This window comes from Coenobita brevimanus, chromosome 41, assembly GCF_032717465.1.
Source record: "Coenobita brevimanus isolate Jiangsu-jjx chromosome 41, ASM3271746v2, whole genome shotgun sequence".
Taxonomy (NCBI): domain Eukaryota; kingdom Metazoa; phylum Arthropoda; class Malacostraca; order Decapoda; family Coenobitidae; genus Coenobita; species Coenobita brevimanus.
Genome location: NC_136994.1, coordinates 15917323 through 15989411, shown reverse-complemented (window position 1 = coordinate 15989411; position 72089 = coordinate 15917323). Strand labels below are relative to the sequence as shown.

The 72089-nt window shown below is 41.4% G+C and overlaps 1 protein-coding gene across 3 annotated transcripts; it reads left to right on the top strand.

Annotated features, from left to right (window-relative positions):
• Window positions 1-26524: 26524 nt before the first annotated feature.
• LOC145397483 (ubiquitin carboxyl-terminal hydrolase 47-like) lies at window positions 26525-63316 on the top strand. Of its 3 annotated transcripts, none has more exons than XM_080270540.1 (20): window positions 26525-29105; window positions 30151-30326; window positions 30711-31201; window positions 32975-33218; window positions 35681-35884; window positions 36361-36525; window positions 37118-37297; window positions 38420-38627; window positions 40181-40416; window positions 40948-41071; window positions 41266-41453; window positions 42917-43335; window positions 45034-45136; window positions 48311-48407; window positions 51939-52053; window positions 53467-53620; window positions 54257-54481; window positions 56206-56346; window positions 56836-57014; window positions 58940-63316. In XM_080270540.1, the coding sequence occupies exons 1-20, from the start codon at window positions 26591-26593 to the stop codon at window positions 59124-59126; spliced, it is 6351 nt and encodes a 2116-aa protein (XP_080126666.1). In that variant the 5' UTR covers window positions 26525-26590; the 3' UTR covers window positions 59127-63316. The 3 variants fall into 3 exon arrangements, with proteins under 3 accessions (XP_080126666.1, XP_080126665.1, XP_080126664.1); XM_080270539.1 differs by having other exon boundaries at window positions 48275-48407; window positions 53467-53611; XM_080270538.1 differs by having other exon boundaries at window positions 48275-48407.
• The last annotated feature ends 8773 nt before the right edge of the window (window positions 63317-72089 follow it).

Here is a 72089-nt window from a genome sequence, read left to right as displayed (position 1 = left end):
ATCCAAAAATAAATCGGTAAGGGATAGGTGTTAGGGCCTTGGTCATCAGCTGAGGTGAAAGGGGCAGGAGATATTTGCCAGGTAAAAACAACCAGACTATAGCGAGAACCATACCTTTTTTTTTTTTTTTTTTTTTTTTTTTTTTTTGGCCAATTTTCGTCCTTTTTGCAACTTATTTCACGTAGCTCAGTGGCAGAAAAAGACAATACTGCGGCCATGCATAATTTCCTTGGCACTTCTTCGTGACCAGAAAAAAAGAACCATATTGCTTTTCTTTCTGTAACTTGGGCCAGATTTTCGTCCTTTTGCAACATATTTCACGTAGCTCAGTGGCAGAAAAAGACTACTGCGGCGCTACATAATTGCCTTGGCACTTCCTCGTGACTAGCATTACATTCTAGTGCATATCTCTTTTAGTTTAGGATTCAATATGGAGAGATGGCAATTTTAGGCCAGTTTAGCGTAAAAACAGTATAGTCGTCATCGTAGTGAAGAGATCTATCTATCTTTCTATCTGTCTGTCTATTTCTTACCCGAGCGCCTTAATCCCGCTAAGGGTGGCCACAGACAAAACGCCTCCAAGTCGCTCTGTCACCCACCATTTGACTGCCCTCCCCCCCAACTCACTCCCCACTCATATACCTCTCATCTTCATCCAGGGAAGAATGGAGAAGAGAGGAGGACAGGGAAGGAAGGAGAGGAGAGGAAAGGAGAGGAGGACAGGGAAGAATGGAAGATAGGTAGGCGGGGAAGAATGGAGAGGAGAGGAGAGGACAAGGAAGAATGGAGAGGAGAGGAGGACAGGGAAGGAAGGTGAGGAGAGGAGGACAGGGAAGAATGGAGAGGAGAGGAGGACAGGGAAAGAAGGTGAGGAGAGGAGAGGAGGACAGGGAAGAATGGAGAGGAGAGGAGGACAGGGAAGGAAGGTGAGGAGAGGAGGACAGGGAAGAATGGAGAGGAGAGGAGGACAGGGAAGAATGGAGAGGAGAGGAGGACAGGGAAGAATGGAGAGGAGAGGAGGACAGGGAAGGAAGGAGAGGAGAGGACAGGGAAGGAAGGAGAGGAGAGGAGGACAGGGAAGGAAGAAGAGGAGAGGAGGACAGGGAAGAATGGAGAAGAGAGGAGGACTGGGAAGAATGGAAGAGAGGAGGAGAAGGGAGAATGGAAGCGAAGAGGACAGGGAAAGATGGAGAGAGAAGGACAGGTCAAGATCTAGAAGAGAGGGAAGGAGGGAAAGAAGAGGAGAAAATGAAAAAAGAGAGGAGGTCAGGGAGGGAGAGAAGAAAAGAAGAGAACAAAGGAAGAAAATGTGACCGGAAGAGAATTGAGTGGGTTGGGTGAAGAGGGGAGGGGGGAGAAGCACAACCAGATTTCTCAAGAGGGGAGTGAAATTAAAGGTGATGGTGTGTGTGTGTGTGTGTGTGTGTGTGTGTGTGTGTGTGTGTGTGTGTGTGTGTGTGTGTGTGTGTGTGTTGCCAGTCATTACTTACACACGCTACAGAATCACGTACATACCTTACATTTTTTTTGTTTTTTTTTTTTTAGTGGTTATAGGCTAGGTGGTTCGTTCCCTGAGGCACGGCAGGTCACGTGCTACACCTCTTCACGTCACGTAGAAATATATACATACACCTATACATGCAGCACACCCATGTATACACACAATTTGATACACACACACACACACACACACACACACACACACACACACTCTCTCTCTCTCTCTCTCTCTCTCTCTCTCTCTCTCTTTCTCTACCTGTAATTAAAAGAGAGTCACTTCAACAAGGTGTGACTAGGAAGAGGGTGTTGGGTATGAGGTGAAGAGGTGTGGAGGGGGGGCATGTTCAGTGGGGGGGGGGATGGCACTCTGAGGCAGCGTAGTGGCGACAGTGGTGGTGCCAGCAGTGCCAAAGAAACCTCCTCCTGCTGCCATGGCCCTCCTGCCCGTCTGCTGCTGTTCCTGCCTACCTGCTTACCTGCTTTGAATCAACCTGTGCAAGGAAGGAGGAGTTTTCGACCCATCGCCCTAAGGAGTGTTGTGTTGGAAAGCAGACAAGGAAAAGAGGGAAACAGTACCAGCAGTAGCAGGTGCCAAGTGATTAAGCAGAATCGACTGTCTGGCTAGGAAGTTGGAGTGGCGGAAACCAGACAGAGGCAGAAATCGATTGAGTGGGAAGTAGGAATGAGGATAAGCAGACAAGGAGGGAAGCAGAAGCAGAACCGGTTAAGACGCCAGGTGATGGAGCAGAATTCGACTGCGTGAAGTAGAGATGAGGAAAAGCAGAGAGAGGAGCCGTACGTGATCAAGCAGAATCGACTCTATGAATGGAAAGGTGGAACGAAGATAAGCAGACAAGTAGCAGTACCGGTAGCAGCAGACGCCAAGTGATAAGCAGATTCGACAACGAGTAGGAAGCAGGAACTGTGTGGAGGAACAGAGGAACGTGGATTGTAAAGTGGAGGACGAATGAGGAAGTGGATGTGTCTTGAACGACGGGATCTGGGGAAGAAGTAAACGAGAATCAAAAGGGAACGAAAGGCAGGAGGGGATCACCACAGCAGGAGGAAGTAGGGACCAAAGAGCCGTGTGAAAGATGCCGCAGAAGGCTCAGCAGCAGGCAAGGGAACAGCAGGATTAGATAGCCACTCGAAGCAGGAGTGGCCATCAGCAGACAGCAGTTGGAGGCGTGTGATCTGTTACCTGCTTCCCCATTTAGCCTCCTGCCTTGTATGAGTGTCTGCTGCCTCGGTCCACAGCATGTGTCTGAAGGAAGATGGGTCCTCGTCTGAACAGCAGCAGCAGAAGCAACAGCAGCAGCAGCAGTCTGAGCAGCAGTCACAGCAGCAGCAGCAGCAGTCCAGAAAGGTACCTTGATTTGTGAGGCTTTGGCTCAAGACGGAACGGTGAAGCAAGATGGTGCCAGGGAAAAAGAAGAAGGGAGGGTAGAAGTAGGAAGGAATGGGAAGAAGGAAAGATGGAAGAGAGGTAGGAGGGAATGGGAAGAGGGAAAGATGGAAGAGAGGTAGGAAGGAAAGGCAAGAAGGAGAGGTGGAAGAGAAGTAGGAAGGAATCAGAAGAAGGAAAGATGGAAGAGAAGTAGGAAGGAAGAGGAAGAAGGAAAGATGGAAGAGAGGTAGGAGGGAATGGGAAGAGGGAAAGATGGAAGAGAGGTAGGAAGGAAAGGCAAGAAGGAGAGGTGGAAGAGAAGTAGGAAGGAATCAGAAGAAGGAAAGATGGAAGAGAAGTAGGAAGCAAGGGAAGAAAAATAAGAGGAAGAAAGACGAGAAAGGAGAAAGAAAGGAAGAAAAGTAGGAAGAGAGAAAGACCTTAAGATGATGACAAGGAGAAGAAGATGTATAGGAAGAAGTAGGAAGGAAGAGGAAGAGAAGACAGTGAGAAGAAAGGTAGAAGAGGATTAGGAAATGAAAAAGGAAGAGGATGGAGAGGAAAGGAAGGATAGAAGAAGGAAGAGTAGAACAGGATCAGGAATGGAAGACGGTATAGGGAGAAAGAGGAGTATTGGGAGAAAAACGAAGAGGACAGAAGGAAACGTAGGGGGAAAATAGGAAGAGAAGACGAAGAAGAGAGGGAGAAAGGAAATTTAGAGTAGGGAGAGAGAGAGAACGAAGGGAATAAGGGAAAAAGAAAGCATAGGAGACAGGGAAAGCAGAAGGTTAAAAAGAAAGGAAGAGAAGAGTATTAGGAGGCAGTGAGGGGGACAAGTCGAAGAGCTTGTAAGAAAAGGAAGTGTGAAGTAGGGCACTAGAAAAGGGTTGAAGAAGGGGAAGGAAGAGTAGACGAAGGAAGAGGGAAGAGAAGAAGGGAATAGGAAGAAGAGTAAATGAAGGAAGAGGGAAGAGAAGAAGGGAATTGGAGGAAGAAGAAGAGTAGAGGCAAGTTAAAGATTATATAAGAAAAATGAGAGGAAGTTAAGACCAAGAAGAGAGGATAAAAGAAGAGTAGAGGAGAGAGGAACCGAAGAGGACGTAGCGTAGGAAATACAGATTCAAAATAAGTATAAATTTGGTGATAAATGGGGCGCATGAAGGACAAAAGAAAAACAACAACAAAGGGAGAGAGAAGGATAGAGATGGGATAACAGAAAAGAAGAGAGAGAGAGAGAGAGGAGGAAGAGCGTGTGAGAGAAGAAGATAGAAGGAAAAAGTTAAAGATAGAGGGAGAGAGAACTGAAAAAATATGGGAGGAAAGAGGGAAGAGGAGACATAAAGATGCTATGAGTAGAGAGAGAGAGAGAGAGAGAGAGAGAGAGACTCGAGGCTATTCTTGTCAGAGACACGGCATGGAGACCTTCCCTTCCTCCCTCCATCTCAATCTCAATCTCTGTCTGTCTCTTCCTTTCTCCCCATTATTCTCTCTCTCTCTCTCTGGTATCTTTTTCTTTCCATTATTTCCTTTCTCTTTTAATTTTCTGTCATTTAGTTTATTCATCATTATCTCTCACTTTCTCCCATCGTCTCTCCATTCTATCTCATTCTCTTTCTTCATCCATCTCTCTGTCTCTCACACACACACACACACACACACACACACACACACACACACACACACACACACACACACACACACACACACACACACACACACACACACACACACACACACACACACACACACACACACACACACACACACACACACGACACCCGGAAATGTGTAAGGGTCTGGTCGAGCCGTGTTTACTAACCTAAGATGCTGAGGGTGTGGGGGAGGGTGTGGGAATGTGGAGGTGTGGGGGAGGGTGTGGGAATGTGGGGGTGTGGGGGAGGGTGTGGGATGTGGGGGTGTGGGGGAGTGTGTGGGAATGTGGGGGTGTGGGGGAGGGTGTGGGAATGTGGGGGTGTGGGGGAGGGTGTGGGAATGTGGGGGTGTGGGGGAGGGTGTGGGAATGTGGGGGTGTGGGGGTGGGTGTGGGAATGTGGGGGTGTGGGGGAGGGTGTGGGAATGTGGGGGTGTGGAGGAGGGTGTGGTAATGTGGGGGTGTGGGGTAGGGTGTGGTAATGTGGGGGAAGGTGGGGGTGTGGAGGAGGGTGTGGGATGTGGGGGTGTGGGGGAGGGTGTGGGATGTGGGGGTGTGGGGGAGGGTGTGGGAATGTAGGGATGTGGGGAAGGGTGTGGAATGTAGGGATGTGGGGGAGGGTGTGGGATGTGGGGGTGTGGGGGAGGGTGTGGGATGTGGGGAAGGGTGTGGAATGTAGGGATGTGGGGGAGGGTGTGGGATGTGGGGGTGTGGGGGAGGGTGTAGGAATGTGGGGGTGTGGGGGAGGGTGTGGGATGTGGGGGTGTGGGTGTATGAAATTGTGTGGGTATGTGAAAGTATTAGAATCTTAAGAGGTTAGTAGGTGTTTGTGGGAGTGTTGGTGGGGTAGGTGGGTGTTGGAGGAAGTGGAGGTGTAGGTGGAGGGAGGAAAGGAAGTGGAGGTGGAGTGTGGACAATTCTGTAGGTGGTGTGAGGTGGACGTAAAGGGGGAACTATTGTATTTTTATGTTTTTATTTATTTTACTCAGACTTCGCCTTAATTCCACGTATCCATCTTTAATGCTGAGTTTTAACAATAGATTAGCGCTAGAATATGATGCTAGTCACGAAGAATTGCCGTGAAAAGTATGTAGAACCCTAGCATGGTGTTTTTCATTCACTGGCGTACATGGAATATGCTGTAGAGGGATGAAAATTTGGGCCAAGTTAAGGTGGATGATGTAATTGTGGATGTAGGTGGGGTGGAAGTGTGGAGGCTGGTGAATAAAGAGGAAGGAAATTTACTATGTGTCTAATCTGATGGAGGCCTTCAATGTCTTTCAGCTCGTGTGATGGCCAAGTGGTCAGATTGGAGGGTTGATTTGACACTGTCCTTTTTGCAGAGTTGATTTGACACTATCCGTTTTAGGGGATGGATTTGCCACTATCCGTTTTAGGGGGCTGATTTGACACTCCTTTCTGGAGGGTTGATTTGACACTATCCTTTTTGGAGGGTTGGTTTGACACTCCTTTCTGGAGAGTTGATTTGACACTCCTTTCTGGAGGGTTGATTTGACACTCCTTTCTGGAGGGTTGATTTGACACTCCTTTCTGGAGGGTTGATTTGACACTCCTTTCTGGAGGGTTGATTTGACACTCCTTTCTGGAGGGTTGATTTGACACTATCCTTTCTGGAGGGTTGATTTGACACTGCTTTTTGGGGGGTTGATTTGACACTATGCTTTTTGGAGGGTTGATTTGACACCTTTTTTTGGAGGGTTGATTTGACACTTTTTGGAGGGTTGTTTTGACACTATCCTTCTTGGAGGGCTGATTTGACTATACCTTGTTTACCTTAACTTGGCTCAGATTTTCGTCCGTTTGCTGTATATGTCAGACAGAAAAATTGCAGAAAAAGACAAAGCTGCAGTTCTAAACCCTTTCCGCGGCACTTCTTCGTGACTAGCGTCATATTCTAGCGTTCATCTATTGTTGCACCTCAGCATTCAAGATGGAGAGATGGCAATTTTAGGCCAAGCTAGAGTATAAAAGGCAATAGTAACCAAGGAGATTCATTCCTATCTGACTCATCGACTTATACGTAACCACGAGTTTATGTGGAAGTTATGGGAGTGACTCAGTTCCGTTAGATGAAAACCAAGGGACTATGGTGGGAGTGAGGAGGGGTGTGAGTGTGGAGTACGTGTGTAGGAGAGAGTGGGAATGGGAACAGGTGGGTGTATGAGAGGGATTAAGCTAATGGTGGGAGTGTGTGGGAGAAAAAGTATGGGTGTGGGTGTGGGGGAGTGTAATTGGGAGTGTAGGTGGGTAGAGGGATTAGTAGTCTAGTAGGAGAAGTATGGGTGTGGGTGTTGGTGTGTAAATGGGTGTGTAGGTGGATGAGCAGGCGATTGTGGGATTGGAAGTGGGGGAAAAGGTGTGGAAGTTGATGTGGAAGAGTGTATGTGGGAGAAAAGGTGGGGTAGTTGATGTGGATGAGTGTATGTGGGAGAAAAGGTGTGGTGGTTGATGTGGAAGAGTGTATGTGGGAGTGGGAGGGAGTGTCTGGGAGAGGAAGTGGGTGTGTGGGGGGAGTGTACGTGGGAGTAGATGACAGGAATAGGAATTTTAGAAGGGGGGGAGAGGGAGTGGAAGTGGGAATAGGTGTACTAATAGGAGAGGAAGAGAGGAATGAGCAAAGTGAGGGAAGGAGGAGGAGGGAAGGGAGAGATGGGAATAAACTGTGGAACAAAGGGAGTAAGAGAGAGAGAGAGAGAGAGAGAGAGAGTAGGTTAGTGGGTATATTGGAGAGGAGTGAAGAGTGTAAATATATAGGAGGGACAAACGCAGCCTATTTCCATCTAAAGCAAACAGGTCCCTTTGACGGGGTGGGGGATTTCCGTGCTTGACGTAGGTATGAGGTCTAAATACAAATCACGTTCCTATTTTTTCTCTGTGTTTGTTTGTGTGTGTGTGTGTGTGTGTGTGTGTGTGTGTGTGTGTGTGTGTGTGAATTTTTGGTGTGGGATTTTTGGGATATTTCGTGTCTACATTCGTATCACGTTCCCCTTTCTCTCTGTCTGTCTGTCTCTGTCTCTGTCTCTCTCTCTCTCTCTCTCTCTTTCTGTGGTAGATTGGATTATGTAAAGAGAGACAGACAGACAAATGAGGAAGTGCAGAAGCATTGGCCAAGTGAAGAGGATAGTGAAAGACTGACTAGGAGAGTGTATGTGGGTGAGGTGGAGGGATAGGGTGGAGAGGTGTATGAGAAAGGGTCTATGTGTGTTGGGGAGAGGGCAGCGTGACGGAGGACAGGGTGATATGGAGGAGATTTGTTTGTGGCCACCATTTACGGGATAAAGGCCCTGGAGGTAGATAGATAAATAGATCGATAGATACATATTTTGAGTTGGAAATTTATGGAGTTTTAAACCACATTTTTTACTCATATATGAGAGAGAGAGAGAGAGAGAGAGAGAGAGAGAGAGAGAGAGAGAGAGAGAGAGAGAGAGAGAGAAAGCAGTAGTCTAATAGGGCAAAGCACGTGGGTATATCCTTTACTACAGGAAGTGCTTAAAGAAGAGAAGAGGGAAGGGGAGGGAGGGAAGTAGAGAAGAGAGGAGGGGAAATTGGAGCAGTGCCATCAAGTAGAGGGGAGGGAGGAGGAAGGAGGGGCGGGGGGTGGAGAGAGGGAGGAACGTAGTGGAGGGAAAGATGGAGAGGAAGAGAGGAATGAGTAAAGTGAGGGAGGGAGGAAGGAAGATGGGAGGAGAGATAGGAATAAACTGTGGAACAAAGAGAGAGAGAGAGAGAGAGAGAGAGAGAGAGAGAGAGAGAGAGAGAGAGAGAGAGAGAGAGGATGGGAAGTGGATTGTCGGGAAATGATGATGATGATGATCAGAAGGGGGGGGAAAGGAAGTGTAGAATTAGCAATGTTAAACTTAGATAAAAATGACGAGAATAAAACACACACACACACACACACACACACACACACACACACACACACACACACAATCAGCGAAAGCATAAAACCTGAATGAAATCTTCCACTCCAGTCACTTTTTTGAATAATTCCACAATCATTACAACTACCAAGCTACCATACAAACCCCAACTACCAGACGCTGACGGTATACTTTTTTTAAGAGAGCAGTGACTTACCTGTGGTCGACGGGTACGCTCGGCCAGACAACAAAAACAACCATCAATAGACAGCCATTTTGGTTACGTGAGCGGGAGTTGGCCAGCTTGTCTTTAACCCTTTTAGTTCTCTACGTATGTGTCAACATTTGTACTTTTTGAGAGGGCACTTATTGACCTTTGGTCGACGGGTACGATCAGCCAGACAACAACAACAGCCATCAATAGACAGCCATTTTGGTTACGTGAGCGGGAGTTGGCCAGCTTGTCTTTAACCTTTTTAGTTCTTTACGCATGTGTCCAGATTTAGATGTTGCGATACGAGCTACATATAGATAGTGATGGTGCATTGTGGTATATATATAATGTATTAGTGAAGAGATGCAGTGTGTGGGACGGGAGGTATGCGTCTCTCTCTCTCTCTCTCATTTTTTCCTATTAATTTCCTTTCGTCTTTCATTTGTTTATTCATCATTATCTCTCTCTCTCTCATCGTCTCTCCATTCTCTCTCTCTCTCTCTCTCTCTCTCTCTCTCCCTCGTAATGGAGTGTTGTGGTAGGTGATGGTGGTAGTTCTGGTATGTGTTGGTAGTAGTAGTAGAAATTGTGGTAGTTGTGGCGGGTGATGGTGGTAGTTGTGGTGGATTATGGTGGTAGTTGTGGTAGGTGATGGTGGTAGTTGTGGTTGGTGATGGTGGTGGTTGTGGTGGGTGATGGTGGTAGTTGTGGGGTATGGTGGTAGTTGTGGTAGGTGATGGTGGTAGTTGTGGTGGGTGATAGTGGTAGTTGTGGCAGGTGATGTTGGTAGTTGTGGTGGGTGATAGTGGCAGTTGTGGTGGGTGATGGTAGTAGTTGTGGTAGGTGATGGTGGTAGTTTTGGTGGATGATGGTGGTAGTTGTTGTAGGTGTTGGTGGTAGTTGTGGTTAGTAATGGTGGTTATTTTAAGAGATACCAGCAGTGGATATGAATGACACAGCTTGACATACTAACACCCTCTGCCGGTGACACAGATTGAGAGAGAGAGAAAAAACCTAAGTAAATATAAATCAGAAAGGGCTAGATATTGAATTTATTAACTGAGAGAGAGAGAGAGAGAGAGAGAGAGAGAGAGAGAGAAATATAAATCAGAATGGGTTAGATGTTGACTTCATTGACTTCGTCTGGCTGTAACGTATTTAAAATGAAGAAAAGGTGGCATTGTGATGAAGGAAGGAGCAATAGAGGGAGGTAGAGAGAGAGGAAGGGAGAAATTAAAGGCAGATGTAAGTAGAGAAAGAAGGAAGGAAAGAAAGAGAGGGAGGGAGGAAAGAATCAAGGAAGGAATGATGTGAAAGAGGGAAAACTTGTGGCATGAGTTATATAATGCAGGGAATGTAAAGGAAGGTGTAGTATTGCCAACTAGGACAAAGAGTGCACCCCTCAACCCACCCCTTCTCTCTCTCTCTTTCTCTCTCTCTCTCTCTCTTTCTCTCTCTCTTTCTCTCTTTCTTATATCCTTGCCTTCTTTACCCATCCATGCTTCACCTTCCCTCTTATTCCCTTTCTTTCATTCTGCCATTATTCCCTTCTCTAATCCCTACACTACAAATCAATTAAATGTACCGTTTCTGTCCCCTGTTCACTGGAGATTTTTTGAACTGAAAGAATAAAATGGCCACATTAAATCTTTATGGCATCTTCTAAGCCAAAAAAAATTATCTAGGTGGAATAGGAATAAAGTTTGAAAAGAGACACTTGATTGGAACCACATAACCTCCTCTGATTTTTTTTTTTTTTTTTTTTTTTTTTTCCTTCAGATGGTTTCATTCAGCTTAAGGAGAGATGTCAGGTTGTGAAGGGAGTAATGGAGACTGTTTCTAAACCCATCACTATAAATTGTTTCTCCAGTCAGGAAAATATTCTTGGTGTCAAAGTACATAATTAAGTATATCAGTGTTTTGATTGAGGGTTAGTCATGCTGCCTTCAAGCTGTTATATTCAGCTTGGAGAGAGGAATTTTGAAAGGGTTAGTAGAGAATGTTTCCAAACCAGTCTGTATAAATGGTTTCTCCAAAGTTAACAGAATCATATGGAGGTAGCTGACATAAATCAAAAGAAGAAAAAGAACTGTAATAATTCAGTTCAAAATATTAACCTCACGCTTCTTTTTGAACTACTGTATAGCACATTTCCTCTAACTGACAAAGATCCCTCACCCCTTTCGGCTCGGTTGTTGGCCAATAATAATAATAAAAATAATAATAATAATAATAATAACAACACTGGTAATAATAATAATAATAATAATCAGACTGGTGGGTTGATTTTGAATATAAATTATGTAACCATACTTATAACTAAAGCTCACCTAATTTTATGCAGCCATGATAGAGTATTCAGGTTCTGAGTCACCCAGTTCCCTCACATGAAAACAAGCCAACCATAGCCAGTGTCAGGCCCCATGTAAACACCTCCCTATTGTCTTGTCTCCCTAACCTATTTACCCATATTCTTGCTGTACCTCTTAAAGGCTTAGATCAAGGAAGCTTTCTGCAATAACTTTGGGATCTGTGTCCTAGATTTGTTTTTTTTTAGTGATATCTTGGGTCTTTGCAGTGACATGATTCTTGTGGGGGAATTTTTAACCAATCATGGGGGAGGCGGTGGCTGAATCGGTAGAGAGGCGGCCTTCAGTCCTAATGGACCCAGGATTGAATCCCGGCTGGGGCAGGGAACAGTTTAAGGATTTGAATTTCCTAAAAAACAGACTTTCCTGATCTACCAGATGACCCGCCGACATGTCGTAAAAATACCCCCGTTAATACCAGTGCACCAGTGCTGTATGAGACAGCTCTAGCACGTATTCAATATGGATGGTGGGTGTTAGCGCCGAAGTGGTGACATGTGGAGGTGTAGGAGCACTACTGGGCCTTGGGATAGGCTACTGCCCTCGAGAAATAGACCCTGAAGCCTTTGCCCAGAGTCGGACACGTAAAAAAAAAAAAGAAAAAAAAGAAAAAAATCCCTTCAGTTTTATTTATTTTTTTCTTACAATTTAGTCTTGCTACCCCTTACGGGATTAATGCATCTAGCTATAGATAGATTGATAGGTAGATAGACAGATATATATATAGAGAGAGAGATTGATTGATTGGTTGATTGATTCTTGCTACCACTAGACGATTTTGCTCAACTTAGGGCACATCTTTAAAAGTGAAGGAGGTAATGAACTAACTTCTCCTGTCCAAAAATCTGTCCAGGGCTGAATACAAAAGTTTGGTGGTAGCAGTAATAAATTACATACAGTAATACAGTAAACCATTGGAATGAAGTGCTAAATAAATACAAGCAATCTCATGGGAACATAAGTTACATAATGTAGAAAGTTATGCTCAGTTCCTCATTGATACCAGTATGTTGTAGTATACTACAGTTCAGTAGAGGCAGTATACTGTATTTTCATTCATGAGACTACCCTTGTGCCTTGTTTCTTCTTTGTTAACTACAGTATTACAGTTGTTTAACATTTACTGTCCAGTATTTAGATGCAAAACTCCATTGTATTCGTGTTGCATATTGGCCATTGTTTACTCAAAATATTTTCAGTTCAGTTTGAATACAATACCTGCCTGTATTGGAAGGACACTACAATTGAAATGTAGATTATATCAGGATTGAAACTTCGTGTACTGCACTGTACCTGTATGTGGATTACATTTTCATAATGCTGGTGCCCTCATGCTGGTACAGTTTTGTGTGTGCATATATTTGTGTGGTGAGGGAGGGGAGAGTGGTGATGTATAGGTGTGTGTGTGACCTTACTTTCACAGACAATCTGGGTAGTGGTGGCTACTGAGCATTGTCTGGTACATTCCTCGTGGTTGTACTGTTTAGCTCTCACTTTCACTTTTTGTGTATCTTAGATATTTTCCCATACCTTATGGCACCAGCAATACAGGCAGCAGTCATTTACTGGTTTTGTGTCACAACTTGTATCTGTACTAAGAGAACCACTGAACACTGTCCCACTAGGCTAAATACTTGGTAATGGGGAGATTGCTAGTACAGTACGATAATTCCCTTGTAGTGCTGTAGTGTAGTAATTGCTGGAGTATACATTTTATTTACTGTACTGTATAATAGATTTTTTATATGCCTAGCATTTACAGGAAATATGAAATGTACAAGTAGTTGGAATATAAACAGACTTGGCATGAAGTCAGCATAACCAGTGCTTATATGCGCTGGTTATTTGTATTGTTTTTGCCATAAATGCCTCTAGGATAGTATCATTTGCCGGCCAAATATGCCTTTAATTCTATTCAACTTTCATAGTAGTCATGTAGTCCATCATTCTTTATAAATTGGGTGACTAAAAAGCACCTTTATTTAGGATTCATCAAATGCATTACCAGGTATTGTTCAATGGGGACCTCCTGTACAGGATATGTACACCGGATGCCTATATTCCTCCTGCATAAATGCAAAACACACACACACACACACACACACACACACACACACACACACACACACACACACACACACACACACACACACACACACACACACACACACACACACACACACACACACACACACACACACACACACACACACACACACACACACACACACACACACACACACACACACACACACACACACACACACACACACACACACACACACACACACACACACACACACACACACACACACACACACACACACACACACACACACACACACACACACACACACACACACACACACACACACACACACACACACACACACACACACACACACACACACACACACACACACACACACACACACACACACACACACACACACACACACACACACATTGAAATACTGTAGCTTTGTATTGACAACTCAGAATTAAGTATTGAAAATACTTTACTGCAGTTCATTTGAAATGGGACAGACCATCGGAAGTTTGAGTGATTAAAGGTATTGATATGATAAAAATAAATAAATACGTAAACACAGGAAGGAAGAATAAGTAGATGGGAGAGATGGTTGGTCAAGTTGAATGTAAAATAGCAAGGCAAGTGCAAGAAGTGAGCTGTGGTAGGACTGAAACTGTGATAGTACAGTACAAGCAGTTCAGGTACAAAATAAGTGATGTGCTGTGCTTAATTTCCTTTATCTGACTGACAGATTAAACTTTTATTATCATGTCTCTGTGACTAGCACTGTTGATTTACCACTGATTCCAAAGTTCAGTAATCACAGCATGATAAAAGTAGAATGATAAAGGGTTAGAGTTACTCGTATTGTACTGAAGAGACTGTCACATTTGCTGTAGAAAAACTTGAAACTTTTGATTGAAAAGGAACGTCTGTAATTAGAGATAAGCTAAATTTATAGCATAATGAAAATTCTCAAGCAGAGATACAGCTGTCCCTTATTGTACAGTCCCTCACCATGCTTAGTTTTGCTATTGCTGGTGTTGATTATAGGTGGATTACTAAACCACCTTAATGCACTAATTTACATTGTATTTTGGGATTATTTAGAAACTTGTGTTGCTAAGTCATTTGAATATATATTTTGTGCAAGTGCTCTCTTTTGTATTGTTTTTGTTTTTTTCTTGGAAGGAATGGTGTGCAGCCTCCTGGCCTTTGGTTCCTTCTTTCTTGCAAAAAAAAAAAAAAAAAATGTAGCAATACTGTGGGGCACTGCAAAGTGTTTTTAAGTAATTACTGTAAATACTAAGGTATGGTGCAGCATTTATAGAATGGTTTTCATTATTCTTGGAAACCTTTATGGGAGATTGAGTTCCTGAGCCCTGTGAATAGTGTGGGAGCACTGTAATTCAGGTTCTGTACAGTTGATACTAAATATTAAAACTAGCAAATCAGCAGTACAAATACTGGTAACAAAGGAGTTTTAATTGACAGCTTATGTAATTTACTATGGTCTTAATAGCAAAGACGACTGTTGAAAAAGGCAGTGTAACAGAACTTACTGTAGTGATGTCTAATAAGACGTGTTTGTGTCGTGGGTATCATATTCTCTTTCTCCACATCTGTAACATAAACACTTTCTTTTTCTGCCCCCCCCCCCCTGCTCACCAGGCCTTTCTCACTATTCCTTACCTGCCTTTCCCTTTGTTTGGATGCGATTTTGCATTTGCAGAGTGGTTGTGCAAAACATTTTGTCAGTCACTCAGTCAAATAACCACGGATGTTTGCTGTGAGCTGGAAGGTAAACCAAGCATGATTTGGCATCCAGGTATAGGGAAAGCATTAAGATAAGAATATATAAAGCAGTTTTTTTTTTTTTTTTCCCTGGTTACTGTTACTGGACCTTTTGTATTTTTTTTTTGATTTTTTTTTTTTTTTTTTTTTTTTTTTTTTTTTTTTGAGATTAGTGGAGAGAAAAAGTTGTGTTGTGGGCATTTAGCTTCTTCTTCTTCTTCTTCTTCTTCTTCTTCTTCTTTTTTTTTTTTTTTTTTTTTAAGTGTGGAAAAGAGACACTGTAATACGGTAATTCTGTATAGTATTATTCTTTGATGATAATGGATTCTTGGTAGCACTCTTCTAGCCAGTGGATGTTGGCAGAGTGTAGAATGAGCACATGGAGTAAGAGGGTTACAAGAGATAAATGGGGATGGTCATGTGAAAGGGGTACAAGAGGAGATATAAAGGCGTTTTAGTGTGATGGCAAAATGGAGGTCATGTGGTGGGAGTTGAAGAGAAGGTATATTGAGGTTTTGGTAGTTATGGTTTGGTGGATGGTGATAGGATAGTTGTGGTACTGATAGTGCTGTAAGGAGCATGGTGGTTGTAGAAATGTAATGGTAGTGGAGGTAGGAGAGGAATGGTAATGGGAAGATGGCAGTAGACATGCTAGAAAGTTTTAATAGGTTAATGCTGTTAATGGTGATGGTAGCAAAGGAAACATGGTCAGGTCTTTGTGTAGTGAATTTAGTGCTGCTATCCAGAGGTAGTAGATGATGCATAAACTTCTGTAACTATTTGGATTTGGATTACATGTAGAACCATTGTGTAACATACTGTGTTTTTGCTTGGAAATTAAAAGATAAGGCCATAGGGTCAGTTTAAGAATATTTGTAATGCAAATGTTTGTCATGTAAAATGTTGGAGATAAATATCTTTTAATATAAACTTTAGTTAATAATGTCTGATGCTTAATACTAATGTATACCATACCATTCTCAACAATTGGTTTTAAGATGCCTTTTTATTTAACATTCGTTAATTTGTTATTTTCAGTTATTTATGTTTCAGTGCTGGGTACCTTTTATTTTATAACTTACAACACGGCTAAATAATACTGAATTTCTGTAACCAGTGCAGTAGTGTTATAATGATACATTTCATTTTTTTTTTTTTTTTTCCTTAATATTTTGTGCAGCATTCAAAATTATACTAAATTCCACTTGTCGTGCCATATTCAGGAACCATGGTGGCAAAACATTATTTTGGCTTCACCATCCTTGCACTGGCACCATCATCATTTTGTCATGCTGTGATCCCATTACATTTCCTACATTGATCATTAACATCAGCACATTGCAGTCATGCAGTTAAGTATTGAAAGTGATGAGGGTGCACAGCCACAGTACAAGAACTGAACACTTTATCTGCTTCTGCTTTTGCCTCACCACATCCAACACATTAATGTGTCACAATCTGATACAGCATTTCATCATTACTACTACAGTACTTGCTTCCACATTCACTAGCACAGTGCGATTGCCGTGCCACCAGCAACAAAGCCGTTCCTAAATTTCTTTGATAATTTACTCTGGCTGCTTTCAGGGGCTTTATTCAGCTTAGGAGAGCCTTTTCAAACCAGAAGGATTAGGTAGAGATATCCTTAACTCCTTCATCTTAAGGGAGTCTCTCCTAAGTTAAATAATGTCCTTTGGATTTAGCAGAAATTAAATAAAACAGATGCATCACCTGATTGAAAGGGTTAATGACAATCCACCACCACCACCACCACCACCCTTTGCCTTGTTTACACCTTACTGGGTTGAGTTTATGGATACCATTAATTTTTTTGTGTCAGATTCTTTTTTTCCACATTGTGTCATATTTTGGCTTTAATTTTTGATGTTTTCAGAATTAAACTTAAAATAATACAATAACAACCCAGGTTGTGTTGATACAAGTAAGTTTTAATGTTAAATGGCTTGTTAAAATTATCAGTACTTCTTATTAAATATACTGTATTGCTGTATTGGAAGTAAATCATTTGTATAATCATCCTTCACCCGATCTCATCCTCATAGGAACCCTGTAGTTTAAGACTGGACAACTCTGCAATTTTGAGTGCTCGTACACCAGCTTGCCAAAGACCTGTACTGTACAAGAATATTTGAAAAGATGGGTTATGCCATATCACTTTCCAGGTTGACATAATCTAGTTAACTTTTACAGTATTGAAGGTACAGAACAGGCTTGGCAGGTTGAGTGGATGGAGAAGTGGCGCCAAAGCTATCATGTGTCTTAAACTGCAGGGTACATTTCCATTGCATTCACACTCATTTGGTTTTTATTTTGTTTGTGGGTGTGTGGTGGGCAGAGGGCACTCCACCACCACCACCACCACCACCACACCTCAACCCGTAGATTCCTTCCTGGAGACTCTACGACAGCGATTGCTAAGGGTTATAATGAAGGTGTGTGTGCGTGTGTGTGTGTTATGCTAACCTAGTAGTGCTGGTAGCTTCTAGTTGTTTTGTTTTTGTTTTGTTTTGTTTGTCTTCTTCTGTTGCAGCCTCTCAAATTTCCCAGTAAACATACTTTGTTATATGATGTACAGTCATACAGTTGCATTTACAGTTTCTGGATTGTATATTCCTTTTTAGCAAGGTGGGTAGGTACAGTAGGTGTACAGTATCTCTTGTGGCCCTAAACATGGTCTCCCTTCAAGCTCCTCTCCCTATAGGTATGAGAGGCAGAGTAACCCAGCTGGACTCATACTAACACTGCTTACATCACTAATATAACAACACACTAATATTAACAAAAATATCTTTGAGTGCAGTCATGTAAAATTGCATAATTTTACCATAGATGTATATTGTACAGTACATTTATAATGTACATTTATAAAACTGTTAATGCACACACTGAACTCTTTACAGGTACTGTAAACAGTAAGTTCCCTGTTAACTGTAATAATGTGTGTGCAGCTGATTTGACTACTAGTGAAATTTTAAGTTATTTTTTTCCACTCTGTATGTGTGAATTTTAGGGTTACAGGCAAACTGGACTTGTTGACCACGATCAGATTTTTTAGTGTGATGTTCAAGTGCTGTATTTCCTTTCTCATCATTCAAATATTTCCTTTCTCATCCTAAACATTATGTCAATGAAATTTACTGTGGGCTACATGTACAGAGGTGTAAATGTGTCCAGGTCATATGAATTGTTTCGCTGTGAGGATATAATTCATCTAATACTTCTGCTGGAAACAGGCTGTTCACTTTATGAGCTTGTGAGCCTGTGGTGTGTATGTAGCCACTGCAAAAATTTTCTGGACTGAAGTCTGTTGTGCCTCGTTTCTTTTATTACTGTATCCATAATCATTTTCATACTGTTTTGTTTCTGAGGGTGGTACAGTAAAAGTCCAATTCTTCGGCATCCAATTCCCTGGCAAATCTGACATTTCAGCAGTTTTGAGAAATAGTCCTATTTACGAAAATCTCTGATCGTTCGGCAGATTTTCCGATTTTTTTCGTCAGTCTTGAAATTCTCCATGAGGACCCTCTACTGCTGGGGACTTCTTCCAGCAGTAGCAGAGTCCTATCAACCCCTTCTATTGTACATATGTAATTAAGGAACCTACTGTAAGTTTAGGTAAGTGCATGTGAACTTGTAGGCCTACTGTACCATTACATTTATATACAGTATGTTCACTAATTTCTTTATTTTTCATATTCATGTATAGTACTGTATTCATTACAGTATTGTACAGTATCAAACAGTATACAGTACTCTCTCCAAACACATTTGTAATGATATGAGTAGTGATGATAGTGTTCACCGAAACATATAAGGTATTGAGTGGGTAGGGTTTTCGATAATTCGGCAATTTTGATATTTCGGCACTAGCCTGGTCCCATAGATGCCGAAAAATAGGACTTCTACTGTATTGTGAAGTGGTTAGGGAGCCTGCTAACACCTCATCCTTCCTGATTTATTTCTGATTCTGCTTTGTTACTCTATTCGTGTGTGTTGTTCATGCAGATTATATTGAACATGAAAAAGATATAACAAGCAAGAAAAAAAAGGATATTAATGGGTAGTTTGGAAAATAAATTGTTATGGAAGAGGTGTTAGGGGGCTTCTTTACCTGACGAGAATACCAGCATAAGTCTAGTCAAGGAAATGCAATACAGCACTTGTGTATATAGAATTGTATAATCAGCAGAAGTGTAAGTCCATTTTGGAGCCTTCAGTGGTTGGATGGGTAGCATGTGTGTCTACTAAGTCTGATGTGAGTTCACTCCCACTCAGTGTGGATATTAAAGAGGCTGTAGTATTATGGCTGTCATATGATTTTGCAAGTTTACACTATGTTGAGACTCCTTTGATGAATTCCCTCATTCACAAACACAGGCACTACAACACAGTTTCCACATTCATTCTTTTATGCATGCCAGAAGTCTTCCACAGTCATACCCATGCTTGGAGCATTGGTTGGGGATGGCTCACTTCTCCAGTGACTTAGTGATGATTATTCACTGTGTGGATGAGTTGTTCTTCAGTGGCCCATTTAAAAAGGAAAGAAGAAAAGTATACAATAGAGTTGCCTGCCAGTGTCAGGCATATGCTAGTAGGTATCTACATTGCAAACACACATGCAAACATGTCTGTTATTTGAGCCATGCTTTTGTAGGTTATTATTTGGGCCATTCTTATGTAGCGTATTACTGTACTGTATTTGCAATACAGTATTGTGCCATGAAGTACAGCAACTGAAGTGTGAATTGCTGTGACTTATATGTTACTCTGATGTGTTATACAGAATTTGGGTTGAGCCAAACCTGGGTAACCTCTGCATTGCCAAAGATCTTATGTTGAATATGCAGTAATTATCTAGTGCAAGTCAAAGAAGAAATATACATAACAGTATTTAAGGGGTCTGTTTAAGATTTTTGTACACATCTTACCTGTACTACAACCACTTTGCATACATTGTAAATAAAAAGAAAACAAGTACCATGCATTACTGGTGAAACATTGTTCTCCTGTGAGATACTGGTAATAAGTGCTGGCAAGCTTTATGAGAAGTACCTTGAGATGGTTTGACCATGCACGAGAGCTTGGAGAATAAAATAACTGGGAGAGTGTTTGTGATTGAGGTGGAGAGGGGAAGTGGGTGACTGAGGTTGAGATGGAGGGATGGAGTGGACAGGTACATGAGTGAGGATGGTGTGAGTTGGAGAGAGAGCAGCCTGATGGAAGTGGACAGGGTGACATGGAGGCAGTTCATTTATAGCCACTCCTTCCATGATTAAGATGTCTGACTATAGATAGATGAATAGGTTAAGTATGCATATACACTGATGAAAAATCTTCTGTAACAGTCTCAAGAGCTAATAGAAACATGGAAAATAATAGATTGATCCCTTTACCCAACTTATGTTTATCAGGCCTGTGAATGCTTACATCTTGTTAGGCTGAGTATTGATTGGTTATATAGGCATGTAGTCCAGTACAGTATGTGGACAGTGTTGTTTGGTTAGGTTGAAGAACTGTCGCTGTCAATTTAGTGTATTAGAGGATTATTTGGAATCAGTATGATTCACATAGGCAGAGTTAGACTAAATTAGAATGGTTTGTTAAAGACACAGCAACTGGGTAATACTGTATTGTAATGTTACCAATATGTTAGGCTTTGGCAGTGCACTAGGAGAGTGCGATCATCTTTGTAATACCAGTGTTAGTGAGTTTTTCATCCATGTGTATTTATTTAGCTGTCTCTGTCTATTTGTATCTGTCTATTTATTTATGTCTGTGTCTTTAAATGTGCAAACATAATACCGTAAATTCCTTTTGTTTATACAGTACTGATGTTTATAGGTAGATAGATACAGTAGATAGATATCATACATGCACCACATAATTAAAGCTTTGTTGGTACCAGTAGTGGAATTCTTGGCACGGCACCATCCCAGTCCATTCATTTCTCTCCTAGTGTCCTCCCCATCTCACCTCTCCCATCACTCCCTTCTTTCCTTGTTTCTGGTACCTCCTTTCAGTTCTCACTGTCTTCTGTTTTGAGGTGAAACAAGCATCTCAGCATATTATGACTGATAGTTTGATTTAACCCATAAACAGTAGGAGTGTGAGAGGGCTGTGTTTTTCCAGCGTGGGCATTTGTTAATGAGGAGATTGCTTATCCTTAGTTTGCTATTACCCTTTGAAGGAAAGTGTTACAGTATTATAAAGATTAAGATATCCATGATGAGTTCAGTCTTTCCTCAGCAAGAACCAAGAAAAAATCATTGCTGGCTTTCTTGATGTCATTATGGCAACAAGTAAAAGATAAGGTGGTATAACATAAATATGGATGTACTACAAAAGAGATAGGAGAGTTCTGCCTGGTAGCTGCAACAGGAGGCTCATTTAACACAAGTAGGTGTAGGGGAGGGTTGTAATTGATAATTGGATCATCATATGTCACATCTTTACAGGGAAAATACCATCTGTATTTATGATATTCAGACATGATCAGTGTTGCTCCCTGTTTACATCTTATGACTTAACTCTGCTGTGTTTAAGAGTTAATGGCTGGTTGATGATGGGACACAGACTGTAAGAAAAAATCTGTCACACCACAGTCATAAGGAAAATGGCGGAAGTGGGGCATATCATTTGACATCCCATGACCCCAGTAAAGTTGCCATGTGGATATCCAAAATGGTGAAACAAAGTGGTTCATTGTTTTGGTTTCTGGCAACACTTGTGGTGCTGTGTAAATAGTGTGCTTGTTTTTACAGCTTGCTATCTTCCTCTTCTTTCATCCCTCTTTCTCCCTTCCTCTTGCTTCTTCCTTCTTTCTCTCTTCCTCTTCTTCCTTCTTTCTCTCTTCCTCTTCTTCCTTCTTTTTCTCTAACTTTTTATTCTTCATCCTTTCTCTCGTCTTCCTCTTCCTTCCACTTCTTTCTTCCTTCTTCCTTCCACTTCTTTCTTCCTTCTTTCTCTCTTTCCCATCTCTCTTCTTTCTATCTCACATCCTATTCTTTATTCCTTCTTTTTCTTCTTTTTTCCTTCTTTCTTCTGCTTCTTTTTTCCATCTTTCCTCCTCTTCTTTCTTCCTCAACATTCTTTCATTTTTCTCTCTGCTACCTTCATTCTTTCTTTCTTCCTTTTTTCTCTTCTTCATTCTTCCTTCTTTTTCCTCTTCCCTTGCTGGAGGGAGGGATTAGATGAGAGGCAGATAATATTGTAAAGGCAGTTCTCATTGTATTTTAGGGATGTGTTCTAAATTATAACTTTTCTCACATCACTGGTATTGGGAAAAGTGTTTAAGGGGATATTGAAGGCAGTATGTAACTTCCAGTGTCTAAAAACTCCTTTCCTCCTCTGAATAAAATTGCGTGTAGGTCGCTAGAATAAACTATACCCGTTTTACTCTAACCTGGCCTAAAATTGCCATCCCTCCATCCTGAAAACTGGGTTGTAGCAATAGATTAACATTACGATATGATCCTAGTCACAAAGAACTGCTGTGAAAAGTATGTAGTTTTTCTTCTTTTCTTTCATTGACCTATGAGAAAAAAGCCACAAAAGGAAAAAAAGATCTGATCCAGAGTAAGGCAAAAAGAGTACTGTACTGTATAGTAAAATGTTTGATCTGATTCAAGGGGTTAAGAGTAAAAATAAAAGCTTTACTGATGATGTGAACCTAATACGGTTGTGATCAAGTGGGAGGATGAGGAGCTGCATTAGCATAAGTTAAATCTGAATATTCAGGACAAACATTTGTTATTTATGATATTACAAGACAGTTCATCAGATTGAGACCCCCCCCCCCACCCCCACCCCCCCAAAAAAAAAAAAAAAAAAAATCCTGTGTCCCTTTTTTCGGTAAGGGCTAAGGCGTTGCCCATGGGTAGAGGATGTTGATTTGGAACATGTATATAGCACTTTATGACCAGATGCCCTTCCTGATGTCCACCAATGACCCTTGGCTGGACTCGAACCTCCGACCCTTCAGTCAGAGCTCTAACTCACTGAGTCATGGCTGTTACAATCTGTTAGGTGAAAGGAGAGTGCCACCTCTCCCAGCAGGGCAGAGGGTATGAGCTCTCGACCCTTTGATCTCAAGTCAGGCCCTTTACCACTGTCTAACCCCTCCATCTAAAAAACTAATAGTAATAAATAAAAAGTTAATAAGATTAGCTGAACTGAATATCCTGTAGGTTATGAAATACATATCTATTCAGTATGCATCCTACCTGTAAATGTAGACTATAGGTAACTCTGATGAGATTTTGTCCATTTGCAGCTTATTTCCCTGAGCTCAGTGGCAGGATAAGGCAGCACTCTATAGCACCTATTCATGACAAACACTGTATTCAAGGTTACACACATTTTATAGCACCACATTCAAGGTGGAAATGTGGGAATTTTCTACCATGTTATAGTGAACAGAGTATGTATAAACTTGCCTCTGGACTGCTTATCTTCAAGAGACTGATAAAGGAATTTCTGTTTTTTTTTTTTTTTATTTAACTAGGTATCTGAAATGTCTGTTTTAATTTTCTTTAACTCAGCATCGTATGACTCACCTGTGGCTGAATACATTAGTCTGGTATTAACTGGAGTGGTATGCCAGAGTTGTCTTCACTGTGGTAGGGTTAATGGTAATGACGTGAACTCAGACTTCTATGACTCACTCACAGACATATGGTGTGGTCTTAGCTGGAAAAAATACTAGAATTATCCCAACCATGAGAAGGTTTTTCATTCCTAGCAACATTGTGAGGGTGTACTGGAATAAACAAGGTACAGTACATTATATAAGGAGTTTATTATATACCACGTTTAACATGACAGATTTCAACCCCTTTCAGTTTGGTTGGTCAGGTATAGTCAGCTTGAATGGTTCATTTGACCAGTAACCAAGGAGACTCATTCCTACATCGTAACCAAGACTCACTGATTTTCATGTAACAACAATGTAGAATTTAAGTTGTGGGAGTGGCTCAGTTCCATTAGATGAAAACCAGTTAGCGATAGTTTGACAAGAATGTGTTATTTATTGCAGACAAAATGTTGTAGTGGTAGAGGGAGGAGGGGGGAGGGGTCTGCATTCCTACCTCAGCACTGCTACACTTCCACCATCTTAACTTTGTGTAGTGATTATATTCTTGCCACTACTTTACCATCTCTTGTTACACCTACAGAATACAGTATAGAGTACAGGGTGCCAGGGAGGAATGAGCACAAGCCTGGGAATGATAGATGAGAGTTCCAAGTAAAGAAAATAAATAAATAAATAAATAAATAGTCAAGATGTGTCTGAATCATAGCTGTTATGGGGCTCTAGTTACTAATTACCGAATGTGTGAAAAGCATCTTCTTTATAATTTACTCATAAAGTCATCAGTAACTGTAGTTCCATAATGGTTGATGTATGAACAGTTGTTGACTTAGTAGTTTTTTAAATTTAAGTTTCTCTCATTATCATATCCCAAAGTTATTTATGTCCTTCCCTCCCAGGACACCCTGTATATGGAGAAATTAGTTTTATCTGTGGTTGTGGGTAAAGTCTAGATCATGAGGTCTGTATTGGCAATATTTTAGGGTACATTGTAAAGCACATCCATATTACATAAACGTTTCATTAGCCATCCCGAAAATTTCTTGACTATGAAAGTGCGGAAGCCAGCTGTGACAAAAATAATAGATGGTTTGTTGCAGTAAACCTTGTGAATTTACGGTGCAGTCAAAGGTCATGGTTGTAAATGCTGTATGAAGTTGTGTTATTATTGTTGGTTTGTTTTCACCCAGCCCCTTTTGAATTCAGTCAATGGCCAGGTGTAGTTCTATCTATCTATCTATTGCCAGACGCCTCAATCCCGTTTGGGGTGGCCACAAACAAATCGCCTCCAAGTTGCCCTGTCCCCCGCCATTTCACTGCCCTGCTCCCAACTCACACCCCTCTCTCTCATATACCTCTCCACCCCATCCCTCCATCTCATCCTTGGCCTCCCCCTCCCTCTTTCCCCCTCCACCTCACTCATATACACTCTCTTCGTCAGTCTTTCACCCTCCATCCTCTCCACATGGCCAAACCACCTCAGTGTATTCCTCATAACGCTTCCTATCACATCCACATCCACACCACAACGTTCCTTTATATCCTCATTCGTCAGCCTGTCTCTCCACGTGACTCCACAGGCTCCTCTTAAATAACTCATTTCCACTGCTCTCACTCTTGACTTGTGTCCTTCCAACAATGTCCAAGCTTCACTTCCGTACGTTAGAGTTGGTATCACAATACTGTCATGTAGTAACTTTTTCACTTCCATGCTCACTTCCCTGTTTCTTATCATGGATGATAAATTGAACTAGTAACCAAGGAGACTCATTCCTACCTCGTAACTTAGGCTCATTGAATTTCACACAGAGAGTGACCCAGTTCTATCAGGTGAAGACAGGTTACACTATTTTTACTGTAACCCAACCCTGATTTTCGTTTTTTTCCCCCCCCCCACAAAGTTCTGTGAAGGAAAAAGACAGTACTACAGCCCTACATCCTTTGTCTGCCACTTCATCATGACTAGCATCATAATCCAGTGTTAAACTGTTGCTATTACTCAGCATTCAAGATGTCAGAATGGCAGTTTTAGTCCTAGTTAGAGTAAAAGCAATATAGCTATCTTAATTTTTACCTGTGTTTTATATTTCAGCCCTTCAGATTCAGGATGTAATTTCTTTAGTCAGTCATTGCTACCACTAGATTATTTTATTCAGTTTAAGAGTCAGTTCAAGTAGTGAAAAGTTTAACCACCTCAGTCTGTAACATATTTTTTATTTTATTCTTTTATCCAGATAATTGTATTTAGTTATGAAGAGTTATTGAACTGGAGAGGTTGAATATAACCTTCCATTACCTGTTCACTACAAGAAGTCTCCCCCAAGCTGAATTAAATTGTTTGGAGGTACCATGAATAAAATAATGAAAACAAAAGCACAAAATATGACATCAGACAGAAGGTGTTTATGCTAAATCTAACCTCTCAACTTGGGAAAAATTTTTGTTTCCTGTTCATTCTGGTGACTTTTTCTGTACGGTATTTCATTCTTATTGCCTCTGTACGGCTTTAATAAATTCAGGAGAAACGTTTAGACCTAGTAAAGTTTTCACTGAGCCTTTCGCTGGAAAATATCTCAAACATGAATACTGTGAATTTGTGTTGATATATTTGGATGGATTGATGGATATACTGTAGTGCTTTTACCTTTACTTGGCTGAGATTTTTGTCCTGTTGCAGCTTATTTCACTTGGCTTAGTGGCAGAAAAAGACATGCCACAGCTGTACATCCATGCCATAGCACTGATTCATGACCAGCATCATCTACTGTAGTGTTAGTTTATTGTTACAGCTGAACATTGAGGATGGAAAGATGGGAATTTTAGGTCAAGTTGGAGTAAAAGGAGTAAAGTAACTTACCTGATTTAAGAGGTTAAGCCAAGTAGAATCATTTGGAAATAGCAGGACTGATTTTTGAGAAATGTTTTTGTATTGAACTGGTTAAGCATGTTGATACATTTGACTGATTCGATGTTTGTGTTTCAGACTGAGAGTGTGGAGGATGGAGGTGGCGGGGGTGATGGTGGGGGGGGCGGGGGTGGAGGCAACAGTGGGGGAGAAACCAGTGGAAGCATTACCTCCACCAGCAGCCTTAGTGAGGTGTCCGTGGAGGAGAAGAGTCAGCGCTTGGAGGCTCCGGGGCAGATGGAGGAGGCCAAGCAACGGGTGGAGGCAGTAAGGGAGACCAAGGTGGAGGGACACAGGTCCACCTCAGTTACCTCCACTTCCTCAGATGACCAGGAGATCACCAAGACCACCTCAAAGATGAGCAAGACCACCACCACAAAGACCACGGTGAAGACGACAACACGGACGGTGAGAAAACGGTCCACGAGTTCCCTGGTGGCCAACATGATCTCCGACCTCAATACGAAAGCCGAAACCCCACTCACGCTTGTAGGTGGAGAGTTACCCCAGCGACCCCCCTCCATGATCAGACGCACCAGCACCTCAGGCTCGGCATCATCATCGGCATCAACGTCAGCATCGTCGTCCGTTTACGCGTCAGCCTCATCATCAGCCACATCAATACCGGCACTGCAACCACCCAAGAGGATTCCCGGGGCACCAAAAAAGATAGTAAGAAATATCAAGATTCAAAAAGCCTTAGAGCAAGGTGGCAGCGAGGCAGTTCAGGTCAATGGTAAAGACTCAAGTGATTCCTCTGATACCCCTAGTCAGTCACCCAAAACTACAGAGGAGCCTCCACAGGAAACTAAGAAGATGGAGAGTGTGGAGGGGACAATTGAGAATGGGGAGAAGGAAGGAGATGGTGGGAAAGAGGAGGATGTAGAACCCACCAAGACTTCTGATACTCCCGAGAAAACAAAAGTTGAAAAGTCACCAAAATCCAGTGTGTTCAAGTCAAGAAGTGCCAATACCTCTTCTGAATCAGTCAGGGCCAAGGTAGTTAAGGATACAACCAAAGGGGAGGTTTCCAGTGATACAGGTAAGGTTGAAGCCGTTAGACGAAAGAGTTCAGCTACTTCAAGCCCTGTATTGAAACCCAAGGGTTCTTCTCCTGTCAGACTTCTAAAATCAGACAAGGCCAAAATCTCGGAAGTGACCAGATCAGATGTAACCTCCAGGTCCAAAGAATCATCTCCTTCAAGGAATCTAAAGTCTGATAAGTTAAAGACTTCTGAATCGGTTAAAGCAGACGACTCTGTGAAGACCAAAGATTCCTCTCCATCTAGAAATCTTAAGTCAGAAAAGGTAAAGACATCTGAAATGTTGAGTACCGATGAATCAGTGAAACCAAAGGATTCTTCCCCTGCCAGATCTCTCGAGTCAGACAAGTCGAGAGCCACCGATGCTACCAGTATAGATAGCTCATCCTCCAGCTGTAAGGAGTCTGATGGCCAGGAATCAAAAGAATCAAGTGTGGCTAAGGACTCACCTTCCTCCACCCCCACTAAGACAACCAAGACAATCAAAGTTAAAAAATCAACTAAGCTCAAGAGCAAAGACGCAGCAGATTCTTTGAAATCGACGACTACCATGAAGTCTGACTCAGCAGAAGTCTCAGGAGTCAGCACAGAGACTACAACTAAAGAGGAGAAGGAAGAGGAGGAGATAGAAAAGCCAGTTACTGAGAAACAGGAAGAGGAAAAGAGTGATAAACCAGAAGTGTTAAAGGCAGCCAGCACGGGAGCCATATCCCGGTGCATGCCAAGTGAGCCACAATCAGAGTCAGAGAAAATACTTGAGAACCATTCTGCCAGTGTGGAGGTACCGGTAGTGAGTGACGTGTCCACAAGCAGTGCAAAACTAGGAAGTGATAAACGGAAAGAATATTATGAGAAAACCACCAAACGTAGTGTTGATGTGGATGAAAAATGTGCTTCTGGTAGTGATGCTGAGAGTAGCAAATTGGATAGTGATGTTTACTCACCACCTACCACAGTTGTAACAAATGATGATCAGTTGAGTAGTGCAGAGTCCCCAGAGGAGCATTATAAGAGATTACCAGATGATATTGATGGAGCTACTTCAGTCAGTGATACGGAGATTGATGGTAAATCTGGAAGTGACTCCCCTAAAGACTTAAAGGATACAGCCTCCTCAAATGACACTCAAAATGACACTGCATGTGAGGAATCAAGTACACCCCCTACTTCTTCCTCAGCATACAAAAAATATCCCCTGATTGATCTTGATGCGGATGAGCCCGAACTGGATAACGTGAGCATATTTGTTATAGTGCGTGACATGAGTGCACAGACACCCACAGTGAACAAGGTGACCATTGTAACTCCCGCCACCTCTACCTGTGGGGAGTTGATGCAGGAGGTGGGGCGGAGATTCAGGTATGACCCGGACTCCTTCTCCCTAGTGCTGCAGTGTACTGATGGCTCCCAGGTTGAGGTGGACAAGATGGAAGCTGAGAGGACCCTTGTTCATGCCAGGTTCCAAGTAGAAGGCACTCCCCGCAACAACCTGATTTTGTGCGACCTGGACGGACAGCCACCACGACCCAAGCCTGATGATGATGACCTCGGTTTGGGTGCTTCAGCGTCTCCTACAGCCTCCACCACAGCAGCGGCCACGGTGACAGACTGGTCTAACCGCTCACCATGCACTGATGCTCTGCCTTCCACCTCGCTCCCTCAAGCATCAGATTACTCTTATGCGTCCGCTCTCATCAAACATGATACAGGTGAGATGGATAGATGCTTAGTTGTTGTTGTCATAGTTTTTATCATCATTGTCATTGTCATCATCATAGTCAGTGTCTTTGTCATCATCATCATCATCATCCATCATCATCATCATCATCCTTCATCATCATCATCATCATCATCATCATCATCATCATCATCATCATCATCATGTTCACCATCATCATCATCAACATCATCATCATCATCATCATCATCATCATCATCATCATCATCATCATCATCATCCAAACTTCTTTTCCCACCTAAAAATGGAATAAGGTAGGGGTTCTTCCACGCCCTCCCCCTGAACATGAACATGCACATGCTTCTTCTGCATGTTCATAAGTTCTTCATTAGAGAGCTCCTCCCTGTGACTCTCTAACACATGGATATCTTGTTTGTCTACATCTAGGAATCCATCCTTGTGTGACACATCTGTAGTATCCTGTCACACCTCCTTGATGACGTGCTCCTCCCTTGCCGGGAATCAAGAGGAGGAGTGGATGCACCCTGGCCACAACTTGTGCCATAAGCCATTCATTTTTGAAGTTGACACTTCTTTCGATGCATCATTTATGTTGTTAATGACATGCACAGATACAGTACATATACTTTATAAGGCAGTATTCCATGCCTACATGGGTCAGCTTATTTTTTTTCCCATTCCAAGCTTGCACGGTATATCACAGCATTCATGTTAAATTCCCTAACCTAACACAGAGGTTGGGGTTGAGAACTCACACATGTTTTTTCTTGGTCTGCCCCTGTGGCCCTCCCTTTTGCATTCATGTCCATACATCTGTCTGCTTTTAACATTTCAGTATGCTGAAATCTGTGAACATCTTCCTCATCTGCTTCCCATGTTTTGAATCCACTAAATACTGTTTTTGGTGACTTCAGCACTACATTATCCTTGTAATTGAAAGATATGTATGTTGGTACACTATTGATAACTGAAATTTTTGTTCAGATTCGGAGTTAAATCACTTTCATACCTGTATAAATTGGTATTTAATAAAACCCCTGTGTGATCCCTTACAGGCTATGTTGGTCTTGTGAACCAGGCAATGACCTGCTACCTTAACAGCCTCCTGCAGACTCTGTACATGACCCCAGAGTTCCGCAATGCTCTTTACTCATGGCAGTTCACTGGCACACCGGAGGAAGCTGCCAAGAACATACCCTGCCAGCTTCAGCGCCTCTTTCTTCTATTACAGGTTAGTGAGTTATTGATCTTGTTTCTGAATTTTGTTTCTTCCTTGTCACCCTGGAATAGCATCAAGAAGTTCATGAAAATTGAGGTTTTAAGAGAGTAATAAAAGAATATTGTAGAAAAACACAAATGGTGAACCAGACTTTATTGCTGTCCAGCTTTGCCAGTGATCTTGTTTAGAGAATAAGCACATTGGTACAGCCATATGAGGGTAAATTTTGTCTCTAACGTGTTTCTTTACATCACCTTCCAGTTTCCTGAATATTGTGGTGTAATGCTTCTCATGTTTACTTGTAATAAGTTTTCACTCTAACCTGTGTTTATCTACATTACCCTCCAATTCTCTGTGTATTGTGCAGTAATATATATTTATATTTTTTCCCTGTAGACTACCAAGAAGAGTGCAATAGAAACGACGAAACTGACGCGGAGCTTTGGGTGGGACAGCAGTGAGGCGTGGCAACAGCATGACATCCAGGAATTGTGTCGTGTTATGTTTGATGCGCTGGAGCAGTGTTTCAAAAATACACATCAGGCTGACCTCATTAATAACCTGTATCAGGGCAAGATGAAGGACTATGTCAAGTGTCTGGAGTGTGGCAATGAGGGGGCCAGGGAAGATACTTACTTAGATATTCCACTACCAATCAGACCATTTGGCTCAAACTCAGCGTATAAAAGTGTGGAGGAGGCCTTGAGAGCTTTTGTCACCCCAGAATTGTTGACTGGTAATAATCAGTATAAGTGCTCACGATGTGACAAACTCTGTGATGCTCACAAGGGACTTAAATTTACCCGCTTCCCCTATCTTCTCACCATACACCTCATGCGCTTCGACTTTGACTACCAGACTCTTCACCGAATTAAGCTCAATGACAAGTGAGTTGAATATGCAGTTGAGTCACATTGCCTTCATCACAGCAAGCTTCATTATTTCTCTCCCCAGTATTTGTTTGCCTTTCCATGTATTCTTCGAAGTTTTATGAGTGTCTGAGTGTCATGTTTTGCAAGTGAATATAGAAAAGAGTAAAACCATGGTTGTGAAGAGAAAAGGTAACTTGCTGTATGATGTGCTGGTGACTGAAGAGAGACTTGAATTGGTGTAGGAATGTAAGTACCTCAGTGTGGTCTAGAGAAGAGAAGTAAATATGCAAAACTGGGAAACAGAGTGTCACAGGGAAACAGGTGGATGGTGCTATGAAGACGTGAATTAGTTTTGTGTATTGGGGCTTCAAGAGAATTGCTTGAAGGTGTGTTAGTATCCACATTAATGTTTGAGTGTGAGACTTTGGCGTGAAAATGGAAACTCAAGAGGAAGAGTATTGGAAGTGGGATTGTTGAGGAATATGGTTGAGTTCTTGGAGTAGCTAGGAAAGAATGGGTTTCATGAAAGCTATGGAGTAATGAAGTCTTTTGACAACAGGGTAATGGAGAGTATATGTAGATGATGTGGTCGTATGGACAAAATGGATGTAATTACGGTGGTGGGATGGGTATACCATTAGATGAGTGAGTTTGAAGGTGGGATTAGGTGTGGTAGACTAAAATGAAAGTGGATGGATGTTAAATAAGTATGTAATAAAGTGAGGTATAGAAGGTGATGAGACTGTGGAATTGACAAGATCAAGTTGGTTAGATGAAATAAGGTGTTCCTTGCAGAAATGCAGTAACTGACGAGATAAAAAATGAGAAAACCAGTTAAGCTCGGGAGGAGCCACCCGGTGGTGGACCATGCAAAGCTTGACATTACCTCATTGGCTCACAGGGTGGGCCTGGACACTCCCTCCCAACTGTCAATGTTTTCCCATATTTCAGTTGCTGTCATAACTCATTTTAAAGTATGGGCTGTCATTTGAGAGAGAGAGAAAATAAACTTAGTACTTCTTTGTTGCGAACCCATTGGACTTCAAGCTTAAGTTGCCCCTCTCCTACAGTCCACCATCCACCTCTCAGGGGACAAGGAGGTGGTTGAGGGATATTTGTATCTGTGCCACAAGTTGAAGGCATCCCTCTTCAGCACTCAATATAGTAGTAGTAGTATAACAACCACAGCCTGTCTGGCTGAGCAGACCCATCAACAGCAGACAAACAACCATCCCTGCAGGGCTCTCTTGTGCAGTGAACCAATATTTCCCTTTGGTGGACAGTTTCTGTCCACAGCAGGGCATGGGGAAGGTATGGAGGTTTAGTTCCTGGATGGATGCAGCTTTTGTGTCACTCCAGCAAGTTAACAGGGACACCATAGTAGGCTCCATGTTACACCATTATTTGGTTATATGTCATACCAGACATTGTAAATAGTTTCTAGGCTACAAGAAGCCACTGGTATGTCATGCATTGCAGAGTCGCCAAAGGAAGAAGTAGGCAGCACTACATCAAGTGAGTGGATAATGGTTGCCACCACCTACCACCAGCTCAGTGTAGTAAAGAAGTCATACTGTATCATCATCATCATCATTACCACAGAAACTTTTCTCCTTAATGACCATTCACAAGCAGGGGATGGCAGTGACTGAAATGCCTCTTGGCTACCACACCTCTCTCACTCATAAACACTCCTCTTCCTCTTCCTTCACCAGTACTGTACACTATTCTAATTTCTCTTCCAGTTTCCTTCCAGCATTGCTCTTATTTTGACCTGGTTTTCCTCAGAGTGACCTTCCCAGACATCCTGAACCTGAATTCCTTCGTGGACGGTGCTGATGGTGACACAGCGGCGTCTGGGGCAGCGGGGTCAGGCTCCACCACTAACTCCCAAACCGCCACCACCCCAGACAAGCCATCAAGTGGAGACAAAGTGGATGATGCCTCCACCACTGACTCTGGCTCTGCTCTGGATGTGGAGGACAGTTCGGTGGACAACACTTCCATCTCACAACCAGAATCTGATAACCAGGTGGGAAGGAGTTGCCTGCTGCTGTTGTCTTCTGTTATAAAGTATCTATATCTATCTGTCTATATGTATCTATCTATTTGTCTGTCTATGTCTGTCATTCTGTTTTGTCTGTTTGCCTGTGTTTGTCTGCCTATTTATCTGTCTCCCTGTCTGTCTCTCTATAGCCAGATGCCTTAATCCCAGAAGGGTTGGCCACAAACAGATCACCTCCATGCCACCCAGTCCTTTGAATCAAGCTGCCCTCTCATCAACTCACCCCTGACCCCTCATAGCTCTCCACCCTATCATCCACCCCATCCTGAGTCTCCCCCCTTTCCTTTATTATAAGTCAACACATCTGCTTTATTTATTTATTTATCTTTGTTTTATTAATGGCACATCATTTTTCATAATTTTTGTCCATTAAATCTCTTGGCTGATTGTGATGTAGATTTACCAGTTTCTCTGAGTTTATATTATGAAGTGTATGGAAAAAGTTTAGATCTTTTCGAAAATATCCTGGATCTCTAATGAGGACTATAACGCATTTGTTTTAATTTGACAAAGATCCCTAATCCCTTTCAATTTAATCAGTGGCCAAGTATAGTTAAATTAGATTATTGATTTAACTAGTAACCAAGGAGATTCATTCCAGTTTCATGGCTAAGTTAACTCAGGAGATTAATACCTACTTCATAGCTAAGATTTGTTAAATTTTCATACAACTGTGACTTATTATCGGACCTTTGGGAGTAGCACAGTTCTACCATGTGAAAACAAGCCAACTATTCTGTAACTATTTGCACCCGTCTGCCATTGTTATGTCAGCACCAGGAATTAAAAATTGTTTCTTACCAAATAGCTCATTACATTATTTCCCTCTGAGTTTATTATATTCATTATCATTCCAACCAATTCACCCACGTGATTTTAAGCCAGCTGAATTATATAATTATGTAACCTTAACTTCACCTAGATTTTCCGTTACTGAGCTTGTTTCACTTGGCTCAGTAACAGGAAAAGAAATATACTGTATACAGCTCTACATCTGTCTCGTAGCACATCATTTTGACAAGTACCATTTTCTATTCTTACTCTGTTGTCACGGTTCAGCATTCAAGATGGAGTGATGGCAGTGTTAGGCCAAGTTAGAGTAAAAAGAATGTTAGTACAGTATATTAGACAACTGTACTAGTACTGACACAGAAAGAATGTTTTCATGTCATTTCATTTTTAAAGGCTCCAACATGCTTGCATGTGTCGGCCTTGGTCACCTAATGGCGGCTGTCCATGCTGCACGATCCATTGCAGCCTCCCTGTTCAGTCCCTTAACCCTGAGGTCACACTTAATGACCTTATCCCATCTCTTTTTCGGTCTACCCCTCGTAACCCCACCCCAATATTAACACTTCTCACCTTCCTCACCCAATTATCATCCCCCATCCTCTCCACATGTCCAAACCATCTCAATCTACCTCTCCTCATCACAACACCAATACACTCCAGTCCCATCCTACCTCTCAACTCTTCCATCGTAAACCCAGCTCCTCCAGGCCTTGGACGCAGGGACGCACTGCACATGCACCTAATCATTGTCATTTCTGTATGTCTGAGCTGGTGAATATCTTCCTCCTTCACTGCCCAGGTCTCACTACCATACAGCATTACACTCGTAACACATGCTGCATACAAAGACCCCTTTAGCACGTAGGGAGAGTCCTCTCAGTGTCAGGAGAGGCAAGAGCTCCCTGAACTTCTTCCAACCACTTCTCACCCAAGCCACAGAGCTAGCTCCAGCCCCACCTTCAGCACACAACATGTCTCCCAAATAACAAAACTCTTCCACACACTCAAGAGATTCACCAGCAAGTTCAATCCTTTCACGGCTGACAATCTCCACCTGCTCACCCCGACACACCGCACACATAAAATCAGCATTATCTCGCAGTCTACCTCTGATACCACTACATCTCATGTGCACCCATTTATCACACACACCGCACAAGATGGAATTACTTCCCACGCCCTTGTGGCAAACTGCACATGGCCACTCTCCCTGATCCTTGACAGTACCGCCACCAACCCTAGATATCATCACTTTTGTTTTATCTGCATTTACCCTTAAACCCTTGTGCCCCATACCATCTCTCCACTTCCTAAACCTTTCCTCCGCCTCCCTTTCGTTCTCTGCAATCAACACCAAATCATCAGCATACAGCAACTCCCATGGGAGTCCGTTTCTAAAGTCACGTGAAAGGGCTTCAAGTACCATGATAAACAACATGGGACTCAAGACTGACCCCTGATGAACACCAACATTCACGGAAAACTCATCACACAAATCTCCATTCACTCTTACCTGAGTGGGAGCACCCACATACATAGCCAAAACCACCCTAATCAGCCACTCCTCCAAGCCAAGCTTTCTCATTGCCCACTTCACCACCTGGACAATCTTATTAATCCTTACTACATTCCCCCAGGATGAGGATGAAGGGATAGATGTAAGCAGTGTGTACAATGAGCGCAACAAGGCATGGGGTGGAGCAGGCACAGGACCCTATGTGTATGAACTGTTCTCCATCATGATCCACTCTGGCAGTGCGTCGGGAGGCCACTATTACGCTTATATCAAGGACTTTGCCACAGGGGAATGGTTCTGCTTCAATGACCAGAGTGTCACCAAGGTAATGGTTCATGTAGAGAGAGATACCGGTTTTATTTTGCTCTTGTGTCTTATTGGTCTTATTGTTGTAGTAGACATGATACTTTGAACTGTATGATGTATGAGTTTGAGGAAGTGGGTGCTTGAAGCTATTTTGACTATTAAAAAATTGAGGTAACTTAACTACTTATGCTTGAAACTGGACTGTTATAAAAATGGAGGCAATTCAGATAACTCATATACTCATGCTTGAAGTTGTTTGGACTGGTAAAAAATGGAGACTGTTCAAATATCAGCTAAAATCATCCACTCTGTAATTTAAAGCCCTTAAGATGGAAGATATGCAGGCTAGATCTAATCCCACAAGTTCATTAAGACTACCTGTAACTGCATCAGATCATTTGAAGATAGCGGAACTAAAACAGAAATTGTCACCATTACTGAGAGGATTATGTCATCCAAACTCTGAGCATTACATATTTATTTGTTATTCTGCAGATCACCTATGACGACATCCGCAAGACCTATGGTGGTGGGTCCCGGGGAGGATACTACTCTAGCTGGTCATCCTCTGCTAATGCCTACATGCTCATGTATCGCCAAGTTGCCAAGGACCGCAATGTTTATGCCCTTACCAATGATGAGCTCCCTACACATATTAAGGTAAGCATGCAGCATTGTGCATCACATGGCTTAATCTGTATATTATTTGAAGGAGACTGACACGTGCACCAGTGATAAGCCCCCAAAACATATTAAGGTAGAGTAAAATAATATTACATCATGGTGTGAAACTCATATTACTGTTTCTCAGGTGAACAAGGCTGAGTCATACACCATTGATGAGCTCCCAGACCTTATTAAAATAGGGAATTAAAATTGTACGACATGTTGTATGAACTTGTATTACTGTATTGTACGTCATTTGAAAAGGCTGACCCAGGTATGCTAGATCAACTACTTTTCATAGTGAAGGAATGGATATAGTCAGTGCTCGGACTGAAGTATCATGGCTGTGTATTTTGTAAATTGTTGGTTTCATAATCACTGCACTTTCTTTGCTACATAACATGATACTTGAGTGGAAAAAGAGAGATGATGATGATGTTAAAGTGGACAGAGTGTAAGATGGAAAGAACCATAAAATATAGATGATGATGATGATGATGATGCTGATGGTGTGAATGGAATATAGCCTGGAAAGTCCCATACAATATTGATGGTGATGATGATAGTGGTAATTTTGTCTCCTCAGGACCTGGTGGAAAGGATGGAGGAGGAGGAAGCAGTGGAGAGAGAGCAGAGAGAGCTGGAGCGCAGTACATGTCGTATCAAACTGTTCTGCCAAGTTCCCGGCTCCCAGACAATGTTGGAGAGGAAGTTAAGAGTACACAAGGATGCCACACTCAAGGAGACAACACAGCTTGCACATAAGGTAAAAGCAGGTTATGTCAGTCCTCCTTTATCCACTTTAATCATGATGATGCAATGCTAATGAGGAGCCTGCACTTGGTGGTGCTGTGCAGCCTGTGTGGGCAGCTACAGCCTCCACCTGGGAGCCAAACCTCTTGATATTTCCCTCCACCTTGCCCAAGGGGAGGGACCCAGGTCCAACACTAGCAGGGTGGTGTCCACCACAAGGGAAGGCCAGATTCCTGTGTGATATATGTCCAGTACTCAACCTGAAGGACAGATCCACAGAAGCAGTTGACTGCATGTGGTAGAGAGGCCTGATCAGCCAGACAGACCAGGATTAAGTGACGGCAGCAACTCCGATGACATATTCTCTCTTGTATTTTTGCCATCGCCAGACTATTTCATCAGCTTAAGACAAACTCTTCTAACCAGAGAGGACAGAAAAATTCTTCATTAACACCCTCACATCAGAAGATCTTTCCTAATTTTTGTACTGTCACATGGGGGAGGTAGCAGTAATGAAAAATATGTCATTGGATTGACGAAGTTGAATTCTAGTATGTGGGAAAGCAAAATGCTGCTTTAACTTCTGTAGTTTGGTGATATATTGTAGCATATTTCACTCTTCCTGCCATTAGGCAGTTTTAGACCGCATCACTTTCTACTTCTCTCTTTCGTTCCTCTTACTTTAATTACTCTGCTTTCCATTTAGGTGACTCTGCACTGAGTAAGTATCCTAATGGTTTCCTGTAACCCATGAAACCATTTACAGTGAGGGATGGTAACCAAATAATGGGGTAAAATGAAACCTGCTCTGGTGCCCCTATTAACTGGAAGGAGAAACACAAATGTGGCATCCATCCAGGAACCTAACCTCCACAATAATCATATTCCTCACTGTGGTGAGGTACTGTCATCTGCAAGGGAACATTGGTCCACTGCATGGGACAGCCCTACAGGGGCAGTTGCTTGCCAGCAGTTGATGATCTGCTTAGCCAGACAGACTGGGGTTGATCAACAAGAACAACAACTCATAAGATAGCCCATCTATATATGGGAAAAAGTCAGGATGATGGTGATGATGATGATATTAGTATATTATTACAGTATTATTATTATTACCATTGTTGTTATATCACAGGAGCTGGGTCTGGAGGGATCTGTGCCTCTGGAGCGGTGTCGTCTGGTGAAGTACGAGGAGTTCCATGACAGCCTGGAGTGTTCCTTTGAGGGCCAAGAGAATGAGCCCATTTGGGAGGTCTTAGGGGGTGTCCGGTCCTCATACAAGTTTGACCTCCTCCTTGAGATTCGTGAGGAAGGACGACAGTTTGAGGTTTACAAGCCAGGAGGTGAGAAATGACTTGATTTTAGTTAGTAGTTGTTATTGGCCAGTTGTGTAATGAATACCTACTGCTGTATTTTTTTCAAGAATAATTTTCAAAATTGGTTGATAGTTGTCAGTTGCAAAGCAATTATGTTTTTGTTTCCCAGGAAATTGTATACAGGTATGCAATTTTGCTGCAGTATGCTTAGTATCTTCATGTCCGTTACTTCTGATTAGGGCAAAAGAAACCCATGTTTGTTTTAAAACCGGTACCTATAAAACATAGTTCTTCCATCTTAATACTCAGTATCATTTCACATTACTTGCCTCTTATTTTGAATAACATCACTTTGTCCTTCCTCTTCTTTGTGAATCCTTTGTGTCACTGTCTCATGAGATATTTTGAAAAAGTTATGATATTTCTCATAGAAAAAGGTCAACTTCTATAAAGTAAAGCATATCAAAGTAATTCTATACCTTTCTCTAACCCTACTAAGTTGTCAGTTCTGTACGGAAGTCATATTTGCCCCCTGTGCAGCCAGGGGCCTTGTGTGAATAAAATCCTGTGGAGCCAACATGAATAATATGAATAATGACACCCACTCACTTGATGTAGTGCTGCTTTCGGGTGCCCGCCCTTTCCTTTCTTCCTTCTTTCTTTCCATCCTTCCTCATCTGTCTATCTTTCCTTCATTCTCTCCTCTTCCCTCTCACTTGATGTAGTGCTGCTTTTGGGTGCCTGCCCTTTCCTTTCTTCCTTCTTTCTTTCCATTCTTCCTCATCTGTCTATCTTTCCTTCATTCTTTCCTCTTCCCTCTGTCTATGGTTATTCTACACTGAGTTGCAAGCCAAATGGTTTCCAGTACACCAGGAAACCATATACAATGCTGGGTTATGGCGCCTGGTCATTTAGTGGGTAATTATGGCACTCCAATCGGATTGAACCGATGAAGGTTTATATCCAAGGGATGGTTGGGGTTTATTGCTCATGTAATGCCACTCAGGGATGAGTGAGGCTGGTCACTCTCATCTTAAATGTCAGGACCAACTTGCCTAGCCCTGGGCTGCTATGCTTCTCATGGGGCAACACTGGATTACATGATGGATGGGTGAATTAATGACACCAATATAGAATTCATTCATTTGTCATCTAATCCTGTGTTGCCCCATGAGGAGTGTAGGATTCCCGGGCTAGGCAAGTTGGTCCTGACATTTAAGATGTGAGGGACCAGCCTCACTCATCCCTGAGTAGCATTACATGACCAATAAACTCCAACCACCCCTTGGATATAAACCATCACTGGCTCAGTCTGATTGGAGTGCCTTAATTACCTGCTAAACCACCAGGAGCCATCATTTGGTTATGTGGTTACCACCCATTGTAGTATAATGGTTTCTTGTACACCAGGGAAAAGGGTAATAAATAGACTTCCTTAATTTATGCATGCATTGCCCTCAGAGCCCAGTTTGCTATGTAATTAGGAGCCTGAAATGAAAAAAATTGTTTGGTGCCAGGATGAATGATAGAGATAACTATGTGTGAGAAGACTAAGAAATATATTGCCTTTATTTCTGCAGGCACCACCATCAAAGCCCACATTGTGAACCTGGAGACAGAAGAGGTGGAGGGACCTTACAGTGTGCGTGGGGCGCTCTCCATGACTGTCCGTGAGCTTAAGGAACAGCTTGGCCGTTCCCTTGACCTTAATCCCGACCACATGAGAGTTGTCTTAGAACGTTACTACAATGAACTCCGACCTCTGACCTCCGATACCAAAACTTTAAAGATGGAGGGATTCTATAGGTCAAATAAGGTAGGAAGACCTGAACTTAGAGAGATTGTTTTGAGCAGTTTTGAGCCTCTGAAAATAGAAAATAAGATAAAAGCTTAGGTGGAGTAAGAGGACTATTGATAAGATTTGTTGTGAGTACAGTACAGTAAAACAACTTTAAGATGGTGTAATGGGGGGGGTTCCTTTATAACTGGTTGTCCTTCATAAAAGTAGAATAATATTTTGGTACCAGAATTTATCAGTTTACCTGGATATTAGTTCATCATTCACCATTTAAAAGTTATACAGAATTTTATTCAATCAGCAGCAAAAATGATAATGAAACAAACAGGTGTAAAGTTTGGGACCCATACTTGGTACCATACTTATAGCTAACGTTTCTTAACTCACTCTGGAAATGTCTGTCTCAGTTTATTTGTCCACCTTAAAGGGTTTCAACTGTACTTGCTGAAGGCTTTTTACTGAGAGAATATTGTTCGTGTTTTAGTCTTGCATGACCACTGCTTAATTTTACAGCATAGCCAGTCACTTATCTATTCATTCCATTGACAGGTGTATGTTGAAGCATCTGGTGTAGAAGGGACAGACTTCTTTTCCGGATCACAGATGTTCTCAATATTAGACCGCTATGAGAACACCATTACCCTCTACTGCCCCCTCCCGGACACAAGCAAAGGTAACTACAACTCACTTTTAGTTATTCATCAAACACACTTTTAGTTATACATCATTTATCTTGTCACCCCATCCTGAGGGTGGAAAAAGAAGTTGGAGATGATAATAATGATGATGATGATGATGATGATGATGATGGTGTTCCTAGCTTTCCCTTTGAACCTCGTATGTTTGAGTTTGCTGGTCCATCAACAGAGGCCCTGGAGGAGCTGCAAATCCCACCATACAAAGAAGAGGAGGAGGCTGTGGAGGGCAACAGTACGAGAGCAAGAAGTAGCATAGCAAACACCACCACGTCCACCACAGCCTCAACCACCACCACTGCCACCTCCCCAGCTGACTCTGCTGCCAGTCCAGCCAGTTGTTCCAGCAAGGACAGTGGGGTAAGTGATACAGAAAACCATTGCCTTTCTGATGTGCATTTTGGCCTTCAAGTGCACAGTAAATTGTAGATTACTAAAAAGGTCACTTAAGAACTTAACTAGTTGTGCACTTATTGCAGAGAGCATGCTGTCTTATGGAGTTACTTAATGGTGGAGATGTATTATTAGACCCTGAGAGGATGTGAAGTCAGTAACTATATGAAAAGAGCTAATTGAACTATATGTACTATGTAGCAGATGATTCTTTTGCACGTTTGGATGATTTCCAGATACTGATTGACTTGGTTGCCATTGGTTCTGCTTGGCAGTTGCACCCACTGTCGTTTGTTCCACTTCCCACCTTATTATTTCAGCATGTGAGGTCCCCCTTGTGTGAATATGTCATACCCTTTAAAGAATAATTTTTTCCTTATACTTCAGTTCAGTTCTCAGCAGATTTATCCCACACCAATTTTTGCACACATTGCAGTCACTTGACTTTTGTATTGTTTGTATAATTTAAAGAGACTCCAACATGCTTGCATGCGTAGGCCTCGGTCACCTAATGGCAGCTCCCCATGCTGTTTAATCTCAGGGATCAGTCCCTTATCCCTGAGGTCACACACTATGACCTTGTCCCAGGTCCTTTTTGGAATGCCTTGCAGCCCAACTCCTGACATTCACACTTCACACTTTCCACACCCAGTTGTCATCTTCCATCTTCTGAACTTGTCCAAACCGTCCCAATCTACCCCTACTCATTACAAGTATATATATATATACAAGTCCCATCCTTCCTTTCTTCAGTTGCAATCCTAGTCCTACCAGGCCACACATTTAAGGACGCACTACACATCCATCTAATCAACGTCATTTCTGTATGTTTGAGCCTACAAATATCCTCCTTCTTTATTGCCGAGGTCTCATTATCATACACCATTACACTCCTAACATAGACATTAATTACTCCTCTTATATTGGACCACTCATTCATGTTTCATGTTTGGCAGCTTAGAATTATTATAGATTTTTTTTCTTCCATTGTTTTATTGTCAGGGAGCTTTCTTAAGGATACAAGGATCAGTCAGCTGACATTTGAGTGAAGTGTAGCATTCCGTCAAGTTCCCAAAATGCTTAGTTCAATTTTGTTACAAGTACAATAGAATAACAGCATCCATGTGTGCAACACTTTGACAGGTCATAATGGTACCGTAACTGCCACAGTGTCTGTGTAGCAGTAACATTGGCTTAAACTGCAATTCTGTGTTTAACAACAACTCTTTCCTAGCAGATGGTAAATGTTTTTTGGCAGCACAGGCATGTTGCACTTTGTTGGAAACATTACATTTGAGTTTATCCCACTGTGTGAAACTTACAGTAAATTGTGGAAATCTGTGCATGCCCTCATTAGTTTTTTAAAGTATTATTATAATAGTAATATCAGGAATCTGATTTTTTTTTTTTTTCCAAATGTTTGTGGACAGATCAGCAGTAAGGGAGCCTCAGAAACACCTGGGAGTGAAGAGGGTGAGGGCAGTGGGGGAGCCGCCATGATGATGTCCTCTTTAGCCAGTCCATCATCATCTTCCTCCACCTCCTCTTCATCATCTTCCCCAGTCTCTTCATCCTCCTGTGCCACAGCTGCCACTGCCACAGACTCTGCTGCCACTGCAGCTGAGAGCAGTACAGTTGCAATAAACAGTGCATCAGCCACCTCTAGTGCCACATCCTCTGGTACATCCACCAACACATTAGTCGCCACTGTGCTGCCCTCAGCTTCGGCAGGCAGCAGCAGTGATGGGGAGGAGGAGGCAGGGGGTGAGGACAGTGCTGCTGGATCCTCTCATGTCAACAGTGACCAGAGTGCCAGTGAAGATTCATCTCTTACTAGTGATAGTGACAGGTCAGCACCATTTATTTATTTATTTATTTATTACAGTACCAGGTATTTATTTAGTTAATTAGTTATTTAATGTATAACCAGTTTCACAATAGTCGCCTGAAGCTTGCATATATTTGGTTTTCCTTCTGTTTCACAATAGTAACTGAGAGCTTGCATATAGGTAATGATGGGGCAGATGCTATGCATCACCAGCTGTGATGCTTGTCATTGTAACTTAGCCTTTTGAACCTGTGGTGGGTTATTCACTCAGTGTATCATCTGATGACAGTGTTCACATTGTCTGTTTTCTTCAAAAATACAATTAATTCCATGCTTTCATCCAAGTACCTGTCAGTTTTCTAACTGTTTCTCCTTTTTTCTTACCAAGTACCTCAGGCACACTACTAATAATTCTTGCATAGTGAAACCTACTGTAAAGTTAAAAGTGCACTTAATTGTTATATTTTATTTTACATATTATATTGAAATGAGGATTGATTGTCTAACATGAGATATTTACTGTATATTTTCTTTAAAATATTATGTGTAATATGTCTTAGATTCCTGAAAAGGCAGCCCATGTTTGACACTAGTTTTCTAAAGATTAATTTGTGGTAGGTGGGGGCGCTCACCATCCACTAACTCAATGTAGTGCTTCTCTCAGGTGTCTGCCCTGTCCTCTCCTCCATCCTTCTTTCCTTCCATCTTCTATCTTTCTTTCCTTCATTCTTTCCTCGTCCTTCTGCCTATGGGTGACTTTACACTCCCTCTTCTGCCTTTCATTCCTTCATTCTTTCCTCATCCTTCTGCATGTGGGTGACTCTACACTGAGTGACAAGCCATATGGTTTCCTGTACACCAGGAAACCATTTAGTATGCTGGGTGGTAACCATATAACCAAATTTTGGCACCTGGTGGTTTAATCGGTAATTACGGCGCTCCAATCGGATTGAGCTGGTGAAGGTTTCTATCCAAGGGGTGGTTGGGGTTTATTGCTTATGTAATGCCACTCAGGGATGAGTGAGGCTGGTCACTCTCAAATGTCAGGACCATCTTGCCTAGCCCTGGGCTCCTACTCTCCTTATGAGGCAGTGTAGGATTGGATGGTGGATGGATGGAATTTCACAGTCTTTTGATATCATTTATTGGTTTATTCTAGCTACCTCCAGATGTTTCTTGTAGCTTTGGGAAGATCTCTTGTTGTCAAGGAATAAGTGGAGGCTAAATATAACCCCCAGTTTGAAAAGGTATCTTGAGCAGAAAAACAGTTCATTCATGTACTTTCCCCGTTATATAATAGTGTATAATGCAAGCAGGGAGATCAAGGGTAGGCCTGTATGTTGTGTCAACCCAGTTGGATTAGTAGGTTAAAATGCCTCAGCCAGGTGTTACCTATGAAGATCTTCCTAGGAGTGGTTAGGGTTTATTGCTCTCGTAATGCCCATCTGAGGTGAGCAGCTGGTCATTAAATTTAGCTGTCCAGACAGAGTGTCCTAGTCTTGGGCATATATATAAGCCCATGATGGAGCAATACTTGATTGATTGGCTGATAGATGATGGATGGATATATGTAGCAAGAATACATTACTGACACTAGAAATGACATCCTCAAACAGAAGAGTTTAAGAAAAAATATTTGATATGTCTTAATATCAAGGGAGAGGCTTCTAGTGTTTGGCAGTATTGTTAAAATTATTTATTGCACAACTCTACCCACAGGACTCTTGTAGGAGACCCACCAGAAGATAAGCTGTCTGATGCCAGTAACTCTCCAGACTACAGGAATGTGTCTTCACCAGAGGACAACACCCGTGACCCTAAGGTTTGTAGGTTGTTTGGTTATGGATGGCATTGGTAAAGTTTCATGCAGGTAATGAGAGATGTGTGTCCAGTGATGATAATGTATGGCGGTGGTCAAAAGGTGACCTAACATTTCACTTCTGTTTCTCACTGTCCTCTGCTGGTTCATCTTACTAAAGCTGAACAAAACTTGTCGTGTTTCTCCGCTTGTAGATATTCTCTCTGATATGATACATCAAGGAAGAAGCTGATGGATGTTTCCTAAATGTGATATAGCTTCAGGGGGATAGTAAGCAAACTGTTGTCCCTGACTGTACAGGAAGTTGAGGTTTTGCAATGGAAGTGTGATTATCACATGTTTTTGAAATATCGTTTTGTCCAGTGACTGATATATATTTTTGGTGCAGTGGTTGCTGATTGTCATTCCCAGCAACATGTATGATGCAGTTTTGAAGTGTCTGAAACAAACTCTGATATTTTAATACTTTGTTGTGTAGTTTTTGATTACCTGGTTACTTTTTTTGTTTTTTAATAGAAATTTGTGTATGCTTTTGTTAGTTATTAATATATTTGCCTGTGTTTGCTGTGTTATAGTGTGCAGATTATCATAATTGCATATTGTCATTATTATTCATACACAGTAGATATAATTCTAGCACCATTTAAGTAATATACACATTCACTCATACTTTTTTTTTTTTTTCTTAATCAAAGTAAATCAGAGCTTGTAATCCTTTGCCAGTGTGAAGTTGATTTTAATTTGTGTGTAATAAGATGCTAATGGTACGGTGTGAATTTTAAATAAGGGGGGATAAAATTAATCAAATCCCCCAGAAACCCCCTTTCCTTCGTTTAGGGGAACATTTTCCATTATCAGTAAATTCTGATTGTGCCCACCACCAAGATGTGGTGAAATTTAGATTCACCCCCTCCCCTCCTCTTGTGGTCAGAGTACTTTGTTTGGAAAGTGATGACTGATTTTACCCGTGCATACAAGTCAGCAACAGATGGTGCGTATGGTATTTGCAGTTACACTTTGGGACAGACTTGGCTTGAATGAATAGAATAGAACTACCTTCCCAAATCAGTGTGTGCACATATAAGTACCATACTTAATTAGATAAAACAAACAGTGACAGAACCTGATCTTGACTAATCTGTGGTGGAAGAGTGATGTTTAGTACGGTAACTTCTTAAGCAGAAGAAAGTTAGAATTAATAATATCCTGCCATTGTAGTATCAAGCTTTGTTTAAATCATACACTGGACAAAATGTAGTGAAAGTTGCAGCAGCTAGGTCACCTGTTTCCAGAATTTGATGTGATAGTGTAAGGAGATAAATTTTATAGCTGCAGTCATTTGTATACAACATAATATTATGTGTTCTCCACTGTTCTTTTCATTTATCATTGTAAAGCCAGTATTAGAATGCCTGTGTGGATCATTCTTTAAGTAATAGTAAGCTTTTTTTTTACTAAACCTCATTTTACTGAATATCAGCTTTAATGAACTCTGAACCAGCTGAATTGTCTCTTTATATATGGTACCAAAGAAAAGGTTGGATATATACAGTGGATGCAGTCAGCTGTGTGAATGATGTCATGATGGCTTGAGTAGTATAAATAGTGTAGTATCTATTTGAACCAACACAAGTTTACAGCACAATATGAGAACTGTTAGGATACTGTAGTATGTCCGATAAACAAGGGTAGATGTGTAGCGAACCTGAGTTCACAGAATAAAATTATTGTTGAACTTTGGATGTAATGAACTGTAGGATTGAACAGCCCACTATTCCCACAGTTAATGTGTTACAGAAGAGTTTACTGAAATTCATAATGCTGATCCCAGTATTTCTTTTGATCCCTGAATGCTATAAGAATATTGTGTATGAATCAGACCAAACAGTTTCCTGTATGGTACTTTTTTCTTAGAATCAAAATATATGGGCAATGTAACTGTATGTATGGGAGTCAGATGCAAGGGGTTTGAGTGAGTAGAACTTGTATTTTGATCATTTTTGAACTTCCATAAGCTGATTATCTAATTTTATATATTCTTGCATTTACCATATTACTGTATTTTATTCTGTTTAGGAGAACCCCTGTGTTAAGAAAAAAATGAAGCCTAAATCAAACCCATCCAGTTCAGAAAATCTCTCCTGAGTTGAATAAAGAGTTAGCAAGAATGAAATATGGCTGGAGGAGTTAATAATGCATGTATTTTTGTATTGAATTTACCAATTTATTTATGTATTTTTTGTGGATGATTCTTATATTCTTTTGCCTGTGGTTTGGCATGCATCTAATGTCAATAATATCTACTGGTGTTGGTGAATTTATTTTGTTGTTTTGCTGTGCCTCAGTACATACTTGAGGCAGTTTGATGTGTTGACTGAGCCAATATGGATGTTTGTTTTGTGGTCTGTGTTTTGCATTACATTCATTATTGCTTCTCATTTTGGTATGATGGTATTGGTTTCTGTTTAGCTAAGTATGATTGGACTGTATACAAATTAACTTAAGACACACTTTACTAATTTAGCTAAAAATTATGTGGTATGAAAAACTGCAGGCAACTTCTATTAAGTGATGACTGTGATAATGTGGAAGAGATCCTTCATTATCATATCACCATTTTAAAACCAGTTATAATCAAATGTTACAGTCACCCAAAACAGTGCTTACATCAGCTCAGACTCCAGCCCATCCTCATTTGTTTCATGGGAGTGAACACAAGCTACCAAATTATCCCTTGTTATACTGGCATTAACTTGTATTTTTTGAATGAGTAAAGTAAGGCTGTAGTAGTACATATTATAATTAAACTTTAATACCATATTTTAAATTTTAATATTTCCATGTATGCAAAATGGTTTTTATATCAACAGTAGTGTGGCGTGCCATTATACAGTACTGTATTTTGAAAGCTGTGTACTTCAATGCCATATACTCGCACAGATGCAAGAAGTTTTACTAGAAATAGGGTCAATGTATTCTTTTGCATTTAATCATGGAGATTGGTTGGAGTTCTGGTGTGACGTGCAGTGTTTGCCTGGATAGTGAAGACAGCCACACAGACCCACCATCCATCTTTGGGCTCACAGCTGACCCTTTGCTTGTACCCAATTAACCCGCATCTCCCTGTGTTATCTCTTGCAGGGTGATGACACAGGATGGGGTTTGCCTATTTTCCAGGACACAGAGGTTGTGTGGGGGGAGGATGAGCGGGAAACAGAGGTGCGGCGGTACTTCAGGGCCCAGTACTTCACAGAGGAGGACACTGGACAAAAGAGTGAGTTGTGCTGGGATTATTTCAGTCAGTCTGTTATGAAAAGTGATCTGCTGTTTTGACCACTTCGATGGTGTTGGAGAGGGACACCGTCACACACTGGCACCGATATAACTGGGCAGAGCTACCTGGTTATTCATATCTTCCTCATCATCAGCCTGCAGTCCACTGGTTCATATTCAGATGAATTTGGGACAACACCAACAAGTTTTGAATACCTGTGATAGTTTGATGTGTTCCCTTTGCACCTCACATTACATAGTGAAGTCAGTAGTGATAAAGAAAAGTGTGACTCATTCTGTCATCATCAAGGGTATCGTTAAAGAAAAAAAAAGGACGGGGGGGGGGGTTGACCACACTTTCACGTTCTTAGTTTTAATAGTATGACCAAAAGTATTAAGTAGTACAATGTACTGTAGTTCATTTGTTGACATTCACCTTGTGTATGTATTGTGTAATGGGGACAGCCCAGTCTGCTGGTATGAATGTGGTGGCTTGAGTGGCTTATGCAGATGACTTGACACAGAGTGGCAAGTCATATGGTGTCCTGTAACCCAGGAAACCATTCACTGTGTTGGGTGGTAACCATGTAGCCAGATGTTACCTGATGGCCTGCTGGATTAAGGTACTCCAACCAGATGGGTCCGCTAGTGGTTTTCATAACAGGAGTGAGTACGTTTAAGTACTTGGGTAGTGTGATGAGTAAGGATGGAGGTTTGGTGGGTGAAGTGCTTGAAAGGGTACAGCAGGGAAGAAAGGTTGCTGGTTCTTTGAAAGCAGTGATAAGAAACAGGGAAGTTAGCATGGAAGTGAAAAAGTTACTACATGACAGTACAGGTAACTCGCACGGAACACGTGGGTTTCGTTCCTACCGTGCCGTGTTAGGTGCGAAATCGCTATTTTTAAACTACTCCGTATTTTGCTCCCTAGACCCCCCAAATGTGTTGTTTTGCTGTTATCTGTCACTGGTAATCACTAGAAAGCACTTTAAGTGGTTAGAAGGTTTATTTAATGTTATAACTCACAAATACAGTACTCCAGAGCAAAACTTCAACACACAAATACTGTACGTAAACACAAGGAAACATTCCGACGCCGATCATAGGTAATCATATAAATCAGGTTAACTGGTACCAGTGCTTTAACTTACAAGTACATACCAGAACAGTACATATTTAACTTAGAAATGCAGTACTGTGATATCGAATTATTTCAGTACATAATCTGTTAGGAATGGCTGGAAAAAAAAAAAAAAAATGTTATGAATACATTTTCACCTTTTTGATATACGTTTATGGTAGTTTCGAATTATTTTTTACGTTACCGTTGTGCCCATGCTTGGAAGAGGGAGCGAAAGAGTTGAATTTTCAGTCCTAAATGAGAAAACTGCACGTCCTCCAAGGCTAGACTCTGCCACGGGAGAATAAAGTGGAGGGTCAGTCCCATTAGCAATAAGGAAGTTGTGTCACAACTTCCAGCTCTCACACCACGAGAATGGCTAAAAATAGAATCGTAATGCAGTTTCAGAACTAACATTAAGTCTAATTATTACGAATACAGATACAAAGCAGAAATAAATACGTTTACAGACGGGGAAAACATACTTCTTCCGTCAAAACATGTTCATCTTTCTCTATCATTTTACGTTCATCATTTTACCTTGTTATTTTCGCAATATATATTGCTGTCTCGTAAACAGAGTGGTTGTTTGTGTTTTGCAAGGGAGGAAAAAGATTGTATTTTCTGTCTGGGTCGAGATAATGGGTGTAACTATGTGTGGTTAGGCATGGCCACGAGCGAAAAAATTGTACATCCACTCATCACGATAGCAGGTGGTGAACTGACAGATGATACATGAGAGGGTGAAGTCAAGGTCAGTCTCATGTCCCAGATTTTCGTTCACTTCCCGAAAGTTTTCAGTTTTCTAGACGTTGCATTGCATCGAATGATCCAAACCATTACAGCAAACCTGAGCAAATAGGTAAAGATACCAAGACAAAACAAAAAAGGCAATATTCCGACGCCAATCATGGGTAATCATATAAATCAGGTTAACTGGTTACAAGGCTTTATTTAATGCTTTAATTGCTTACAAGTACATACCAGAACAGTAAATATTTAACTTACAAATACAGTACTGTAGAAAAGCAGTACAGTAAGAGTTTAACGAACAAACAAAAAAGGCAATATTCCGACGCCGTTCATGGGTAATCATATAATTCGGGTTAACTGGTTACAAGGCTTTATTTAATTATTTAACTTTATTTCGGTGCTTACAAGTACAGTACATACGAGAACAGTAAATATTTAACTTACAAATACTGTACAGTACTGTGGAAAAAACGAACAAATAAAAAAGGCAATATTCTGCCGCATATCAGGTAAACTGGTTATAAGACTTTATTTCTTGCTTTAACGTTATTTAAAAGTACTTTAAGTTGCACATAAACTTACCAGAACAGTACAGTACTGTAAATATTTAACTTACAAATACTTTGCTACTGTACACGGGAATGTCTCACTCACTGAATAATTTCCAGCCTAGATCGTCACGTAATCAAAACAAACAGCTCGCTGCGGTGACGTTCGAGGATTTGATCTTTCAAAGGCCTCTCCTGCGTTAATTTGTAGTTTTCATAATGGTTCTTTAATCTTACGTTGTCTTATATGTATCCCAGCCCTTACCGTGTATAATTGCCAGCGCGTTCCGTGAGATCGTGTTCCGTGCGAGTTACCTGTATTGTGATACCAACTCTAACTTACGGAAGTGAAGCTTGGACATTGTTGGAAGGACATAAGTCAAGAGTGAGAGCAGTGGAAATGAGTTATTTGAGAGGAGCATGCGGAGTCACGTGGAGAGACAGGCTGACGAATGAGGATATAAAGGAGCGTTGTGGTGTGGATGTGGATGTGATAGGAAGCGTTATGAGGAACACACTGAGGTGGTTTGGCCATGTGGAGAGGATGGAGGGTGAAAGACTGACGAAGAGAGTGTATGTGAGTGAGGTGGAGGGGGGAAGAGGGAGGGGGAGGCCGAGGATGAGATGGAGGGATGGGATGGAGAGGTATATGAGAGAGGGGGGTGTGAGTTGGGAGCAGGGCAGTGAAATGGCGGGGGACAGGGCGACTTGGAGGCGATTTGTTTGTGGCCACCCCAAACGGGATTGAGGCGTTTGGCAATAGATAGATAGAGTGGTTGGGGTTTGTTGCTCACATTATACCACTCAGGGGCATGCAAAGCTGGTCACCTTTGCCATAAGTGTAGGGACTGAGTAGCCTGGTCCCGGGCCCTTACACTCATGATGGGGTACAAAAGAATACATGATGGAATAGATTGTAAACTGATGTAACCGGGACACATTGCTTATTGTACCAGTGTTTAGTGGAAAATTATGCATATTAAATATTGGTAATACATACTGTTCTGTCCCAGCAACACACAAGAAATGACCTGCTGAGTGGCAGGGATGGTGCAGTATATAGACCATCCTGTATTTAGTGATGGTGAAGTTACTAACCTTGTTTTATTGGCAGTGTTACGTGTGCATGTTGACAAGAGGATCACGGTGGGCCAGTTGAAGAAGGAGATGCAGCGCTGGGTGGGCGTCTCACACCAGCACTTTAAGCTCTTCAAAATCTACTCAAACAGGTTAGAAATAGTCTTAGTTTCACTGCACATGAGTTCTTTAGTATAGTACAGATTTGTAAGGTGTTTATTGGTAGTTTTCCTCTGATTAAAACCATTTCTTTCACATCCTGATTTTGGCATCACCCAAGTTGTTCAAAAGTTAGTTGGATATAAATCATGTTGAAACAGACATCCTGTTATTACTGACCATGAGCTGGTAAAGCCAAATGTAGCATTTGTCATCATTATCATTTCTGTTTGTACTGAAATATTGTAAATTCTGGAATGGTATTAAAAGAAAAGAAAAGAAAGAGAGACATGGTAATATGCAGTTAGATGCCATGAAGATACCTTTAAGCTACACAGGTTGATGGCCTGTTTAGTTTTAATTTACAGTGTTTTGATGTTTTTATTTGCTGATCTAAAACTGCCAGTAAAGTTTATAAAATATTGTACTGCAGTATTTTATCACCAACATTTGTGCATACAGTAGAACCTCTTTGGTCCGAACCCCTTTGATCCGGATTTCTGTTAATTCGGACAAAATTGAAAAATAATAAGCTGCAAAAATATGTTGAAAGTAATTTAAAGTCATTTTCAGTATCGGCGCGGAAAGCGATCGTCATTCGTTTAGTCTCGGATCACGCTAGATCGCAACATGGGCGCCTGTTTAAACACACGCTAGCATTCGTTCCATCAACTAGTTCACCAACCATTTATATTTTTACGCTGTATTTCAAAAGTTAATCCTCCTTATCATGCCCCTTAATGCAAGTGTAGCTTCTGCAATGAATAAAGGTGTTAAAAGGAGGAGTTTGCTCTCACAAAAATGGGTCAGAAAATTCTGCAGTGTTTAATGATTACTGTAGGTTATTTTTTGTACTTAAATGTGCTTTACTTGTACATCAAACATTAGCTTCTTGCCCATATGGGTGTTATCAATATGCCAAAGATGACAATGTATTTTTTGCCTACATAAGTTTTATTTTTATTCCAGATATTACAGTTAACTAATTAATTTTTTTTTTTGCCTATACGGGCCTTAGTCACTTACTACAATTTAAAATGTAGGCTAGTTTCTTGTCATGGCCTTACCTGTAAATTATGCAATACAAAATTATCGTACATGATTAGTTTGGTTATTTTAGTATCCTTTCATCTTTTGCAGTTACGTAGGGTTGACATATGCCACATATGTTAATAATTAACAAACATACCACATGTTGATAGTTTTTGGTATGAACTGGAGATTACCCTGATGGTCCGGACAATCTGCTAATTCGGACAACCCTTCCCCCCATATAGTCCGAATGATGGAGGTTCTACTGTATTTACTTTCAAAATTTGTAGCATCATCTATTTGTACTTATGTCTCAGTATGTCAGCCATTTCTCTTTATTATTTTTAGTCCTACAGAAAAAGTTTGTGTTTCAGCCAAGAATTTGAGTGCACACGTGTGACAGAAACCTTGGCGTCGTATGGTGACAACACGAGACTGAGTGTGCGTCTGGGCCGGGCGTTGCTGCCAGGGGAACACCGAGGCAAGGTCTATCTACTTGACCCTCACAACACTGATGATGTGAGTGTGGTAAGGAGGAGTTCAGATTTTGTTTAGCCTTCTCCTCTCCCTTCTCTTCTTCCTCCTCCTCACAACACTGATGATGTGAGTGTGGTAAGGAGGAGTTCAGATTTTGTTTAGCTTTCTCCTCTCCCTTCTCTTCTTCCTCCTCCTCTTTCTCTTGCTCCCCCTCCTTTTTTTATTTTTTATCCTTCTGTTCCTCCTCTTCCTTTACTTCCTTCTCCTCATCTTTTATCTTTCCCTTTTTGTCCCCTTCTTCCTCCTGCAAATCCTCTTCCTTCTCCCCTTCCTCCTCTTCTTCCTCTTCCTTCTTAGTGGTGATATGAGTGTTATGAAGTTAAGAGTTAGGGTCCATTGTAACTACCCATTTCACCCTAACTTGGCCTAGATTTCTGTCCCTTTGCTGCTTATTTCACATAAGGCATTAGCAGAAAAGGTGAGTGGTGTGGCTTTTCATCATTTCCACAGGACATCTTTATTACTGACATATTCTCTGTTAATCTGTTGTTAGTTCTTGGGTTTCATTATGGAATGATGTAAATTCTGGGCCAAGTTAGAGTAAAAAGAGAACAATGAGCATTTCGTAAGGCACAAGTGGGAGTGGTGGCTGTATTGACCTTTTACTTCCCCATGCTTATCTTTCAGCCTGCGAGATTCCTGATTGACTGGGTGGTAAGCAAGGGTGAGACCATCGGTCAAGCCAAACGTGCCATTGTGAAGGAGGTCAATGCTCGATGTAACCTGGACTTGACGCCGGAGAAGGTTCGGTTGCGCAAGAAGAGTTGGAAGAACCCGCAAACTGTGTACCTCGACCATCAGCGCTTTGATGACGACATATCACTATATTCAAATTGGGAGCTCTTCTTGCAGGTTTGTTTAATTTTGTTTGGTTTATAAAGGCTTCAGGATGCTTGCTTGGGTTGGCCTTGGTCACCTAATGCAGTTCTTGCTGCTCAGTCTCTAGCAGCCTCCCCATGACATTTACAGGTTTCCTTTTCACCAATGTGAGACCTTGTAAGTTAAAATCTTGCTACTTTCAGATGTTTTTAATTCATGAAGGTGAGTTATAGTTATCGACTTTACTCATTTGATGTCTTTCGTATGTTATTCCTTCTGCTTGCAGATGTTTTTATTCAGCTTAACAGGGAAATTTTAGACTGGAGGGGATAGATACCGCCTTCATTAATGTCTTAAATATGATAGACCTTTCTTGAGTTGAAGAGAACTGTGTGGTGAAGCTAGACTGAAATAGAAAATATTGCAGGGGTTCCACGATATCTGTATCCGTCATATTGTATCACTATCTTTATTTATCTCTATCACTGTTTTCGTTTTCGTTTTTAAAGGCTCCAACATGCTTGCATGTGTCGGCCTTGGTCACCTAATGGCGGCTTTCCACGCTGCACGATCCATTGCAGCCTCCCTGTTCAGTCCCTTAACCCTAAGGTCACACTTAATGACCTCGTCCCATGTCTTTCTCGGTCTACCCCTCATAACCCCACCCCCAATATTAACACTTCTAACCTTCCTCACCCAATTATCATCCCCCATCCTCTCCACATGTCCAAACCACCTCGATCTACCTCTCCTCATCACAACACCAATACACTCCAGTCCCATCCTACCTCTCAACTCTTCCATTGTAAACCCAGCCCCTCCAGGCCTTGGATGCAGGGACGCACTGCACATCCACCTAATCATTGTCATTTCTGTACGTCTGAGCCGGGGAATATCTTCCTCCTTCACTGCCCAGGTCTCACTGCCATACAGCATTACACTCCTAACACATGCTGCATACAAAGACCCCTTAGCACGTAGGGAGAGCCCTCTCAATGTCAGGAGAGGCAAGAGCTCCCTGAACTTCTTCCAACCACTTCTCACCCTAGCCACAGAGCTAGCTCCAGCCCCACCTCCAGCACACAACATGTCTCCCAAATAACAAAACTCTTCCACACACTCAAGAGATTCACCAGCAAGTTCAATCCTTTCACGTCTGACAATCTCCACCTGCTCACCCCGGCACGCCGTACACATAAAATCAGCATTATCTCGCAGTCTACCTCTGATACCACTACATCTCTTATGCACCCATTTATCACACACACCGCACAAGATGGAATTACTTCCCACGCCCTTGTGGCAAACTGCACATGGCCACTGTCCAGCTTATATATATGTATCTTTATATCTGTATATCTGCCTGTCTATCTATCTATCTATATTCCGATGCCTAGGGGGTGAAAGAGTGGTATTTGGGATGGTCAGATGGGTAACAGGTTTTAGAGATGGACCCCCACACCTAGAAAGTGGCAATAGGAGACTGGCTGATACTCCTACCTCTCTGATGGCCTACAGATTTCATGAATTGTTGTACAGTATGGCTAAATAAAATAATGTGATACGAGCCAGAGTAAAATGAAGTAACCCTTGTGTGATTGAATGAGTTAGTAGAGATTGTGTTAAGCCCAATTAGTCAGGGAGTTCTTTCCTAAGTTGGTTTAGATTATCTTATGCTGGATGAATTGGTTGCTGGTTATTATTATTATTATCATCATCATCAATGTCATCGTCATCATCATCAATTATTCTTCCAGGTACTTGAAGGAGAGGAACCAAAGACCAGTGATGATGAGTTATCACTGTTTGTGCGGCGGTGGCGGCCATCATCACACTCCACTGACCCATTAGCAGAAATTGTCATCCCGGAACCAACCATTGAAGCACTGAAGACCAAGGTGAGGATGTTGGTGGTGTAGGAGGTTTAAATTCACGTGATGGAGCTGGGCTGCTTACATGATGTGAGAACTAAGTCTTGGTTGCCTGAAATTCATTGAGCGTAAGTCTACCGGTTAATGGTTGTATAATGAGTGTAATGATGGTGATGATGATGAGGAGGAGTGTAATGGGCCAGCTGCTGTGTATAACTTTTTTTTCTTTTTTAATTGAAGTGTTGAATTTTTGCCTTGTGACCTGTTAATATTGTGCATTTTAGTATAGTATATGAAAAATTGATCAGTAATTTAGGTGACAGAAATTTAACCTTGGCACAGTATATATAAATATCTTGTTTCACAGCTCCAACTGCTGTGTGAATTGCCAGTTAGAATTTATCTTTCGTAGGGAATAGAATTAATTTACTTACAAGCTTTATGTTTAATTATGTAGTTGCCTTTGAGTTACTTTGGGGTGAACCTAACCCATGGCTTTTGCTCCTACCTTTACAGCTGTCTGAGATTTCTGGCATACCTGTGGATGATGTTGAGTTTGCCAAAGGAAAGGGAACATTCCCGTGTGACATGTCGGTTGTAGATTTGGGTACGGACCTGGACTGGGCCCAACGCACTGGACAACTAGACCAACGGCCATTGTATATCATGGATGACGGCCCTGTGCTCTACTACAGGTATCCCTTTCAGTCTGTAAAGAAGTTTTGTTGATGGCTGATAGCCATTTCTGCTCAAAGGATAAGTTTTCTTGATGTCTTCATGCCATTTGTATTCATCTTACCTTCCCTCTGTTTTACCTCCTCTCTCTTGATGCATCTTCTCCCATGCCTTCTCAACCTTGCTCGTTTATGTGCCCTTCAGTATTAAGTGTACAGTATTTAAGTGCATTTTCTTTCCCTTTGGCTGTTGTACCTTACCCATCTATTCTATTATTCATCCTTCTTTCCTTTCCTTTCATTTTTCAACAGTTCCTAGTCTGTAGCATCTTTGCCTCATTGCCTTGGGTCAGTTATGTATCAGCTGCCTCAGAGAATGTTATCCAGCTTTTTAAATTGGTTATGTTGGGACATACCTTGATGCTCAGTGATGTTGATCCTGAGTGTAAGTTTTTGCAGCATCCGACTATAGATATGTAGATGGAAAACTGAAAACCTTTCCCTATTTACTCTGCAAGATTCAGAATGTACGAGGGCTCAAGACTAGTTCATTCACTCCAACTTGGCAGAAATTTATTGTCTTTTTACAGCTTATTTCCTTTAGCTCTGTAGCAGAATAAAACGGTAGCATACTGTGGCCTTGCATCCTCTCCATAGCACTTTTTCATGACTAGCACCGTATTCTTGTGTTAAGCTCTTGTTATAACTCATCATTCAAGAAGGAGAGATGACAGTTTTACACTTATTAAAGTAAATATATTATAGGCTACTGTAGTCCAGATCATTTAAGCCATAGTAGACCATCCCGTGCCCCTGCAGATGTGTGTGTGTGTGTGTGTGTGTGTGTGTGTGTGTGTGTGTGTGAGTGATAAAACCCCTGGCCACTTCTTGGTTTTGAAATGTGGTGCATTAGGGCATGGCATTCCTCTGACCACAGCACCACCTCTGACTTCATACATTGTTTCATGATGGACATAGCATAAAGTAGTACAGGAGTATGTAATCATCATCCTGACCCTTTACAACACCCAGTGCTTGGGTGGGGATAGGGTCCTGGAATAAGGAAAGAGAAAGTATGAAAGTGGGAGAATGATTAGCTGTGTGTCCTGTGAAATGGGACACACAATAATTTCTACATTGCTCAAATCACAAGCCTCTCACAGCTGATTAAAAAAAAGTACAAGGGATCACATGAAACCATAATTGTGTATACAGTGCTTATGATCATGTGAGAGAAGAAAAAGTGATAGTGCTGTGAAAGCACCTGTAAAATCTTGTATTGAGAATATCTAGTTGTCACTCTGATTCGCAAGGCCAAGCTGATTAATGTGCTTCTCCAAAAAAGAAATGTCAAAATGCTGTTGCACTGTTTTGGAAAAGAGGAAGGCAACCTGAAAGTAGTGTCCAAATTTGAATGAGGCCCATCAGAGTATTATTTAGTCAGTTATGATTTCTAGCAGCTTGGAGAGTTGCCATTAGGTGACCAAGACCAACGTTTGCAGGCATGTTGGAGCCTTTATAAATGATACAATACCAAAATACTGACCAGCAGAACTTGGCATATTTTTTAATGTTGTACACTGGGCACCAGGATGGCATGGCAAGAACCTGATAATATAAAGCAGGTGTCATATTGCTCCAGATAAATTCTGATGATAAAACAGCAACTTATCTTCACCCAGTAATCACCCAGCTATGCCATTTTCTTGCGGTATGTCAGTTGCTTTTTGTTTCTCGTATAGAAAAGATTTCCTGCCAAGCTTCCATAGTGCTTTTGCCTCAGGATGTTACTTTGGTCCACTGTGGTTTGTGAGTTCATTCATTGTTGTATGAATGGATGCAGTTTTATGTGGTGTGGTGTATGTATCATTTTCCAGTGTTATATTGTGGTCTTCTTTGACTGCTTTTACTTTGGTGTGTGACACCCTGCCTCCATCCCCTCCCAGAGACCGGACTGAGACTGTGAAGGAGCTAAGTGAAGAGGAGAGGCGAGAACTTGTGGCCTCAGAGAACCGGCGTCTCAATCGGGACTTCAGCTACTCCACAGGGGCGACTGCTACCTCTTCCTCCACCTACTCCACCCTGCGGTCCAAGGAGAAGGGCCTCAAGATATACCTCAACCATGATGACTAGGCTCCTGGTGCTCTCTGAGGGCCCTGAATGTGATTTAGCTTCTTCAGTCCAGAGCTGTTTTTAATACTGTTTTCTTCCTGCCACAAGATTATTTCATTCAGCTTTTGAGGAGAGCTTTCAGATTAGAGGGGTTTGTTACAGCCTTAATTAACTCCCTCAGTTTAAGTTACCTTTCGTTAGTTGCATAAAATAACTTGGAGGCAGTGAGAACAGAATATAAATTGATGTCTGTAGGTTGAAGGGGTTGATGAGGCCCTAATGCAATCTTATGGAGCCCTGGTGTGAATTTCTATGAGGTTCTACGTAGGTTTTCCAGAAGATACTATTCCATTCCCAGGAGTTTCCAGTGTACTCCCCAAGGGCCCCCAGGCAGCCACGGGATCACAGACGCTTGTTGATGACCCAAGTGCAATTTTGGGGTGCCATAGTTATTTTTACATCGTGAGTGTTTTAGTAGCACTCATGCAGTCCAGGAGGATGCAAGTGATGATGGAGTCTGGTTTACGAGTATTTCAAAATTTTGATTGTAAGCAAAGCACCATATTATGAATAATTATCCTGTACGTGTTTAAACTTGTTGGAATTACGACTCCCAGTACTCCTTTAGACTCGCCAAAAGCAATAATCTAAGTAAGTCAGATCAGTATAATGTGATTAAATTAGGACTGATTATGGCACTATATCATGTTAGTAAAGGCTATGAAATTTGTTATTCAGCTCAGTGGTGAAACCAGCACTGATCAATATATGGATTAAGGGAAGCACATGCCATTCAAAAACGTCAAATTAGAAGTAATATTAGTGTAAGCAGAATTCAAAGTGGGGTTAAGTGTGGCCATTTGCACCTGTATATTTATGGCCAACCCACAAACTACAGTAAACCCTCTCAGGTATCAATTACAAAATAAATACTACAATATATTAAAAGAAGAGGATGGTAAATTTACCATGTACTTTTAATTTGAAAACTGCATTAAGTAATATGGGCATGGATGGCATATTTTTACCTCTGGCCATTTAAATGTGATTTATTTAGAATGTGTATGACTTACCGTATAACCCTACCATATGTAAGATAATATAATAATGCAGTTAATATGATTAAAAGTATACAGAGGATGCAGGGTTAAGAAATTTAGAAGGCAAGGAATATAACCTTTAAGAAATTTTGAAGACAAGGAATATAACCATTAGATATACATTTGAAAGGAAGCAGTGTTATTCAGTCATGTCCCCTGTGCACTCCCATAATATATCATCTGGTAATTGTATGAGCAGTAAGGAAAAAAACTGTGGGTTCTTCAGTAAGCAAAACAGTGCACCTCAAATCCTAAAGCCATTCAGTGTTCACTTGGCATGCAAATTTGTGCTCAGGGAAAGTTGTGGTATTTGGTCGACTACACCGTACTCAGCAGGCATCCTAGTGGAGTGTCAGTTGCTTTATACCTTCAGTATGATGTATTGATTTTTAGTTTATTCTTGTAGCCTCCAAACAATTTTATTCAGATTAAGGGAGGTCTTTCAAACTGGAAGGGTTAGCTATAGCCTTGATTAATCCCTTTCATACCACTGATCCTTCCCAAGTTGAATAAAATTATCCACTCATGTTGTGCTCCCAAGTTCACCTGGACATGATCTTGTTGAACTGTCGCCTGAAATTACCCTTCTGCTGTTCGCCAATCTTAGTTTGGGAAATTGTGAGGGTGTGATGGATGTTCGTATAATTTGTCCAGGTCATATATATACTACAACATATAGGTAGAAAGAGTGGACTAATAAAATACATCATTAGATTGAAGGGACTAATGTGTCTGGCCTCACCCATCGTGGCGTGAAATATTTGTAACTACATGGGATAAACTTGCACCTGTACCCACCAGTTATAGTGTATGTTGCCTGGTGGTAATGCCTGTGATTAAAGTTTACTTAGCATCAAATAATAGCAAATGTTTTAAGATGATGTGAAGAATAATTGTGATACGTGGCAAGAAACTTAATGTGATAGTGATGAACAAATGCGAAAGTAATATTTGTACATGGTACCAGTTTTGATCTTGTTTCAAACAGACTTGTGAGTCCTTTATTGGGGTGGTACTGCATTGCAAATGAAAAAATGAAAAAGTGACTGTGTTTTAGGCAAACTGGAGTGTGTTGCCTGGTGCTCAATTTCAGAGACAGTGTTGTTTGCTGCTTGTGACTGGCGTGGTCACAGATGCACTTAGTCATGTATATACCTGGTGCCAGATTCATGAACAGCTGCAGTCATACTCTCTCACACAACCTAGATGTGTTTTTGTAAGATGAAAGGATAAAATCTTCCAGTGTCTGTTATTCTTTCTGCAAAAAGTTGGTCTTAGTAATAAGAGAAGGTTTTTTGTTTTTTCCCCAAGATGGACAATGAAAGGAGAGTAGAAAATTCATATATGTTCTTCATGCAAATCACAATTGTAAGTTATGAGAGGGAAATGATAATATATTTATGAATCCTGGCATGTATCAGGAGGACTTACCAGTTGATCTAGGGAAGGTCAAAGAGTCTGATCATGTGCATGGAACTAGTGCTTTAACCCTACCAGTGGCCATACCATTTATTTCTTACCATAGCAGTGGACACAGCTGTATTATGTCTGAAGTAAACTGACTTTTAGTATATTAGTCTAGTATTATCTTCTAATGGTGGGAATTGTTGTGATGTAATGACTCTTTTTCCTCATGAGCTGTTTGCCAATTATGCAGTGCAACTGGTATTATCATTTGCATATGGAGTGGAGGTGTAGCTGTATATAGAAGGGGCAGATCCAGGAATATGTTCAAGGTGTTGCACATATCATTCTCCAAAGTAATTTGTGTTCTGCACTCCTGTACAACTAAGTCACATTTGAGAATTTAAATATATTTTTAAACTATTGAACTAAGGACAAGAAGCTGTGGACACGTATATGAAACTTGTAATTTGTCAGTGAAGGATCAGTTGTTTTAGATTTATGTGGGAGAAGTAAACATAACAGACATGAAAAGGTGTAGTTTATATGTGTAAAGTATACTTAATCTTGGTATAAAAACAGGCAACACCCCTGGGTCTGCCAAGGCATAGGAGTACTGTACTTTATGCTGGGAATGTGAGGAAATTGACTTAGCCTTCCCATCAGGATCCTGTCGTAATAATCTGCCTTACTTGTGATTCAACTCACAGCCTCTCTCTCACACACATTGTTTCATAGCCACAGTTACAAGATTAGCTCATCACCATTTTTCTGGTGACCTGTATATAGCTGCATGTAACATTATTTGTCCCTTGGCAATTGTTTCAGAAGTTGGGGGAGGGTTGACATTGATGTTTCTTCATTTTTCTGTTCCATATTTGGAAGGGTAAGATGTAGAAGAAACATACTGCAATGAGGAGGCAGGGGAAAGTATAGTATTCAGTAGGTGTGTGTACTGTGAGTGTGGGGAAGCAGCCGGACCTGTGAACTTGGTATTGTTAAACAGTTGTCAGTCAGCCACCTTGTACATAACCTCTCAGCATGGCATACCTGTCTGCCGCTCTGTCTGCCAGTCATATCAACAGCCAGTCGCCAGTCAGCCAGTCAGTCAATCAGTCAGTCACTCATCCACCGTTGTACAGTGATGATGAACACTAGTTTTTCAAAACTTTTTCTCTGTAAATAACAGCCAAAACTTAGTCCCAAATCTATACTTTTCCAAACCAAATGGATTAAGTTACATTTCCCCCTTGAGAACTGTATGTATGTACTGTGTATGTATGTAGGTATGTATGTATGTATGAATGTGAAATACCTTGACTTGGATGTTCCCCTCAGCTGATACAGCCAATGGCCTTGTAATATATATATAACTCGAGTTTTGTGTTCTGTTTGTACATGATGCTTCTGTGTTTTCTCTCCATATCAAGATGACCCAGTGAGAGGGGAAGATATTTTTACTATTGCCGTTTCGAGTTAAGTGACTTCTCCAACTTTTTTTTTTTTTCCATTATCGTCCTACCGACAGGCTAGTCCGCTGATCCCTCATTACTCGTGTCTCCTTGTACATTCATGTGTATATGTTTAAGAAGTATTATTTATTTCAGATGTTTATTATTATTGTTTGCAGACACTAAAAAAAAAATGGTCAAATTTTAAAATGAAGCTTCCTTTGGTTACTCTGATTCAATAAAGTGATCTAAAGAAGAGTATGTTTTATTCTTCATCAGGAGATATACTTCTCAACTGTAACTTGTCTTGGATTTTCATTATTTTGCAGCTTATTTCCCAATGTTCCCTAAGTGTGAGCAAGTGGGTTGGCGGAGGGTTAGTGCCCCTTTTTGTAAAACAGCTGACTCAAAGGTAAACGTCACCCCTTAAGGGATTATGGCGACTGGCTATAGATAGACAGATTTCCCTACGTGTCAACAAGGGGGTTGGTGGGGGGTTAGTGCCCCTCCTAGTAAAACAACTAACTTAAATGGCCGCCCCTTACAGGATTATGGCATCTGGCTGTAGAGAGAGAGATTATTTTCCATAGCTTATTGGCAGACTATAACAATATTTTTATCTATGCATCCTTTCCATAACCTTCTAGGTGACTACCACCATATTCTAGTGTTACTTTCTTGTTACAGTTCAGCATTCAAGATGGAGAGATGGCAGCTGTAGGTCAGGATAAAGAAAAAAAGGATAGTACCATATAAGCTGTTAGAGTGCATCACCCAGTATGCACTGCCTCCTCCCTTTTATGCCCTAACAGGGATTGCAGAGTGTTGTCATGCTTTCCGCTATCTTTTAAGGCCAATCCATTAACTCTAGGTTCACATTTTTCAGATTTGTAATATAAGTACAGTATTTCAGATAACCAACACCATCCATCCAACCATCATCCAAATCTGTGCTGCCCCATGAGGAGGGTAGGAGCCGGGGCTAGGCAAGTTGGTCCTGACATTCAAGGTGAGAGTGACCAGCCTCATTCATCCCTGAGTGGCATTACATGAGCAATAAACCCCCTTGGATATAAACCTACACAGGTTCAATCCGATTGTAGCACCTAATTACCCACTAATAATATGATTATATGGTTGCTATGCTGGGTGGTAACCATATAAGCAAATTACAGCACCTGGTGGTTAAGTGGGTAATTAAAATGTTACAATTGGATTGAGCCGGTGAAGGTTTATATCCAAGGGGTGGTTGGGGTTTAATGCTCATGTAATGCCACTCAGGGATGAGTGAGGCTGGTCACTCTGGGCTCCTACCCTTCTCGTGGGGCAGTGTAGGATTGGATGATGGATGGTGTTGGTTATCTGAAATACTGTACTTATATTACTGGTTTGCCCTTAAAGTTTAGCACACTGTCCTTGGCCATGAGTTCAAAGGCGTACGGCAAGTTCTCATTTGAATTTGCTTTTTTAACTATCATTTTATGTCCACACAAAAAATAAGTTTCCTGCTAAAGTTCCCATAATATCCATAAACCTGCATTGTCAGTTTCTCACAGTTCAGAGTATCAGCTGTATGAAAAAGGTGTGTTATTCAGGGACACATGCTTGACTTATAATGAGGACTGCCGGTAACCTCTGAATGATATGGTACTTTGTTAAAAATATTTGAGTACGAAATTGGAGAACAGTGAGTGAGGTACTATAGTTGGGCTACATGAAGCAAAGGCTGAGATGGCTTAACCAATCCGTAGGCTTGAAAAAGCAATGCATCAAAGTTAAGTCCAGATATTCCACAGTGTCTAAAACTTATGTTACTGACGTGCATCTCCATAACCCCTTCAGGCATGGGTATGTTTTTCCAGGGTATTCCAAAATGGTGTAAGTTACTCGGCAAACTTACCACCGAGATGGAAGAATATGAAACCAATATTCGTAGCACACATTTTGAGTTTCAGACTTGCTTAATCTACACATTTTCACTAATTTCATATATTTAAAGCGAGAATGACCAGTCATTTATGCCAGAGTAGTATATATTATATGAGCAATAAACCCCAACCAACTCTGTAATAAGAACAACCATTATGGGACATCTCGTATCCATGATTTGTTTTTGCACTAAGAACAAGATAAATTCTAAGATTTTATTCTCTTCTTGTCCGGCAGAAACCGAGGTGCTGAATGTTAATACGGAAGATCAGTATACTGTACATATTGTATTTTCGAGATTCCCGGGTTGAGATAATTTCAAACCAAATGAAAATTTCCCTGAAATATAACTGAAATGATAAAATTTTCAAATTGTTACAATAGCTTAATGTTAATTTCGCGATATACTTTAAATTGGCAATATAACATACAAACGATATATTAAGTATTTTTTTTTTAAATACATCGATTAGCGAACGTTTATTGACGCCATTAGTTTCATCGTTTTGTGGTCGTGGCCACGTTGTTCTTTACCGTGCGTCTTCCTAGGTCAAATGTGAGGCTCCACTCGTGCTTTGAAGCGAGGACAAAAGGCTGGTGATCTGCTAGCCAACACCCTTAACCATAGCCTATGCCATGACCAGTTAGCTAGCCGACAGCAACAAACTTTGCTGGTAAGTCTTGTTCGCTTGTCTGTGACTCCACATAACCATAGTTTCGTTATTTGACAATGATAAAGTTTTAGGTGGTCTTTATAACATCTTAGTACTGGTATTTGTATCAAGTTGCTTTTTACAGTGTCGTAAGGATGTGATGAAGATTTGAAATGCGTCGTCGTGATGCTGTAATGCAGATGAATGCATCGTGGTGCAAGTTTTTAAATGTTTGTTCGTGTGATTTTATACTCTACCTTAGTTGGCCTACAAAGGTGTTATTATTTTTTTAAAGCTTATTACACAGATTAATGGCGAAATACAACAGGACCGCTCAATTTCCCTCCCATAGCTCTTCATCGTGACTAGCCCCATACCGTTGTGCTAATCCCTTGACCACACGAGTGCAGGTCTTCCAAATTTTCATTTTCAAATAGGTCTTTGACGTTAGAAGTTTTAGTGTGATAGCAACTGGGGGCTTTCAGCGTTAAGTTTAGTGGCAATCGTAGGTGATTAAAATCATAGGGGTTTGGGAGCGAAACCCCCAGTTAGGTTAGGTTGATGAGATCGTCAATAAAGCTGTTGCAGCGTCCAGGCAGCTTTCTTTTATCCAAAAATAGGTAAAAATTTGTTGTATGAATGTTTTGTAGTCTAAAATCAACAAGCAGGTGTCCGTTAGATATTGTACTAAAAATGCCTTCCTCAAGAATATGTGAATGTTTGTGTGGTTAAGTTTTACCACTTCGTGTTACAGCTCGGTGCTCAAGATGGCGAGATGGCAGTTTTGGGCCAAGTTAAAGTAAAAAGAACAGGAATGTCACATGTTGCTCTAAAGTGTAAACGATATTTTTCCCACAAGTCAGGACTAATCTAAAGTAACTACTGTGAATTTTTTTTTTTTTTTTTTTTTTTTTTTTTTTTTGGGTGAAACGATCGTGATGATGTGACAACATATTTTCAAATGCAACTTGATGGTGATGTAGGAGGGTGATAATGCGACTCCTCAGTTTGCTTGTGTCAGTACCATAATGTCAAAGAAATAAATATATGTAATTAGCTTTGAAACGTACGGGGGTGCCGAAGAAATTTCCAACTTAGGTATGCAGTATTTCAGTTACACCTTTATTTTAGTCCTTTCCATGACATATATAACTTGTGTTGGAGCAGTTACAACCTTCTTGATCCCCTTCCCTCGACACAGCATATGGTCGGTTTCTGTCAGGTCATTTACACATTCAGTAAGTTTGTGATAAAACGTAGATTATAGTATTATTTATGTTCTACGTCCCCCTCATTAGAGCACCGTCACTTATCCCTAGGCACTGAGGTGTATTCTGAGAGGTTTGGTAAGTTTCGTAACATCCTTAGCGATTTACTCAGAATATTGCGCCATAATTACCATACGCTGTGTAGTTTTAATATCGACAGTTAATAACACATTAGAGGGTGTTGAGGTGTAATGTGCAGGATAAATCAATAAGGAAGAGACGTGAGGAAATTCTAGGAAGCCAGTTACGGTAATATACGACCCTGAGCCACCTTTGGATTTGACTGAAAGGTTGATTGGACTAGAAACCAAGAAGACTCATTCGTACCACATAACTATAAGGCTAATGGAATAATATGCAACCACGGCATTGTATTTGAGGGAATGTTCCAGTTCTGCTGAATGAAAACAGAGCGATTATAAATACACTGAGTTCTGGCATTCCCCGTAAGAAGTAAAGAGGCATTACACATTCGCCATCGATCGGGTTACGGTGGTGCATGATGCGACTATACTCATTTTACTCTAACTTGGCCTAAAATTGTCATCTCTCCATCTTGAATGCAGATTTGTAAGAACAGAATTAAACTAGAATGTGGGAGTAGTCATGAGAAAGTTGTATGGAAATGATGATGAGTCTGAACATTGTCTTTTTCTGCCACTGAGCTGCTTGATGTAAGCTGCAAAAGGATGAAAATTTGGGCCAGGTTAAGGTAAAAAGGGCATAGTTAGGTTTGGATATTCGTACCTTAGGATTTAGTGTAGGGTAGAGATGTACAGGTCAGCTTAGGATGGCGATTTGCGAGTATGGATAGCGATTTATAAGTTAGGCTTGTCAGTGTTAGGCTTCTAGATTAGGCTTACTTCCATAATAAATTAAATAGGTGTTCTGTGGGAAAATATATAAAAATGAGTGAATAGAAGTTAAAAAAATGGTCGATAAAAAAAATAAAATGCAGTCGTGTTCCATCTTCCTGTCGTGTCTCATCAGGCTTGTCCCTCTCTGTTTCTCGATTCCCCTTCGAAGCTCCCATTAGTATCTTTATTTTACCCCTGATATTACTCATTTCAGTGTTTTACCACCTGTTTGTAATTCTTATTGTGGTTTGGGTGTCTGTACAGTAAGAAATCTACCCCGTCGACTGCAGGCTTATCCTTCGTTGATCGTGAATTTGCAGTGCACATTAGCTGTTACGTGACCCACTTCTTCCTTTTTTTTCCAGAGTCTTTGGCCTGTATTCTCCCTAACACCTCTTCCTTAGCGATTGATTTTCCAGACTAGTTAATGTTCCCTGGTTTGCTTCTTATTCCTTTTCAATATCGACATAGATTGCATGAATAACACACATGAATATGATAACGGAGCAGAATCAAGAATAATTCAGTAAGGAAGAGGTGTTAGTAAGCTTCCTAACCGTACTACAGTACCGCCCTTTACCTCCATCAGGGACCCAAACTCCTTTTTCTAAGCGATTTATTTTGTTTATAAGACGTTATTGTTATCTTTGTCATTTAAACCATTCAAATACCTCCATACTCAGCATAAATAACAAAAAATTATATAAACCAGCTGTATCCAAAAATAAATCGCTAAGGAAGAGGTGCTAGGGAGCTTTCTTAACCGACGAGAATACGAACCTTTATCTGGCTTAATGTAGGTGCAGTTCTCTCTCTCTCTCTCTCTCTCTCTCTCTCTCTCTCTCTCTCTCTCTCTCTCTCTCGAAATGTAGGTGCAGTTTCTCTCTCTCTCTCTCTCTCTCTCTCTCTCTGGCTTAATGTACAGTAGGTGCAGTTTCTGTGTGTGTGTGTGTGTATGTGTGTGTGTGTGTGTGTGTGTGTGTGTGAGTCAGAGTGGTGTGGGTGTGGGTGAGAGGTTAGCGCTCTGAGTGTCGTGTCTTGTGGGGGCTGGTGTGGGCGTGGGCGTGGGGTCAGGAACCGGGTCGGGTGCGGGCGTGCAAGATGGCAGTGAGGGCGGGGTGTGGGTTGGCAAGGACAAGATAGGGGACGTGAAGGTCAGAGAGGGAAAAAATTAAAATAGTTCCCCTGAAAATAAATGTACGAGAATTATATGTAGAGAAAAATAAGACAGTTCAGGTGAAAATAGTTGCAGAAAATTAACATGGCGCCGTTGGAAAAAAAAAAAACGGATAATTTAACATAGCTCCATCGAAATAAATATATACATGAAACCAAGAGAGTGGCGTCGAATATATATGTAGGGAAAAGGCTTTAAAAATTATTGTGTTAAATGGCTACGGAAAATTAACATAGCTTCATCGAAATAAATCTGCCGTATCCATAAAGTCAAAAGAGAATGGCATCGAATATATATGTAGAGGGGGAAAAAAAAAAGCTTTGAAAATATTGTCTTAAATGACTACGGAAAATCAACATAGCTCCATCGAAATAAAATATATATAAAAAATCTAGAGTTGCGTTGTATATATATGTAGAAAAAAAAATAGCTTCTTTAAAAATATTGTTTTGAATTGCTCCATTTTTTCTTTCCGTATCGTTTTCTTTTTGGCTGGTTAACCTTTCAGTCCGATGACGAATTTATTGTTTATTCTTATCACTGTCAGGCGGTTTTATTCTGCCAAAAATAGAGGTAAAACGCGGGATTGTTCTTAATATAACTCTCGTCTTGCACTCTGCCGGGCCATCTTTCTCGTGTTGCTTGTACGGTTTTATCAACATTGTCCTTTCTACGCAGGATCATTTACTCGTTTCATACTCCCACTGCCACCCCCACCCCCACACCAGCAGATTGAGCCGTTCCTGAAATAATAAGATACGATGAAACGACTTTTTACTACGGGAGCGCTATTTGTGGACTGCCCTTTATCTATCTGTCTGTCTGTCTATCTGTATGTCTTTTTACTTATTCTCTCTCTCTCTCTCTCTCTCTCTCTCTCTCTCTCTCTCTCTCTCTCTCTCTCGTGTGGGTTGGGAAGGACAAATAGGAGGAGCCAAGGTCAAAGGAAAGGAAATATAAAGATAGTTCCTTCGAAAATCGGAAAAAAATACAGCTTTTTTATTCATCTATTTGTCTATCTATGTATCTATCTATATTTGCATCTGTCAGGCAAGCTATATGTCTGCCTGTCTGTCTATCTGCATCTATCTGGCTATCTACTGTCTCTATCTATCTGTCCACCTATCTGGTAATAATGTATGTCTCAGGCTATCTATCTATCTGTCTGTCTGTGTATCTGTCTATCTACCTGCATTTATCTGGCTATCTATCTGTCTATCTATTTGCATCTGTATGGCTATTTATGTTTGACTATCTATCTAGGCCTGTCTGTCCACCTGCATCTATCTGGCTATATATACGTCTGTCTGGCTATCTATCTAATTGCCTGTGTCTGTCTGCCTATCTCTCTGTTTATCTATCTATATTTATATTTGTCTTTTTTTATATATTCAGTTCTATCATTCAGTCATTAGGTTAAGGAGGCTCCCAACACATTTTCCTAAGCGATTTATTTTACATATTACACCTCACTGTCTATCTCCGTGTTACATAAATCATTCTGATATCACCATACTCTGCATTGATAACGTACAAAAGGATAATCACCAGCCATATCCAAAATAAATCGATAAGGGAGAGGTGTTAGGGAGCTTCCTTTCCCGACGATGATACAGGTTTTAGAGTGTCATTAAGCGGATTTATAGATTAGATTGTGTGAGTGAGGTGGAGGAGGGTGAAGGAGACAGGATGAGATGGAGGGATGAGGAGGGGTGAAGGAGAGTCAGAATGGGATGGGGAAAGGTAAAGGAGAGACAGGATGAGATGGAGTGATGGGGAAGGGTGAAGGAGGCTGAGATGGAGGGATGGGGAAGGGTGAAGGAGAGTCAGGATGAGTTGGAGAGATGGGGGTGGGTGAAGGAGGGGACTGAGGATGAGATGGAGGGATGGGGAGAGGTAAAGGAGAGTCAGGATGAGATGGAGGGATGAGGAGAGGTAAAGGAGAGTCAGGATGAGGTGGAGGGATGAGGAGAGGTAAAGGAGAGTCAGGATGAGGTGGAGGGATGGGGAGAGGTAAAGGAGAGTCAGGATGAGATGGAGGGATGAGGAGAGGTAAAGGAGAGTCAGGATGAGATGGAGGGATGGGGAAGGGTGAAGAAGGAGACGGAGGATGAGATGGAGGGATGGGGAGGGGTGAAGGAGAGTCAGGATGAGATGGAGGGATGGGGAGGGGTGAAGGAGGAGACTTAGGATGAGATGGAGGGATGGGGTGGAGGGGTATATTAGTGGGGGAGGGGGTGAGTTGGAGAGAGGATAGCCTGCTGGTAGAAGACAGAATGACATGGGGGCGATTCGTTTGTGGCCACCCCTTCCGGGATTATGGCTTTTGGTTATAGATATAGATAGGTACAGTAAATAGATACAGTAGACAGATAGATTGAAAGAATGAGATAGATAAATAGATAAAATAGAGATAGCGTACGAGTATGTGTTGTCTGCAGTAGCCGATGACGCACTGGTTAGCACATTGAGCTTGGAACTGGATGAGACGGAGATCGATTCCCAGGCCAATGAAACTGTCGCCCGTATCCGCTTTCACCCAGCAGTGCAGTTGGGGACCTGAATGTAACATCGACTGGTGTGGAGCGTGGTGTAGAAGGCTGGCACATAGCAAAAAATATGGACGTTACTGAGCCCTATGCAATCGTTAGGTATGAATATAAGGTTAAATGGTCTTCCTGTAGGTTCTGATATTAAGATTGTACATTCAGGATACACACTGCAGCGTTGATGTGTGACTTATAACGTTTACGTGGAGCCAGGACGAGTGTGGGAGTAGTCGGGTTATATTGTGTTGTCCCCGGCCAGGTAGGAGCGGTGGACTCTTGGTTTTACCCACACGTGATGCTATGTGACGGGCCACACCGCACTTTAAAAGGTACAGTCACCTTTACCTTACCTGAAGGTAGTGGCCTAGCCAGGTATCCACAAATGAGGGGGGGGGGGGGAGTTGCAAGGTGGGGCCAAGTCCTATCCTAGGGGGGTTCACGATATAAATACGGTATGTTAACTTACGGGATTAAGGCGTCTGGCAATAGATAGATAGATGTTAGCTCTTTTATCAGTTAATTTCACAGTAGACTGCGCACAGTGAAACAGTCCGGAATTTTGAAAGGGAGGGGAGGGGGCAAGAATGTGAGTGGAG

Bases quoted from the DNA above. Each gene is read 5' to 3' on its own strand.
- LOC145397483 (XM_080270538.1), top strand. From the start codon at position 26,591: ATGGAGGAGGCCAAGCAACGGGTGGAGGCAGTAAGGGAGACCAAGGTG. The intron at 40,417-40,947 runs GTAGGAAGACCT...TTCCATTGACAG, and splicing joins GATTCTATAGGTCAAATAAG to GTGTATGTTGAAGCATCTGG. The intron at 43,336-45,033 runs GTCAGCACCATT...CTCTACCCACAG, and splicing joins CTTACTAGTGATAGTGACAG to GACTCTTGTAGGAGACCCAC.